The 71,673-nt window shown below is 45.0% G+C and overlaps 3 protein-coding genes and 1 pseudogene across 4 annotated transcripts; 3 read left to right on the top strand and 1 right to left on the bottom strand.

Annotated features, from left to right (window-relative positions):
* Positions 1-13,544: 13,544 nt before the first annotated feature.
* On the top strand, positions 13,545-14,055 carry LOC148165142 (large ribosomal subunit protein eL21 pseudogene; annotated as a pseudogene).
* A 533-nt stretch (positions 14,056-14,588) lies between these two features.
* On the top strand, positions 14,589-15,947 carry OR7C2 (olfactory receptor family 7 subfamily C member 2). Its single transcript, XM_028095286.2, is given in 5 exon segments — positions 14,589-14,626; positions 14,977-15,251; positions 15,254-15,285; positions 15,287-15,337; positions 15,339-15,947. Coding segments are annotated over 5 exon segments (1,005 nt in total).
* Positions 15,948-17,997: 2,050 nt separating this feature from the next.
* SLC1A6 (solute carrier family 1 member 6) lies at positions 17,998-33,319 on the bottom strand. Of its 2 annotated transcripts, none has more exons than XM_028095322.2 (10): positions 33,269-33,319; positions 28,266-28,477; positions 27,982-28,119; positions 26,235-26,439; positions 25,408-25,450; positions 24,562-24,905; positions 21,723-21,956; positions 20,317-20,511; positions 19,391-19,525; positions 17,998-18,611 (listed from the first exon to the last, which is right to left on the bottom strand). In XM_028095322.2, the coding sequence occupies exons 2-10, from the start codon at positions 28,468-28,470 to the stop codon at positions 18,416-18,418; spliced, it is 1,695 nt and encodes a 564-aa protein (XP_027951123.1). In that variant the 5' UTR covers positions 28,471-28,477; positions 33,269-33,319; the 3' UTR covers positions 17,998-18,415. The 2 variants fall into 2 exon arrangements, with proteins under 2 accessions (XP_027951123.1, XP_027951124.1); XM_028095323.2 differs by lacking the exon at positions 33,269-33,319 and adding an exon at positions 31,836-31,914.
* A 19,583-nt stretch (positions 33,320-52,902) lies between these two features.
* TEKTL1 (tektin like 1) lies at positions 52,903-61,384 on the top strand. Its single transcript, XM_028095278.2, has 7 exons — positions 52,903-53,472; positions 54,865-54,969; positions 59,364-59,562; positions 59,945-60,111; positions 60,245-60,340; positions 60,430-60,543; positions 61,139-61,384. Exons 1-7 carry the CDS (start codon positions 52,903-52,905, stop codon positions 61,382-61,384), a joined length of 1,497 nt encoding a protein of 498 aa, XP_027951079.2.
* The last annotated feature ends 10,289 nt before the right edge of the window (positions 61,385-71,673 follow it).

Genomic DNA, 71,673 nt, shown 5'->3' with positions numbered 1-71,673 from the left:
TTCCGGCTCTATTACAAAGCTGTCATCATCAAGATAGTATGATACTGGCACAAAAACAGACACATAGATCAATGGAACAGAATAGAGAGCCCAGAAATGGACCCTCAACTCTATGGTCAACTAATCTTTGACAAAGAAGGAAAGAATGTCCAATGGAAAAAAGACAGTCTCTTCAACAAGTGGTGTTGGGAAAATTGGACAGACGCAGAAGAATGAAACTGGACCATTTCCTTACACCACACACAAAAATAGACTCCAAATGGTTGAAAGACCTAAATGTGAGACAGGAGTCCATCAAAATCCTAAAGGAGAACACAGGCAGCAACCTCTTTGATCTCAGCCACAGCAGTTTCTTCCTAGAAACATCGCCAAAGGCAAGGGAAGCAAGGGCAAAAATGGACTATTGGGACCTCATCAAGATAAAAATCTTTTGCACGGCAAAAGAAACAGTCCACAAAACCAAAAGACAACCGACAGAATGGGAGAAGATATTTGCAAATGACATATCAGATAAAGGGCTAGTATCCAAAATCTGTAAAGAACTTCTTAAACTCAACACCCGAAGAGCAAATGATCCAATCAAGAAATGGGCAGAAGACATGAACGAACATTTTTCCAAAGAAGACATCCAAATGACCAAAAGACACATAAAAAAGTGCTCAACATTGCTCGACATCAGGGAAATCCAAATCAAAACCTCAATGGCTGAAATTAACAAGTCAGGGAACGACAGATGTTGACGGGGATGTGGAGAAAGGGGAACCCTCCTACACTGTTGGTGGGAATGCAAGCTGGTGCAACCACTCTGGAAAACAGTATGGAGGTTCCTCAAAAAGTTGAAAATAGAGCTACCATACGATCCAGCAATTGCACTACTGAGTATTTACCCCGAAGATACAAATGTAGGGATCCGAAGGGGTACGTGCACCCCAATGTTTATAGCAGCAATGTCCACAATAGCCAAAGTGTGGAAAGAGCCAAGATGTCCTTTGACAGATGAATGGACAAAGAAGTGGTATAGATACACAACGGAATATTATGTAGCCATCAAAACGAATGAGATCTTGCCATTTCCAACGACATGGATAGAACTGGAGGGTGTTATGCTGAGCGAAATAAGTCAATCAGAGAAAGACATGTATCATATGACCTCACTAATATGAGGAATTCTTAATCTCAGGAAACAAACTGAGGGTTGCTGAGTGGTAGGGGGTGGGAGGGATGGGGTGGCTGGGTGATAGACATTGGGGAGGGTATGTGCTATGGTGAGCGCTGTGAATTGTGTAAGACTGTTGAATCACAGGTCTGTACCTCTGAAACAAGTAATGCGATATATGTTAAGGAAAAAAAAAGAAGAAGATAGCAGGAGTTGAAGAATGAAGGGGGGGAAATCGGAAGGGGAGATGAACCATGAGAGACGATGGACTCTGAAAAACAAACTGAGGGTTCTAGAGGGGAGGGGGTTGGGAGGATGGGTTAGCCTGGTGATGGGTATTAAAGAGGGCACGTTCTGCGTGGAGCACTGGGTGTTAAACGCAAACAATAAATCATGGAACAATATATCAAAAACTAATGATGTAATGTATGGTGATTAACATACCATAATAAAATAAAATAAAATAAGAGTCTCTTATGGATTATCTCCCTCTCTGGTTTCTTGTTTCATTTTTTCCTTCTCTTTCCCTATGGTCTTCTGCCTTTTTTCTTAAATTCCACATATCAGTGAGATATATGATAATTGATTAACTTACTTTGCTTAGCATAAGACCCTCTAGTTCCATCCACATCATTGCAAATGGCAAGATTTCATTTTCTGTTGGCTGAGTAGTATTCCACTGTGCGTATATGTGTGTGTGTGTGTGTATATATATACATATACATACATACACACCACATCTTCTTTATCCATTCATCTGTCAATGTACATCTGGGCTCTTTCCATAGTTTGCCTATTGTGGACATCGCTGCTATAAACATTAGTTTGCAGGTGCCCCCTTGGATCACTACATTTGTATCTTTTGGGTAAATACCTAATATTTTTAACTTTCTGAGGAACCTCCATACTGTTTTCCAGAGTGGCTGTACCAGTTTGCATTCCCACCAACAGAGCAAGAGGGTTCACCTTTCTCTGCATCCTCACCAACACCTGTTATTTCTTGTGTTGATGATTTTAACCATTCTGACAGATGTGAGGTGAAATGTTATCATGGTTTTGATTTGAACTTCCCTGATGATGAGTGATGTTGAGCATCTTTTCATGTGTCTGCTAGCCATCTGGATGTCTTCTTTGGAAAAATGTCCATTCATGTCTTCTGTCCATTTCTTAACTGGATCATTTGGGTTTGGGGTGTTGAGTTTGATAAGTTCTTTATAGATTTTGGATACTAACCCTTTAACAGCTGTATCATTTGCAAATATCTTCTCCCATTCCGTAGGCTGTTTTTTAGTTTGGTTGATTGTTTCCTTTGCTGTGCAGAAGCTTTTTACCTTGATGAAGTCCCAATAGTTCATTTGTGTTTTGTTTCCCTTGCTTCCAGTGACGTGTCAAGTAAGGAGTTGCACCAGCCGAGGTCAAAGTGGCTGCTGCCTGTGCTCTTCTATAGGATTTTGATGGTTTCCTGTCTCACATTTAGGTCTTTCAAGGAGAATGTCTTCCAAAGCAGAAGAGAACATATGAAAAATTTCCAGGTGCAAGATCCCAAGGAAGTGTCCTAAAGGCTGGAAAGAAATAAATGGGGGCTTATGTCTCTCATCTCTTGTTCAGGAATCTTGGGAATTATGGTTGCATAGTTTGGCCCTGCATAAAATGGGGTTACTATAGTAGGGGTGGAATGTCTGTGCAGTGTGATCAACCTGAGAGGGACACTAGGTTTCAATCTCAGCCTCCTTGGCTCATATGGGGGCTCCAATGGTCACATAAAAGAGTCACAAGGTTTCCGAAGACCCAAAGAGAGGCAAAGAAGGCTGACCTGAACATCCTCGGGTTGGAAGCTAGCCCCTGGGGTGAGAGGTCAGATAATACCACATAATGTCTTCTGCGGACAACCTATGTCAAAGGACAGATGGAGGACTCATGATGATGAAGTTTCTGCAGGGCTGGAAGGGGCTAAGATGGGGATGAATCAGGAGGAGAGGACCACAGAGGTGGTCCACACCAAGAGAGCACAGTCATGCACCACTGACCCTGACATTGGCAACATTTGCCACGAGAGGACCAGTGTGGTCTGCCACCGTCTATGGCAGTCAATTCAGGTGGCAGTTCAATGACTCGCATTTTCCAGTTGTTATCACCATTATAATTATTGTGTGACATCAGAGGGGCCAGGCATTTTTTACAAAATAAACACAGCATAAATTTACTATTTTAATCAGTTTAAAGTGTATCATCAGGTGCATTACATATATTGACAATCTTGTGCCACCATCTCCACTGCCCTAGTTTCAGGACATTTTTATCACCCCAAGAAAGACCCTTCAACCATAAGCAGCTATGCCCCATTTCTGTCCCCCCACCACCCCAGTCCTCGGAAACCACAAATCGGCTTTCTGTCTCTGTGCTTTGCACGTTCTGGATATTTCATAGAAGTGGAATCACATAGTATATGCCTTTTCTGTCTGGATTCTTTCACTCAGCATGATGTTGGCAAGATTCATCCATGTTGTAGCTTGAGCCAGTGCTTCATTCTTCTTCGTGGCTGATGAATGAGTAACTAAATGTGCTGTATTCATACGATAGGATCAGACTTTCATATACCAGAGAAAACTCTGTTCTATTCCCTCAAAGCCTGGGATGACCTTGAAAATGATTTGTTTTTATTCATTTTAACCAATCGCTCCCCAAAGACTTTTTTGTAGACAATCCTGCCTCTGCACGGTCCAGGCAGTTCTGATCTCTCTTTCCATTTTGACATCCATCATTCCCATAATTAGATCTGCAGGGGTGTACTCAGGGGAGCCAAATCCAGGATGGTCTCCAGTGATTCCCACCACCTGATATTCACACACACACCCATGGATTTTCCTCCCACACTGAATAGGGCTGACCTTTGAAACCAATAGGATATGACGGAAACGGCAGTGTGACCTCCAAGGATAGATTACAAATGACATGAAAGCTTTGCCCTTTACCCTCCACTGCCTTGCTGTCTCTGGGGGATGTTAACAGCCCTGTTGCGCGGACACTCAATCAGCCCTGGAGAAGTGCACATGGTCAGGAGCTGAGGCTTCCTGCCAGCAGCTAAAAGCAGATCCTCCTGCCCACGCTGGGGTTTCCAGTGTTGGCAGCACCAGCCAACATTTGAACTGCAAGGCCATGACTAACTTCAGACCAGAACTCCCAGTGAGACCACTCCTGAAAACCTGACGCAAAGAAACAGTGTTGAATAATAAATGGTGATTGGTGTTTTAAGTCACTTACTTTGGGAACTGTTTATATATATATTATGAGAGAGAGCCCACGAGAGAGATAGTGGTGGAGGGGCAGAGGGAGAGAGAGAGAGAATCTTTTTTTAAAAAAAGATTTTATTTATTTGAGAGAGAGAGAGAGCATGAGAACTGGTGACAGAGGGAGAGATAAGAAAGGGAGAAGCAGATTCCCCACTGAGCAGGGAGCCCGACACGGGGCTCGATCCCAGGACCCCAGGATCATGACCCAAGCCGAAGGCAGGCACTTAACCAACTGAGCCACCCAGGCACCCCAAGAGAGAGAATCTTAAGCAGACTCCATGCTCAGCACCAACCCCAATGCAAGGCTCAATCTCACAACCCTGAGATCATGACCTGAGCCAAAATCAAGAATTGGTCACTTAACCAACTGAGCCACTTTATGCATCAAGAGAAAACTAATACAAGGAAATCTCCAGTATTTCAGATAACCCATAGGATTCTCAGAAATCTTCCTTTTCCATGATTAATATGTCATCATTTTCTGGATTAGTTCTGCTAAAACATAAGGGATGTTCAATTCCCAGGATGGAAGTATCTCCTTGGGAGTTTGCTCAGATGCTTTGGCTGAGAGGAGAGGTGAGGCCCACTCCGTCAGTCTACCCCCACCCCCTCTGGCTCACTGCCCACTGCCCTGATGTGCCCGCAATGGTGCACACCTTCCCATCAGCCAAGTCCTCTTGCAATGTTTGGTAGGTCTGCAGGAATAGAGCTGGTCTTCACAAAAACGGAGTACACAACCCAAGACAGTGTAAATAAATATGCTGACTTAATGTAGCCTAAAGACGGAAAGAACTTAGCTCTCAAGTGGGAGAATTCCCTCATAATTCCCCAATGTGCAAGAGAGCATAGCAATTCCTGGTGAGAATATTCCCTTCTGCCATAGAGTATTAAAGCAGGGCCTGGATTATGTCTCTAAAATGAAAAATTAAAAACCTGGTGATGGGTATTAAGGAGGGCATGTACTGCCTGGAGCACAGGGTGTTATATGAAAACAATGGATCGTGGATCACTACATCAAAAACGAATGATGAATTGTATGGTGACTAACATAACATAATAAAATTTAAAAAAAAATCTGTAAACTCATCACAGAACGTATTTTATAATACTGTAGTAATTTGTTCCTCAATAATGTCTAAACATTTATTTGTAAGGAATAACAATGACTATATGAATGATTTATGGACTGAAATCCATATTTTAGATATGAGATAGTAAAAGTACACTGTAAGTTGTCCAGGGGGTGTCTGGCTGGCTCAGCTGGAAGAGCATGCAACTCTTGATCTCGGGATTGTGACTTTGAGCCTCATCTTGGGTATAGAGATTACTTAAAATTAAAATCTTTTTTTTAAGCTTTTATTTTTTATTTATTGGAGAGAGCGAGTGTGAGAGAGAGAGAGACAGAGATCACAAGCAGGGGGCAGGGATAGAGGGAGAAGATGACTCTCCACTGAGCAGGGAGCCAGATATGGGACTCGATCCCAGAACCCTGGGATTGTGACCTCAGCGGAAGGCAGACACTTAACCGACTGAGCCACCCAGGAGCCCTAAAAATAAAATCTTTTAAAAATTTTGTCTGGGACAAATTCTTGGGTAACATAATCTGTGATTGCTAGTGTTTTTAGCAGATATACCACATTCAGAGGGATGTGGAAATCATTACGGCTTTTGATATTTCCTACATAAGCTAAGGCCAAGTTGGGAGTCAGGAATAGAGGCTTGATGGGGGGCAGAGGGGAGGAGGGACAGAAATGGAGAATTTTGGTTTAAGATACTCCTGTCAAATGGAATGCCAGAGGAAAGAGCGCCGGGTTGTGCCGCAGGGAACCCAAGTAGGAAACACAGATCTGTGGAGGAATTTGTGGGGAAACATGCCCAGGTCTCTCTCTGGGGGGTAAACACCTTGAGGATGCAGCACAAATGTGCAAATGTGCGTGTCCTGCACGGAGGGGAAGCAGCGCTTGGTGGGATGCTCGGACTTTGCCACATGCTGCAGAGCCAAGAGGAATCCAGCACCACTGAAAGGACAGGCCCAGCCGGGTCACCTGGGGGCTGGAGGAAATCTGCAGGTGTTCAGCCAGAGGCTGAACTGCTCCCCCCCTGCAGGGGAACAGTGCAGCGCTATGCCGAGGGGAGACCAGGAAAAGAAACAAAGTTGAAGGTGTGTGGCTGAGCCGGCGAGAGGCCTGGGGACACCGAGTATGGCTGAAACAAGAGGGAAGCAAAGGAAAGCGACCAGGGAAAGATGCGCGCCTCCACCCAGAGGAAGATGTAGCCACTGGAGATGCTACACCTGAACCAGGAGGAAACACAGGACGCCAGAGGAAGGGGAGCACACTCCACCTGCAGGGATACCTCTGAACTTCAGGGAAAGCCAAAAAGGAAAAATCTGGTTACCAAGGAAAGGGCTTCTGGCCAAGAATCGGTGCAGAGGGGCCCGGACTAAGGGAAGGAGCCCAGGACAACACAAGGAGACACCGCTTACATTTTGTACCTCCAGGACACTGCTTTCCTAATCCTCATCCCGCGCTGCATGGGGCCATCCCTGAGCTAAAATGAACGCATGGGGAAATAGAGGGGAAATTGGTTTGCTTCTGAGCTTCTGGAAACCTAAGGCATCAGAGAGGAAAGACAAGCTGAACCACTGGGAAATTACAGAGTGCACCCAAGAAAATAGTGCTCACCTGGTCTTCCCGGGAAAACCAAAGAGGAACCCATTCCTGAGCACTAAGCACGGCAAAATTCACTCCTGATTCAGACCCGCGCGTTGAGCAGTCTCTGGCACACCTGGGCACCTTCCAGTCAAAGGCCAGAGACGAAATTACCGCATGCGGGTCTCTTACTCATTACTCTCTGGCCTCCCACTTACCCAGTAATGGAGAATGACTCATCTTACCAGTTAGGTAGAAGGGACCAGGCTTACACAGCCTAGTCCCTCCTCTCTCCTCCTACACTCTGGTCAAGGCTGCCACAATTTAACCCAGGAAATCTGTGTTCTTTGCTCTAGGCTCTGGTGGTCCAGAAGGGCTACTCTCAGGCATCTTTAGTAAGAGAATTGCTTGTCAGGCTGTTGGCGTCATCAGCACAAGAACCAAAGGACAGCTCCTGGCAGGGTCTCCACTCTGCCTTCTCCGAGAGCTAAGATTTGAAGTTCTTTATGTTGACTTTAATGGGGTACATTGGCATAGGCGGCAGCTCTGTTGGAAAGAGGGTCAGGAGAGTGGATGGGTCTGACAGTTTAGTAAGCCACAGTCTGGAGAGAGTTAAATAAGCCACGGTCTGAATGATGTAGACATCACTGATGTCTAGTAGGTGAACCCCGCTAGCATAAAATAAGCCATATTTCATTTTTCTTTAATTTTACAATGTTCTCTAAGATTATCAGCTCCATATGTCTAAATCTACTAAGAGGGGAAGCAAACCACTGCCCATACACAAAATGCAAACCACAGCATTTTTTTTTATGAAAATGTTTTACTGGAACACAGTGTAGTGGGGTGAATGGTGGCCCCCAAAACGATATGCCACATCCCAACTCTAGTACCTGTGAATGTGACCTTATTTGGAAAAGGGGTCTTTACAGATATAATTGAGGATCTCGAGATGCAATCGCCCTGGATTACCCAGATGGATCCTATATCCAGTGACGGATGTGCTTATAAGGAGACACAAAGGCAAGAGGTACATAGAGATGAGGAGACCATGCAGCTACAGAGGTGGAGATTGGAATGATGCATCCACAAAGCCCAGAAATGCTTGGAGTCACTAAAAGCAGGAAAGGCAAGGAATAGACTTCCCCTTAGAGCCTCAGGACGTAGCACAGCCGTTCTGAGCCCTGATTTCAGAATTCTGGCCTCCCAGAACTGTGACAGAATACATGCCTATTGTTTTAATTCACCCAGCTCTTGGTAAATTGTTACAGCAACCACAGGACATTCATACCCACAGCCACGCCCACCTGTGCACATACGGTCTATACATGCTTATGCACCATGGTACATAAGTAATTGCCACAGAGAACATATAGCCCACAACGCCCCAAATATTTACTATCTGGCCCTTTACAAAAATGTTTGCCAACCTCTGCTCTAATATTTCCTCCTGGGAAAGAATGCTCTGAATAACCTACCTGGGTATATAGCCTGAAAAATTCTGCCATGTAAGCTTAAAGACACGAATGTGTTTACTCCAGATGAAAAAACTAAGTGCACCTGGGGGACTTTTGCAAAGAAAATTCTACATGTGCAGCCAAATAATGAGCTTTTTTTTTATTACCCTCCACCCAACACAAGGGCCAATCTCCACCTTTCCTCTGTGTAACTACCCAACATTTGTTGGGAGTTACATGTGGTTCAGATCCCTGTTTACAATCCCTAGTCAAAGTGCTTGGGACTCATGGAGTCTTGAAAAATACACCTGCTTCTGCCTTTGATAGACAAAGAAATTCCATGTCAAATGTTGACACAAAAGAAGACAATGAAGGTCAGGCACATGGAGAAAAGAACACCATGACTTAGGGGGGCCATAGGGTGGTACACATGTATCCAACATCCGAGACACTCCCAAGAGGACAAACCCAGAAGAAGAGAAGTTCTTTTCCATTTTGGTTCCCTCACTCATGGGAAACAAGTTGTTCAGAGAATAGAGTAATAACAGCACAATTAATTTAATGAGAATTGTCAGAATCCAACCTCCGAGGACCTATAAATAGTAAATATGCAATGTCCTCATCTCATCTACAGCTCAACTCTCCTGGAAGGAGGAAGTTCAGCTGCACCCTTTTGGAGAACAGGTACCTGACACCACCTCCTTGTCCTTCCCTGGAGCTGAGTTGAATATCCATCCGCCAGGGAATAAAGGACACACAGAACTAGAGATGCCCCAATGCCATCAGAGTGTCTGCTGTGGGAAAAAGGTATGGGGGCAGGCAAAGCTCTCAGAGGATGCATTTTGGGCAGTACAAATGGGAATAAGATGCTGGTGAGAGTCCACTTACTTAAAACAGTCTACACAATTCCATTCCCGTGTCTCTCAATTTTCTCCTCCTCTCAGTTTTTTGGGAGCCATTACAAACACCTCTGTTCTCCTCTACCAAAGACACTCCTGTCTTCTTTCATCTGGAAAATCTTCACTTACTCATTCAAGCGAGAAACGTTCCCTGGGATTCCATGCTGTTAGCGCTTACGAGTCCGTTCATACATCTTCTGATCTATTAAGTTACGTAATGTTCTGTGCCTCAGCTTCCACATTTGTAAAACTAGAATAGTAGTACCCACTTCAGAAGGTTAACATGAGGATTAAATTAAGGGAGATGATGCTTGACAGGGTTTTTTATTGTCTCTATCGCCTAGTGAGCATCTATCCCTGTTTATTATTATCGCTGCGTTACTGCAAACACATATTCATTTGTGAAATAAAAATATAGTAATGAGGGGCGCCTGGGTGGCTCAGTCATTAAGCGTCTGCCTTTGGCTCAGGTCATGATCCCAGGATCCTGGGATCGAGCCCCGCATCCGGCTCCCTGCTCGGTGGAAGGCCGGCTTCTCCCTCTCCCACTCTCCCTGCTTGTGTTCCCTCTCTCGCTATGTCTCCCTCTGTCAAATAAATAAATAAAAATCTTAAAAAATATATATATAGTAATGATGTTAAAATAAGCTAGGGCACAAGTGTTTGACACATGGAGGTCCTCAAGAAATTTTAGCTAATTTAACAAATGCATCATTCTCATTTACTGTGTATTTGCAAGTTTCCAGTCCCTATTCCAGATTTATATTTGTGTTAACATGTGAAACAATTGTGATCTATTTTTTTTCTAAGTAGGCTCCATGCCCAGCGTGGGGACCAACAGGGGGTTTGAACTCACGACCCCCGCCCAGATGGAGACCTGAACTGAGATCAAGAGTCGGGTGTTTAACTGACTGAGCCACCCAGGTGGCCCTGTGATCTATTTTCTAAGTAATATAACTGCACATATGAACACTGCTAGGGTTTTTTTCTCTTGCGCCCACTTTTTTCTTTTTGCTAATTTTTATTTTTGAATAATGTTACATTTACAGAAAAGTTACAAAAATAGTTCAGAGTTCCCATGGTAATGAAAACATTTTGGAATGAAATAGAAGCAATGATTGCTAAACACACCAAATGTACTTTCATGCCTCTGAATGTTACTTTAAAATGGCTCCTGGGTTTTACATATGTGTTTTATATCAACCGCGTTACTAAAATCATACTCAGTTCAGAGGTTTTCAGCTGCCAATTCACTACCTGCAGCCAATCCATTATCTTCGGTGAAAAATAGTTGTGTTTTCCATACTTAAAGTCCCTTATGTCTTTTTCTCCTTGAATTGCTTTAGTTGTAATTTCCCAGGTGTTGATAAACAACAGTCGAAATAGACTTTCTTTTTTCTTTTTTTTAGTCTTTCAAATTGTCATAAATTTTTTTTCTTCCAAGATTTGATTTAAATTCAAGATAGTTAATATATAGTGTAGTATTGGTTTCAGGAGTAGAATTAGTGATTCATCACTTACATATAACACCCAGTGCTCATTCCATCAAGTGCCCTCCTTAATGCCCATCACTCATCTAGCCCATCCCCCACCCACCTCCCTCCAGCAACCCTCAGTTTGTTCTGTAGAGTTAAGAGTCTCTCATGGCTTGCCTTCCTCTCCATTTTCATCTTATTTATTTTTCCTTCCCTTCCCCCATATACATCATGGTTTCATTTCTTAAATTCCACATATGAGTGAAATCATGATATTTGTCTTTGTCTAACTGACTTATTTTGCTTAGCATAATACCCTCTAGTTCCATCCATGTTGTTGCAAAAGTCAAGATTTCATTCTTTTTTATTATTTTTTATATTCTAATTTTCTGCGTGGCACATTTTATCATTAAGAATTTTTTTCAATTTATGGCCCCGTTATTGATCTTTTCTTCTCTTATTTCTCTTCTCTTCTCTTATTTCTAGACTTTTTATTTGGAGAGAATTACTTTCAAAGATTATACATCTTCATATATAAATTTATATCATCTATGTTTTTTATTTATTTTATTCTGATAGATTGTATGGTCTCTTGCTCCACACCTAACATTAAACATTGAAATTTATTAGGGAATGTAGGTACCTGGCTGGCTTAGTTACTAGAGCATGAGACTCTTGATCTTGGGATCATGAGTTCAAGGCTCATGTTGGATGTAGAGCTTACTTTAAAAAGAAAAGCAAATATTAGAATCACTAAATTGTACGTCTAAAACTAATATTATATTGTATGTTAAGTAACTGAAATTTAAATTAAAACTTTTTTAAAAAGAAATTTATTAGGGAATACGGAGATCAGATTTAACATTATTTTTTCTTAATTGTTTTTTTTAAAGATTTTATTTATTTGACAGAAACAGACACAGTGAGATAGGGAACACAAGTAGGGGGAGTGGGAGAGGGAGAGGCAGGCTTTCCCCTGAGCAGGGAGCCCAATGCAGGGCTCGATCCCAGGACCCTGGGATCATGACCTGAGCCGAAGGCAGACATTTAACGACTGAGCCACCTGGGTGCCCCTTTTTCTTAACTGTTAATCATGAAACACTTATGCCTTTAAAAGACCTTCTAAGGTATCTAGGAATAGAAAAAAAAAAAGTAAGTTAAGTTGATAAAAATATTTTTATATATCCTAAATTATGGTGAACATCTTATAAAATTACAAAACTCCAGGATTATACTTTTGAAAGAAATGAAGAACTCTTACTATAAATTTGAGCAGTATTGAATTTCATACCAATGTAAAAAGACCTAAAGATAAGTAGGTGTTGTAAATTGATATTATTTGGAGAAAGTATGTAAATATTATAGAAAAACTTAAAATTATTAATAAAATCCAAAAATGCCCATAGTTTATAAATACAAAAAAATCAAAATCCTTCCTATTTTAATAGCAATATCAGAGATATAACTTGGGAGAATATCATTATTAATGACAGTAAACCTAAAATACATTAAAATACTGTATAGAAATCCTGCCATCTGGGACACCATGAATAAACTTGGAGGACATTATGCTAAGTGAAATAAGCCAGACACAGAAGTACAAATTCTGATTTGCATGATTCCACTTACATAAAGTATGTAAAATCATCAAACTCACAGAAGCAGAGAATAGGATGTTGGTTGTCCGTGGCTGGGAAGAGAGGTAATAGGGAATTTTTGCTCAATGGGTATAAAGTTTCTGTTGTGCAGGTTGAATAATATATAGAGATCTGGTGTATAACATACTAGGTATAGTTAATAATACGGTATAGTACACTTTAAAATATGTTAGGAGGATAAATTGTGAGTATTCTTACCACACACACACACACACACACACACACACAAAACCACTCAGAACAATACAAGGAAACTTTGGGAGGTGACAGATATGTTTGTTACCTTGATTATAGCAATGATACCACAGGTGAAGGCATATGCACAAACTTACCAACATGTATATATCAGATATGTGCAATATTTTGTAATCAAATATACTTTGATAAGGCTATAAATAAAAGATGAACTTATGTGAAGACAATTATTAGAAAGCCTAAGACACTATAACTGACAGATGAATGGATAAAGAAGATGTGGTATACATATACAATGGAATATTGCTCAGCCATAAAAAAAAGAATATAATCTTGCCATTTGCAACAACGTGGATGGATCTAGAGGGTATCATGCTAAGTGAAATCAGTCAGTCAAAGAAAGACAAATGTTGTATGACTTCACTCAGATATGAATTTAAGAAACAATATAAGCGATCATAGGAGAGAAAAAGAGAGAGACAAACCAAGAAATAGACTCTTAACTCTAGAGAACAAACAGATGGATAGCAGACGGGAGGTGGGCGGGGGGGTATGGGTGAAACAGGTGATGGGGATGAAGGAGGGCACTTGTGATGGAAGTGTTGAATCACTAAATTCTACAACCTGAAACTAATATTACATTGTGTGTGAACCAACTAGATATTAAATAAAAACTAAAAACACACACAAACACACACACTAAAAAACAAAGAAAAAAAAGACAAGCCTTTCGGCTGGAACTGCCATCTTCCAGTAATTCGCCAAAATGACCAACACAAAGGGAAAGAGGAGAGGTACCCGCTATATGTCCCCTAGACCTTTTAGAAAACATGGAGTTGTTCCTTTGGCCACATATATGTGAATCTATAAGAAAGGTGATATTGTGGACATCAAGGGAATGGGCCCTGTTCAAAAAGGAATGCCCCACAAATGTTACCATGGCAAAACTGGAAGAGTCTACAATGTTACTCAGCATGCTGTTGGCATTGTTGTAAACAAACAAGTTAAGGGCAAGATTCTTGCCAAGAGAATTAATGTACGCATTGAGCATATTAAACACTCAAAGAGCCAAGACAGCTTCCTGAAGTGTGTGAAGGAAAATGATCAGAAAAAGAAGGAAGCCAAAGAGAAAGGTATTTGGGTTCAACGGAAGCACCAGCCTGCCCCACCCAGAGAAGCACACTTCGTGAGAACTAATGGAAAGGAACCCAAACTGCTGGAACCCATTCCCTATGAATTCATGGCATGATAAATGTAAAGAAAATAAAAGACCTCAAGACGTTTAAAAAAAAAAAAGACAAAAAAGACTCTTAACTATAAAGGATAAACTGAGGGTTGGTGGGTGAGGGATGTGTGAAATAGGTAAAGGAGATTAGGGAGTACACTTATCATGATGAACTGAGACATGTATAGAATTGTTGAATCACTATATTGTACACCTGAAACTAATCTAACCCTGTACTTTAACTATAATGGAATTTAGAAAATAATTTTTAAAATTTATCAATAAATAAGTAAATAAACTCTAGGACACTATATTTATAAATTCCATTTTTGCTGAATTTATATAGGGATGTTGGTAATATAAATGAAATATAAATGATAATTAAAAATAATAATATTCGTTATTTTTTTAGCAGAAGGAACACCCAAGGTCCAGAGGAGCTAAGATATAGAAATTGCAGAAAGGCAGTACAATGAAAGAACCTCTCAAAGATTAGAAGATCTGCCTGGCATTAGGGAATTCCCCATTCCCACAAGCACAGCAGAAAGTGCAAGAGCAGACATCAGGAATGACTGCTTAGAGATGCAGACAAGCACTAGAGCAGAGCTCCTCAAACTTGGGTATGCATCAGAGTCCCCAGGAGGGCCTGTCAAGGCACAGAGTGCTGGCTCCACAGCTAGAACATCTGATTCATTAGGTCAGGTGGGCCTGAAAATGTACATTTCCAACAGGTTCCCAGGTGATGCTGTTGATGTTAGGGACCATGATTTGAAAACCACTGACCTTAGAGACAATTTTTTCCAGGTAGCAATGGTAACCACAATTTGTCAGCAAAGACAGTCGATCATTAGTCAAATGAATGACTTCATGAATCCCCTGGGTTTGCATTAAGGAAATTTCTATCATTCTGGGGAATGCTTATTTGGAGTTAATCTTGTGTTGCTTTTTCCCTTCTTCTGGGCAAACCCAGTAGCCACACGGAAAGGGGAAACCAAACAGGAGTTGGGAATTTTCTCCTCCTGGGATTCACAGAGGACCTGGATCTGAAGCCTTTCTTCTTTGGGTTGTTTCTGTCCATGTATCTGGTCACATTCACTGGGAACCTGCTCATCATCCTGGCCATCTGCTCAGATTCCCACCTCCACACGCCCATGTACTTCTTCCTCTCCAACTTGTCCTTTGCTGATATCTGTTTCACCTCCACCACCATCCCCAAGATGCTCCAGAACATCCAGACTCACAGCAAACCATAACATATGAAGGATGCCTCAGTCAGATATTTTTTTTTCATTGTGTTTGGATGCCTGGACAATTTACTCCTGAGAATGATGGATGGCCTATGACCGGTTTGTGGCCATCTGTCAGCCCCTGCACTACTTGGTCATCATGAACCCCCAGTTCTGTGGGCTGCTGGCCCTGGGGTCCTGGTGCATCAGTGTCATGGGCTCCCTGTTGGAAACCTTGACCCTCTTGAGGCTGTCCTTCTGCACAGACATGGGAATCCCACACTTTTTTTGTGATCTTCCTGAAGTCCTGAAGCTTGCCTGTTCTGACACCCTCATCAATAACTTAGTGGTGTATTTTGTGACTATTGTCCTAGGTGTTTTTCCTCTCTCTGGGATCTTTTCTTATTCTCAGATTTTCTCCTCCATCCTGATAATTTCATCAGCCAGGGGCAAGTACAAAGCCTTTTCCAGGTGTGGGTCTCACCTCTCAGTGGTCTCCTTGTTCTATGGCACAGGCCTTGGGGTCGACCTCAGTCCTGCAGCAACTTCATCCACTAGGACGAGTCCAGTGGCCTTGGTGATGTACACCATTGTCACCCACATGCTGAACCCCTTCATCTACAGCTTGAGGAACAAGGACATGAAGGGGGCCCTGGGCACACCCCTCAGGAGGGCGGTGCCTCTCAGCATTGGGACCATTACAGGAGTCTCCTGAGTAGCTGGGCACACAATACTGAGGACCACAAATCTTAGTTTCCTTCAGGTAATATTTTTATTTTTCCTAATTTTACATGTTTCCAAGCAAGGCTTGCCTTGGTTCTTCCCTGCCCTCTATTTTTCTTCATGTTCCATTGTGGATTCCTTTTTTCATTTTGTAACTAGTCATTTTAACTTGATATTAATAGAACCTGCAATTTTCTCAGTAATCTTCAGTGATGGTTTGGATTTCTTAAAAAATAAATCAAATCTCATGTGTTCAATAGATATCATCAAGGTGATAGGATGTGTGCCTAACCGGGAAATGTTGCCCTGCAAATTCATTTAGAGAGATGTTTTCTGAGGTTATGTGAATGGAATCAAGTCAAAGACTTGCATCCAAAACTATGAGAAAATAAATTCCTTGTTTAAGCCACCCAGTCTGTGGCACTTTGTCATGGCAGCCCTAGTAAACTAATATACCCTGCTCCCACAAGGAGCTGTCTGCAGACACAGACCATTGATTATGGGCTAGAGGCAGAAATTCTGGTTTGAGACTGGGATCCCAGGCAAAGCTCCCCAGAGTCAAATGTGGAGTAGAATGTTTTATAAGCTTCTTGCCTTTGCATGGATTTTTCCAATCTCTGACACAAACGTTTCCATGGTGACTGCAAATAAGTTAAAGAATTCTTGGATCCCTTCTTCCAAGTTCCCTCGATTACGTATGCCCAAGGGTTCTCTAAGGATCCTAAATGATGGGGGAGGAGGCATCCCCAAACATACCTGTACTTGAAGGTCCCTTCCCCCTTGAGAGAGGTAGGTGGCTCAAGTGAAGCTTAATTTGATTTAGAAAAAGCTAACGTTTATGGTGAGTGCTGTGAATTGTGTAAGACTGATGAATCACAGAACTGTACCTCTGAAACAAATAATACATAATAAGTTAAAAAAAAAAGATAGTAGGAAAGGAAAAATGAAGGGCGGGGGAATCGGAGAGGGAGACGAACCATGAGATACTATGGACTCCGAGAAACAAACTGAAGGTTCTAAAGGGGAGATGGGTGGGGGGATGGGTTAGCCTGGTGATGGGTATTAAGGAGGGCACGTATTGAATGGAGCACTGGGTGTTATACGCAAACAATGAATCATGGGCCACTACATCAAAAACTAATGATGTAATGTATGGTGATTAACATAACATAATAAAATAAAATTAAAAAAATTTTTTAATAAAAAGCTAATGTTGTGTTTCCCGGACAAAAGGGTTAGAGAGTGTAAGTTATACCCATGATATCTGGAATCACGTTACTATTTACTTGTGTTTTCCCCAAGGTTTTATTAAGGTCGCATTTAATGTCCCACCTGGTTCATTAGGCTTGCCTGTGTAGTAAGGAGACACAGAGCTTCCTGGGGCCAGCATGGGGGTAACTGAGCCAACTGGTTTCAGGGGTCAAGAGTTGGGACTACAAGACGCAGCTACTCATCCCTATGGCAAGCTGCTTCCTCTATTCCCAGCCATGGGTGTATGAAGTAAAGGGTTAACTTGGAGGGCTAGGGGTACTCAAAGTCTGCATATTCCTGAGAAAGGACTTGTCCTTGACCAGCTCCTGGGAAATAATCTGAGTCCTTGGAATATCCGCCCTGATAAAAGTGTCTTTGTAACCTGGAGTCCTGAGCCATGCCAGGTCGTCTAGGCTGACAATGTAATTTGTGGTGAATGACTGTTTTTGTTCACCTGAGGCCCTGGGCAATACGATATTCATTGGACTTCTGTGAGGGCTGAAGAATGAAGAGTGACGCACTCCATGCCTGCAAGACTGACCCTCAATAAAAATCCTGGACACCAAGGCTCAGGTGAGCTTCCTTGGCTGGCAGTATTCATACGTGTTGTCACCCATCATTGCTGAGAGAATTAAGGGCGTCCATGGGATTCCCCAAAGAGGGGACAACTGGAAGCCCACATCTGGTGCCTTCTGGACCCTGCTCCAGGCAACTTTTGTCCTTGCAGATTTTAATCTGTATTCTTTCACTGCAGTAAGTCATAAATGTGAGCATTACGGCTCTTCCAAGTTCCACGAGTCCTCCTGGCAAATCACTGAAGGTCTTGGGGACCCCCAACACAGAGGTCATGAACATTGTTTTATTATAATAAATAGTGGTTTTCCTTTACCTCCTTCAATTCCACCACTCTTTGAGAAAATAAATAACATGAGCTGACCCCTCAGCTTGTAGGACCCAAAGCTGCCCTTACCCCCAGTCCCAGTTTCCTCCCCGCCTTGCTCACTGCCCTCCACAAGTTCTCCTCATGCATTCAGAGAGAAATGGAGGCCTTGGACACCCTTTCGTTCCTGCTCCTTTATCTCGGTTTCCACCAAACAAGCCACAGAACATGTGTGTTCAGTGCACAGTCAGTCGGGCAGCGGGTCTTCCCTGGGAGCCCCCCACCCCAGCCCCATTCCCTCCTCTCTGGGAGGCAGAGCTGGGGGTCCCTCACATGGCACTCTCATTGCCTCCCCGTCCCCTGGACGCCCCCTTTTCTTGTGCCATGAGTGACTTGTAGGGCTTCCCCAGGCTGGGGAGGGTGAGCTCAGCTTCCTGCAGCTCCAGCTCCCGCTGAGACAAATGCTCAATGACGGCTGCTCCAATGGAGTCCCCCAGGACATTGGTCATTGTGCGAAGTCGGTCACTGGGGAAGGGTGGGGAGAGAGAAGCCACTGTTAGCCGAGGTTTGAATAGTTCATGGAGAAGAGGGTGCAGCAGGGTGGGGGGTTCCTTGTGCCTGAGTGTTGGGACTCATGTTCCATCCATGACCACATAACCTCAAGCAGGTGCCTCCCCTTCGATGTCCTCAGCTTCCCCTCCTAACAGATGCAGGTTGGATCAACTCTGATAGGCTCACATGTTATCTCAGCAATGCAATTCTTTCTTTTTAGGATGTAAACATCTGATAGAGAAAATTAGGGATTATGGGCTGAACAGCATAGAGGATGAGGAAGATAACCACCGTGAGTAAATCAGGCCAGACTGGAGACTGTCTAAATTGGACTCAGGTCCACCTGACAGCTCCCAAATGGGGAGGAAAGTCCAGATTTTTTTAACGTAAACCTCCTGTTTTTCAAAGTTGAGAATTAAAAACATAAACCAACAACAACAAAAACTTGCAAGCCAGCTCTATCCCATGGATCGCCTTTTTGTGACTTCTCCATAAAGCAGGTACAACAGCTGCTCAGGCTCATAGGCAAAGCCCCCCTTGCTCATCTCCTCCGCATCCTACTTCCCCAGGTTAACTCTATGGAATTTGGGATCTATAGGCCATGGTTTGGAGTACTCTCCAAGGCTCCCCTTCTACTCTAAAATTCTAGAGCTCTGTGTCCTTGCTGGAATGAGGGCCCACAGGCTGGGGGTCTCACAAGGAAAACAGGGGGCATTGAGGAAAGATAGTACCAGGGCCTGAAGAACACTCACAGGAACCAGTCCACAGCTATGATCAGCGTGATGTCTTCAGTGGGCAGGCCGACCGATGTGAGCACAATGACCATGGTGACCAGACCTGCCTGGGGGATCCCAGCAGCCCCAATGCTGGCTGCTGTCGCCGTGATACTGTACATGGACAAAGAACACAGGGAGGCAGGAGGTGGGAAGAAGACGAGGAAGAGAGTGAGAAAGGGCACAACAGAAGGGGAGAGGTGGTTCCCTGGGACATCTTAAATTAAGTGCCTGAAAATAAAAAGCAGCCTTCAATAAATGTATTCTTTCAACCCATATTTATTGAGCATCTACTACATGCTAGACACCTAGCAGAAACTCCCTTAGAAGAAAACCCTGCCCAAACAGAGCTTACACTCTAGTGGGGGAGGCAGGGAGTAAGCAAGATGAGTACTTAAAACATATACTAAGGCAGATGGTGCAACAGAGAAATGGTTCGGCCTACAAAAGTCCAAACCATGCAATTTTAAATAAAATATTCAGGGAACCCTCCCCTGCACAGGTGACACTGGAGCAAAGACCTGAAGGAGGTGATGTTTGCTGTTATATTTACAATGACCACATTGGAACCTCTGGGTGATGAGACCCAAGGATCCATCCTTCTTATAAGAGCCTCAGGTTATTAGGACACACCAGCCATACTTTGGAAAATACGGGGCAAAGGGATCTCCCACCATAGCATGTGAGAGAAGGTGGGACTGAAACATCTGGCAGCTCCGGATAGCCTCAGGTTGCAAAGTCTTACCTTTAGCCTCATTTGGCATGGGAGGCTGGGCTCTTCCCACATCCTCCCTCCAACATTCAAAGCCTCCCTTGACTTCAAGCTGAGGCTCCCTCCACCCCTAGCCAAGCTAAGGACTTCTTAGGTCTCACCTGCTGGCAGACACCCCCCAAGACCATCTCACCTGATGGTTGTTATCTGGCCCAGGTTGAGCTCATAGTTGTTGACTTGGGCGATGAAGATGGCAGCCAGGGCCTCATACAGGGCGGTCCCGTCCATGTTGACGGTGGCCCCCACGGGCAGCACGAACCTGGTGATGCGTCGGTCCACACCCAGGCCCTCCTCCAGGCAGCGGAAGGTGATGGGCAGTGTTGCAGAGCTAGGGGAGAGAGCCCTGGAGGCTGAGAACAGGGGGTGGCAGGGTGGGGCTGGAGCAGCCATGGACCGAAGGAGGGATTCTGCTGAGAACACTGGGAGACTAGGTGGGAGCCAGAGCAAGGGGAGGATGGTGAGTGTGTAACATTTCGGAGGATGGTAACTGTGCACAGGGAAGAAGGGGTCCTTACGATGCAAGAAGCACATGGCAATGGTGGTCCCCTAGGTTGAAGGTCTCTTGACCCACTTAAAGCCAATAGCTTAAGGCTAATTACTAGACACTTGTTCATGACACTAGTGACCTTTCCACTCCCAGGAAGTAAAGGACTAGGGGTCTGCTGACCTCCCACAACCTCAGGGTTAAGAGAGAAGTATTACATGGCCCCCTAATCCCCAGTCCTGTAGCTCAGGGAGCAACCTCAGCTACACTAACCCTGCTGGTGTCTCCCCCCACCACTCCCCAGCAGGGTAAGAGCAACCTAACTGATTGGTGAGTTTAGCTGAAGGAGTGGACATCTCACTGGGAGTTGGCCTGTCCACAAAACATGTGCTCTGCCTGGTCAGCTTGATGTCATGCAGTGAGAAGCCTGGCCCCACAGAGAAGGCCTCTGGGGACCCAGCCCTGTGGTGATCAGGTGAGTTTCATTCTGGGCTACAGTGGCACCAATCCTGTCGGCCAAAGACCAAAATGCACATTCTCCAGGCAGCATTGTGAGCAATAACAATAATATTAATTCTTCCATCCAGTTGGTTCTGGAATACTTCTCAAACTGTTTTGAATTTGGATGATGGGGAAAAGGGAAGCTCTTTATTAACCCCATAAAACCACACACAAAAAAAAAAAAAGAGAGAAAAAAGCCAAGTGAGCTCCCAGAGACCATCTCGAGGGGAAATGAGACTCTGAGCTAGAAAATGACAGAGAATATGGGGCATGTTGGAACCTTGGTCCTAACCTCAAAATTGGCAGCTGGTTCTCCTCCATATAAAATAGAGAAATAGAAAATGTGGAAAACAGGTCAAGAGAGCCAGCCCGGGACAAAGATCGGCACCCAGGTGTCGACTGACCTACAGACCTCCATGAGCCACTGACCTTCATGAGCCACGCAGCTCAGACAACATTCAGTAGGGGGAGGAGGGGCAGGACTCCTAGGAGAGCCTGTGAACCACAAACAGTGAACCTCAGAAAAGCACTGGGGATGAGGGATGAAGCCATACCTGGAAGATGTGCCCATGGCAGTGATGAGGGCCTGGAGCATACCCCCGATGAAGGGGAAGGGGTTCCGGTGGGTGATGAGGAAGTAGATGAGGGGCAGGACACCGCCAGCATGTAGGAACAAGCCCACAATGACGGTCAGTGTGTACATGCCCAGCTGACCCCCCAGGACGGCCATGTCCTCCATCTCTAGGATCTTCCCAGCGATCAGGAACAGGATGCCCACAGGTGCGTACCTAGGCCAAGCCAGACACCTGTCAGAGCTCCCTCATGACTTCCCCTAAAGCTCAGAGCTGGCCTTCCCAAGGCTTTACCCATATAAGCCCCTGGAGCCAGACAGCGCCCACCATACAGCACCCAACTCCGCCCCAACCTTCCCCACACACCGACAAATAGGGATGGACCCCACAAACATATCCCACTGCCTCTTCCTGCTCACCCACAGTTCACGCCCAGAACAGCAGGGAAGAGTTCCTACAACTCCAGGGCATACAATCTTATAAGGTCTCTCTTCCCTCCACTCCACCATTCCAGTCCCTCCCCAAATAGTCCCTGTCTTCGGGACTCTTTCCCTAGACATGGCCCAGACGTTCCCTATCACTGGCCTTCAAACTTCCCTTATTCACCACTTCCAACTCCGTTTGTTCTAAATGTGTAACCTCGATGCCCCTGTTCTCTTTCCTGTAAGTGCATATTCTCACTCACTCACCGGCCCGGAGCTATTTCACCTGAATTTCCCCCAGACAACCCAAACCACGCATCTTATCAAATCATCTATTTATTTAACCACTTTCTTGAGCACCTACTCTGCTCCAGTCACATGGTCCCTGCCCCTGCGGTGCCTACAGTCTAACGGGGAAAACACGCAGTATACATCGAAATGCCTAATTAAAAACTTCGGGTGGTGAGAGCTGCAAAACAGAGCCCCTCAGTGGGGCTGCCTCAGCATGCGTGGTCAGGGAGGGCCTCCCTGGAGACCTGACAGTCACGCAGAGGCCTGAATGATGAGAAGGGACACATCTAACTGAGGGGGAAGCATTGCAGGCACCGTGCAAAGACCCTGAAATGAGCATGAGCTATAGGTGCTGAAGGAGCATAGAGCAGACCAGTGTGGCTGTGAGAGGAGACAGAAGTGAGTTCATCAGGGGCTCACCCGTGCTCCCCACAAACGAGCGCATCTTAGTCTTGCGAGTTCCTGCCAGTGGTGCCTTCATTCACCCGTCACCAGGCTTCAGCTTTTACTCCTCTCTCTTTAGAAACTGAAGTCTACGCTTGGTTGTTCTCATGGTAGAGGCTTTGGAGAAGGTAGGGACCTCTTGGGAAATTGGTACAATAGCTTGGGTCAGAAATGATGAGACCCACCCCGAGGTGGTGGGAAGGAGGATGTGGCGCACTTTTCTGGCCACATCTGTATTCCCCTGGGCCCAGCTGGCCTCAAGGTGAGACCCATTGGGAGGTTGCTGAGCTGTCTCCCAGTCTAGACCCACCTCTATGACTGCTCTGTGAACCCCCTCCCCAGCTCCCTCATCTCCATCCTTCCTCTTCATCCCCCACAAAATTCCTCAACCCTAGGGCAATTGCACGGGGCTTCCTTCCTTCCACACTCACCCAGCCAGCACATCTGGATAAACTCTGCCCATGACACCACTATGAATTTATGGTTTCCAATTCCGTCGAGCTTCCATCTTGTCAGTCTTTTTGCCTATCCTTGATAAGCTCCCCATCACATTCCACTCAGCTGCTTTTCCAAGCTTTAAACTTGGCCTCTAACCCCCTACACAACTTTCTAATTATTGGGGATTATGTACAAAGTCTCCCTCTGTTTGGCACTAGACAGTCTTGTTACCATCTTGCACCACCACTCCCAACTCACCCTGTGCTCCCACCTCCCTGAACTCCCCACCATTCTCCAACCAACTCAGGCTCTTGCAGGATTTGCATGTTCTCTTCCCCCTGCTTGAAGGGCCTCTCTCCTCTTCCCGTCCTATTGGGTTCCCACTTGGCTTTCAAGACCCAACTACGAGGTGACCTCTTCCATAACTCCCTCTTCACCTTCCCAGGCAGAGTTCACTGCATATCCCTCCCTTGGCTGCTCACTTCTCCAAGTTCCCAACTCTTTTTGAATGTCCCTTTGCTCTAGAACCTTCCACCTTGTATTGCATTTATCTAGTGTGTGTCTGTCTCCTCCAAGACTTCATAAGCTTCTTGGGGATAGGGATTGAATTCCGTGTATCCCTGTGTTCCAGACAAAGTTAGCCCAGGAAAATGTCTGCTGAATGAGTGAAGAAATTGGTAAAGAAATAGAGAATGGTAAAATGGATGCACACATGCATCAACTAAGGAATAACTAGTGAGTGGATAAACGAATAAGAAAATGAGCAAATGAGACACAAATCAATGGGTAGGTGAATGAATGAGCGTGTTAAGTGAATGAATGCAAGGAATACATGAGAGAGTGAATGGAATAACTAATGTGGAGATGAATGAGCGGGCCATTCACCATCAAGTGAATGAATGCAGGGAATACATGAGAGAGTGAATGGAATAACTAATGTGGAGATGAATGAGTGGGCCAAAGAATGAGCTTGAACGAATACATGGCTGGGTGAGTAAATCAATCAATCAATCAATCATTGGCTTCATTAATGCGTGGATGAGTCTGTGAATGAGTTTATGAGTGAATGTATGAATGAACAAATTAACCAATACATACATGAATGACTTTGGCCAAATGGCCCCGATGGCCCCTTGAGCAGCTGCCCCACAGCCTGACTTCCCAGTCTCGGCTCCACCCTTCCCATGTGCCATCACCTGCCAGCCCTGTCAAAGCCCAGCACTTACCAGATAATGATGCCCACCATCCTCATAATAGCCTCATTGAGGCTGTCGAAGAAATCCCGCAGGACTCGGCCTTTGTGTTTCATACCACCGATGACCAGCCCAAAGGCCACAGAGAAGACCACAAGACCTAGGGCATTGATGCCATTGGCTGAGCCAGGCACAGGCACAGTCTCCTCGAAGCTCAGCACCTCCTGCAGGGTGCCCAAGGCCCAGGTGACATTTTCCAGGAGGCTCGTTCCGTTGTCCATTGAGGATGGGGGAGGCATGGAGGTGCCCGGCTCAGATCCATTCTCTGTCCTCACTATGGTCCTGGTTACCAACCTCGTGCTATACTGCGTCTTGAACTGAAATATGGAGAGATCAGGACCAAAATCAATTCATCAGAATCTCCTGAAGAAGTTTATTTAGAACACCAATTCCTCGTTGCCACCCATGGAGAGTCTTATTCAGAGGACTTAACCAACGCATAGAAGAACGAGTGAAGGAATACATGAATGAAGGAGTGACCAACCAATGCGTGGTGGAATGAGTACAGATTCTGCATTTTTCAAAGCTCCCTGCTCAAACAGATTTGGGGGCCTCTCTCTTCAACCATCTATGGTGAGATGCCCTGGTTCCTCCTTCAGCACCATCCCAGGCAGCTCTTGGCCTAAGTCATTTTCTGTTATCCTCCCTTGATCATTCCACCAATGGGAAGTACACTCTTTCTCCCAGACTTTTCCAAAAACCCCTGCCCGCTGCTCTGGCGGGCCCTTCTTCCCATCCCTCACCCCGGGACCACTCACTTGGCAGCAAGATCCCCCCACCCTCCAAACCTCCTTGACCACACTGTGCACTTCCCCTGACCTGTTTGAAGCAAGCCTCCACCAGGTTGGGCGGAAACATATTTCTGCAGAAAAACATCAGAGGAAGGGAAGTGGTTAGACATTGGAAAGGAGTCCAGGGTGATAATGGTAAGAATAACAACAACAGTACCAACCGTAATAATGGCAGCCAACAAGTGAATGCTTACTCTAGACCGGGTACTGAGCTAAGGGCTTACCTACATATATGATCTAAACACTACAATAACTCTAGAAGTGAGCACTACTGAGGTCCCCATTTTATGCACAAAGAAACCAATGCACAGAGAACTTATGGAAGTTACCCAAAGCTGCACAGCTCATAAGGGGTACAGATGGACCTCAAATCCAGGCCTCTCTGAGCCCTTCCATAGAACCCTATGCTACCTCGCAGACTTCAATTCACACACATGCGAGTGATGCCTCAAAAAACACAGATAACCTGTGGACCTCAGATCTGGGTTTCCCCCAAGTCAATGACTAGGAGAGAACCATGGCAAGCCTTGACTCTGGCTGGCAAAATCTCGCTTCTTTAAAAGAATTATTCATCCTCCAATGGAGCTTGAGAACATCAAACACCACTGTTCTGAGCCCATCTCAGGATGCAGCTAAAACTTCCAGAGCCTAAGGGCCAAAAGATCGTACCCTAGGAGTCAGCTACTCTCGGAGGATTTGTGCAAGGTTCCAGGGCAGAAAATGGGTACCAATAAACTAGGTTCAACTTGGGTGTTGCACTTCCAGGCTGAGTCAGCCTGTCCCCTTCGTCTCTCCTTGAGTGTGGCTTCTTGCATCTAGGGCCAGAGTTCCCATTAAAATTAGAAACGGCGTCACCTGACCAGGTCCATGAAAGCATCAGCTGTGGGGATGGTCTCAATGCGGCCTTCGCGGTGCAGCCCCTCCTTGGAGCCCTTCCCAGGATGGATGATGGTGACCATGAGGATGCCAATGAAGACAGCAATGACCGTGGTCACCATGTAGTACACAGCTGCCCGCATCCCCATCCGCCCTGTTGCCTTGTTATCCAGGGATGCCATACCTGAAGGACAGGTGATGCAGCCCTGAGCAGCGCCATCTGCACCCCACCACCCACTATCCCATCCATCAGCTCCACTTCCCTCATACCACCAGCTCAACAAGCATTCCACCAAGCTTCTCCTCCTTCTGTGCCCCATCCCAGCACCCACACTGCCATCCTTTGACCCCTCTCATCACTCTTCAACCCCTATTCTAGTTTCCATATACACCTTCCACGCCGTCCTTTATCCCAAGCCCCACTTCACCTACCTTTCCTCTACTTCAAGTCAAACTTTTCAACCCCCACCCCATCCTCCATTTATGCCTACATTACACGATGACATCACCTTCATTCCACTCTTTGTCCTGGTATTGACCCCAAGATTAATCTCCCTCCAGCCCATCTCACTGTACACTGTCTGTGAGAGATACTTCTTTTGGTGCTCCAGCCAAAGCTCTTTACCAGGCTAACACACCTGCCCTTCAGCTGCTGCGTTGTTGGCTGCTAACAGTTTGTGTGGCCCCCTTCTCTGGAGAACTGCCCTCAGCCGAACAAAAGCTGCTTTGCCCAGAAGTACCCCATGGAAGACCTCTAAAGCCAAAGGCTGCCTGGTACAGGGATTCAAAAGGCCAGCTCTTTTGACTTGGGTGAGGGCAGAGTTGGCAAGAACAATTCTGTAGTATTACTCCTGCTCCAGAGCTATCCATGGGATAAGGCTGAGAGGCCAGCCTTCTCCTGAACCCACATCTCTGCTTAGATTCTTTCTCTGCCTTATCTTGCTCCCCTCACTTCCTCATGGGTCTCTCTTGAAAGCTATCCCTTGATATATCTCTTGTGCAAATATCCCCATCTTAGGCTCTGCTTCTGGGAAACCCAACCCAAGAAACCACTCTTTCAGGCCTTTATCTTCATCCCCATCCCCAAATCTGGAGATTGGCAAGCAACCACTTAGGGGCCAAATCTGGCCCCCTGCCTGTTTTTGTAAATAAAGTTTTATTGGAACACAACACACCCATTTGTTTACAGATGAGTCTGCAGCTGCTCCTGCACTACCATAGGAGAACTGAGTAGTTACAACAGAGATGGTATGGCCCCCAATGTTGACAATGTTTACTATCTGGCCCTTTACAGAAAAAAATTTGCCGACCTCTGCATAACCCATCCCTATTTCTACCCCAGCCCCCACCCACCATCCTGTCACCTCCAACACCTTCATCCACATCCCACCCCCTAACCATTGATGCCATTCTATCTTCTTTGGCTGCCCTATCACAGCCTTTCTTTCACCTTTGGATGATGGTAAGCTCCTGGCAGGCTGGTATTTTATCTACACGGAAAAGCATGGTATAATTACTGAGATAAGTGGCATATGTCATATGGAGTCTGGAACCTGGTCTGATGAAGACCTGGGCTTTGGCCAAGAACTCGGGGCTAGGTGCAGGCTTCGTGTTTGAGGTCCTAAGATAGGGAGGGGATCCCATGCTTGCGATAGCTTTGGCTCCAGGTTTGAGCTGGGGCTCCGGGATGGGTCTCGGAGGCCAACACTGGCCTGGGCTCTCTCACCTGTGACCAGGCTGGAGACAATGAGTGGCAGCACCAGCATCTGCAGCATCCTCATGAGAAGCTCTCCGGGGAAAGAGAAGTACTTGATCTGGCGGTAGGTAAGCTGGTACGGGCGCAGGGCAAAGGCCAGGCTGACCCCTAGGACCAAAAGGAGGGCTCTGTGGAGTGGTTTGGGTCACCGGTGGGTGGTGGCAAGTGCTCTTGCAGGTGAGCATGAGTGGGCGGAGTGACGATGTGCGAGTGCAGGGAATTTCTCCGAGGTCCCCGCCCCCCAGCCAGCTCACCAATGACCACAGCGCTGACGGTCAGCAGGATGAAGGCGTTCCGGCGCAGGAAGCGCAGCACATGCTCACGGGTCATGGTTTGCAGGCGCAGGCGCGTGCGCAGTGCTCTCTGCTGCAGGCTCTCCTGCAGCCGCTGCAGCCAGCCCACCCGGCCCAGCCGCTGGCCACTCTCCCGCAGGAACAGGCTGTTCCCGTGGCTGCTCATGGTCTATCTGCGGGGGATAGATAGAGGGGCCTTCTGGTAAGGGACAAGACAGAGGGCGGCGGTGGGGACAGGGGAAAGGGTGGAGGAAGCTGGCGAGGAACTCCAAGAATCCAGACAGGGGAGGGGCAATGTCCACCTGTTGGGGTGTGGCTGTGCCAGGACACCTGAGAACACTGCTTGGGGTTCAGGGGTTGCATCCTGGCAGAAAAGGGTCCAGATCTCCAGAATCCGTTCCGTTCCTGGACATGACGCCTTTGCCATTCCCTGCCTCCAGAGCCCTCCTTATTTCATATCCTCACAAGCAACTGGGGGCCGTCCCAGATCCCAAACCAAACTGGCCGGCCTTTGCTCAGCGCCAACTGGTCATGCTGAGCCCCAGACAAGGCACCCTGGGTTTAGCCCCCCAAATTAATATGGCTTGCTGTTTGGCCTGGTGGTGTTGACAAGTGGCCTTTCCACAATGACAAAATCAGCAGGTGCCTGGTAAACAGTGAGTGCCCAATAAATGCAAGTGCCCTGCATGAGTGCTCAGATCAGCAGAGCGGCTGGAGGTGGGATCCCTTGGGAAGGAAATGGTGACAATCCTTGACCCCAGTGACTCTTCAGGATCCATCTTTGAAGGGAAATGTGATGTTCAGAATCTCTCTGGGTGTTTCCCAAACTTCAGACTTTTGTGTCTCCTCTATATTTGACCGCATTCCTGTAACCTTAATTACTTATTTAAATAAATATATCTTAAATGGAAAAAAGATCATTACTTGAAATGCAAATTTTATTTTAACACACATCAAATGAAATGTATGTAAAAATAAAAACCTGCCTATCCTTTACCAACTAAACACCTTACATGTATCAGGCAGCTTGGAAATGTGACTTTCATGGGCCAGAGGAACTTTTATTTTTGTGGACTCCTTCTTCCATTAAAATATATACATATATATTAAAATATTAAATTATATTTTTACAACTGAATTGTTACAAAAATGAATATAGTATTTTGGAACTAGATAGAGGGAATCGTTACACAACATTGAGAATACACTAAATGCCACTGACGCCTCTTTAAAATGGTTGGGTTTCTGTTACGTGAATTTCACCTAATGTTATACATTCAACCATTTTCTTTGATCTAAAAGTGTAGTTCTTTCTTCTGATTTAAAAAAAATGAAAACAAAAAATAAAATAAAATATTAAGTTAAAACATTTCTGTGGATCCCTAAAACTATCATGGGCCCTGGGCACTGGACATCCTATTCTTGAATGATAGGCAGCCTGGCCTGCAATGATCTCACAGCAAAAAAAAAAAAAAAATAGTGTGACAGTGCCCACATTCCAGGCATCCTGGGAATACTGTTGACCTTGTAGATTCACTCGGGGGGGGCAAAAGGCTGACCACCAGGGGTGGCATTGCCTAGGATGCCTTGCCTGCTTGCTCTCTCTCGGTCTGACCACGGGGAAGCAGCCCAACGGCCGATGGGAGGAGCATTCTTCCTACCACACCCCTGTTTGGCCGTGTTTGTGTTCCTCTGCCTAAGGCCACAGCTCCTGTCAATCCTCTGTATCTATTGGCCATTTGGATGTCTTCTCTGAAAAAATATCTATTTAGTTTCTCTGTCCGTTTGTCAATCAGATTGTTGTTGTTGTTGTTGTTATGGAGTTGTAGGAGTTCTTTATATATTTAGGATATTAACCTCTTATCTGATACATGGTTTACAAAAAATGTCTCCCATTCTGCAGGTTGCCTTTCCATTTTGTTTTGTTTTGTTTTTACTGTGCAGGGGGTTTTTAGTGTGACAATGGTCCCACTTGTTTATTTTTGCTTTTGTTTATGCTTTTGGTGTTATATGCAAAAAATCATTGCCAAGACCAATGTCAAGGAGCAGAACTCTTCCCTACTTTGTCTTCTAGGAGTTTTATGGTGTCAGGTCTTATGTTTAAGGCTCGGATCCATTTCAAGTTAATTTTTCTGAGTAGTGGAAGATAGGGGTCCAACTTCATTTTTTTTTATTATGTTCAATTAGCCACTGTATAGTACATCATTAGTTTTCGATGTAGTGTTCAGTGATTCATTAGTTGCGTATAACACCCAGTGCTCATCACCAATTTCATTTTTCCGTATGTGTTATTCAGTTTTCCCAGTACCTGTTGAAGAGACTAGCCTTTCCCCATTGGGTGTTCTTGGCTCCCTTGACCCGACAGAGGTGCTCTTGCTACAATGACAGCCATATTACAATGTATAAATGTATGAAAACATGGCACACACCTTAAACTTATACAATGTTGTATGTCAAATATGTTTCAACTAAAAAAGAAAACCCAATCCTTTGTTGCAGCCAGCACTCTGGCCCTGTCTTGCTCCCTCCTGCTCCCTCCCAACTCCCTCCTGGTCCCTTCCCTCCGCCCCACCCCCACTCTTGCTGGTCCCTGAGTGTTACTAAATCAACCCTACTGGTTTCCCTTAACTTTGCTCCTATCCTTATAAATAGTCCTTAACGTAAGCTCTTTCCAGTTCTGCTTTTCGCATGTGTTGTTTCCTGACAAATACACCAGATTTATCTGGCTCTTAGAAAAAACTCTCCAAAGCCAAAGGAAGGCAGTCAATATTGTCCCTGTGCTGAACTTCACCCAGGTCAGGGCTGGGAGTCTGGGAGTCTGGAAGAAGTCTCAGTTCCACCAACAGACAGATCACTGGAAATTTTTTTTTCCTGCCACTGGCTGTGCGGTGACTTTTCTGGGGTCATTGTCTTCCTTGCCCTTTTCTGATCCCCCCATATCCAAAGGATGGGACACCTGCCTCAATTTTTCAGGCCCTGCTTCCTCCAGGTCCAAGCCCCCATTGTCAATGCCAAACCCCAGTTGGGGTCCTGCTCCAAATGGGTCCATCACTTTGAAACCATAGTGCCGCTTCCCACCTGGCTGTGAAAAATCCCAGATGTGGGACCACAGACTATACAAGAAACTCCTAATCCCTCCCTCTCTCCAGAATGTATGTTCCCAGTCACCAAGCAGTAGCACAGAATTACCCACAGGTCCCAAGGGAATGTTCAGCTGAGATCCAAACTAGGCACAAAAGGTTCAGAACTAGTTTTGTCTCCTTCCTTTCTCTTCCTTACAAGAAGTAGCACAGCATCGTGCAGGAACGGACAAACCATAGTCCAAGGGCCCAGCCTGGCCCACTGCTTGCTTTTATAGATAGTTTTATTGGTACAGAGCCACATTCATTTCTTACGTGTTGTCTACGGCTACTTTCATACTACAACAGCTGAGCTGGGGTGTTGGGACAGAGCTTATATGGGTCGCAATACAACCTCTCAGGCCTTTTACTGACAAAATTTGCCAGCCCCGGGCCTGACAGAAAAGCATACCTGAGCTCTTAATTTCAAATCTCCCTCCACCTTGCTGGAACTGGTCACTTTCTGTGTGGCTTAGAAGGCCCAATTCACATGACGCTTAGAGCAGTGCCTGGTGGGCACAAAACAGACGTCAACTGTGGCTGATAAAAAGCAGAAACCCAACAGACACAAGGTGAGGGTAGAGACAAATCTCGAACCCTGGGCTCTCTCTTTTCCAGTCTCTCTTGATCCTAGGCATTCTCTTGACCCTGTTTCTGAGGCTTGCTGCTCGGGAAGTGGCCCTTCCCAGTGTCCCCAGTCTCTGCAGGAGTTGAGGATGTGTCTCCCACCTGGTTCCCCCAAGCTCCAGACTCTCAGATGTGATGAGATGTGCCGGCCACCCCACCCTTGGAGCCAAAGGAAAGAAAGGAAGGGCTCCTACATCCTAAAGCTGAAGCAAGCTTGGTTAGCAAATGTATGCTTCCTACACATTTTATCTCAACACTCTGCTTGCCAGAGGGGTGAGCGGGGGAAGGAAAGAGAGGAGAGAAATCACATACATCACATATCACACACACCTTCAAACACACAGCCTCACACGCCTTTGTGTGCAATTGACACAAATACAACCGCACAGTCACACACACAGAACTCTTCAGACACAGAAGCCCACACACACCTTCAGAAATGCAACTCCACCCCAGCAGTGTCAGCCATACAATCCCTACACACACACACACACACACACACGCACACACTTGCCACATTCATGCACACCATCAGACATGCAACCCCCCCCACCCCTTCCAGACCCTGTGCAATTCCCCTTCCTAAATGAAACTCCATACAGAGAGGACCATACAGTTGCCCCCCCACACACACACACACCACAACTTGGGACTCCAGACACAAAACTTCAGACATTCAAATTCCTTCCCACATTTAAACATCCACCCCACACACCTCTTTAGGAAGGCAAGCCCACTCATAAATTCAGGCCCCTTCGCACACACCACCACCCACCCCACACACAACTTCCCACCCAGCACCGGTGCTGCGGTGGCCAAAGTCTCAGGAACAATCAGGTCTGTCCGGAGTTGGAGGAATAAACACCCTGCCTGATAGGGAACGGAACCGAGCCCTGGAAATGGAGGAAGCATCACGCACAGAGATGGAAACCTGCCCACGAACTGAGGCCACGGACAGAGGGATGGGATGGGGAGGAGGGAGATGGGCAGGGAGACCTCGGGTAATAGCTAAGGTGGTAGGAAACTCACCAGGGCGACCTGAGGAGCGGCGGCGACCATGCTGACGGGCAGCTGAGACAAAGGCGGCCGAGAGCTGGGAACGCGGACGCAGGGGCCCCCCCACCCGCCTGACCCCAGGGTGGGCCAAGCCCGCCTCGGATCCCGCCCGCCCCGACCCCAGAGCCCCTGGCCGAGAGGAGCCGCGGTGTCCCCGCTCACCTGCGCCCGGAGTGGCGGGGGCGGCCTGCCCGCGCCTCGGCCTGTGCGCTGCGCCCGGATGCAGGTGCCGGAGCCCGGCGAAGCGCCCGGCCGGAGCAGCGGGGACCCGCCAGGGATGGCGCCGCGCTGGCGCGGGGACCGGACGGCGGAGGCACGGGCGCTGAGCCGGGACGCGCTGTGCAGCGGGTGGGATCCCGGCTGGCCCTGCGCTCACGTGGGTGCGGGGGCGCGGGGCGGCCGGGGGAGAGGGCGGGATCCCCTCCGGGATGCCCCCCGCCTCCCCCGCGCCGAGCCCAGGCTCTGCAGCCACGCGGGAGGAAGGGCAAGGCGCGGGTGGGGAGGGAGGGAGGGAGGGAGGGGGATCCTGGGCTGGGCAAGGTGGGTGGCCTCTCCCGCGTCCCGCCTCCGCCCCCGCCCTGGAGCCGCGCCTCCGAGCCCCCGCCTCCCGCGCCTCCCCGGTCCCCCAGAGGTCCGAACGTCCCCGGAGAGCGTCGGGACTGGCTCCAGTACCGCTGGGCCGGGGCCCGCATCCCCCCGAGGAGGTCTGGGCCAGACGCTGGGGCCAGCCTCCAGGTGCCCCCGGCAGCCACGTGGGCTCCGCTGCCCCGCTTCTCCCTTCGGATGCACAGCCGGGCCTTGGCCTTTCGGCCGCTGTGTGCCCTTGGGCCAACTCCTCTCCCTCTCGGAGCCTGGCCCTATTTGAACAACGGAGATGACTTGGCCGACCCCACAGAAAATTAAAGCTGAGAAAAATTCAAGCGCGTGAGTGTGGAAATGCTGCGAGCCGCGTGAAGCATCGTACAAATGGGAGACGAATAATTCCTGTACTGTTGTAATTAATGTTATTCCTTGCTGTCTTTAGAGTACACCCGGCAAAGTTGATCCTGCGTTTCTTCTCAAACGACACCAATCTCGTCGATTTCAACCTCCCCCGCCTCTCCTGAAAGCTAACTGCCATTTTCAAGAGCTGAGGGCGCAGCCCCACAGGTTATAAAAATCAGTATATGTTTGTTACTGGTGGTGTTGTTACCAAACAACTGTTGATGGCAACTTCCTAGTCTAGGCAGGCTCTTTTGTTTATAGTTAATCTACACACCCCTCTGAAGTAGATACCACTACCCCCATTTGATGAGGGGACAGGCACTCAGAGAGGTTGAGTAACTTTCCCAAAGTCACACAGGCAGGGAGCAACCACCTCAGTTCCAACTCTTTCTCTATACTACCTGGACTCTCCTCCTTGACAGTACTCCCTGCCCCCCAGATAGGTTGTTCTCAAACTTAGCTGTACCTTAGAATCACAGGGGAACTTTTAAAAAATTCTGATGCCCAAGTGGCACCTTAGACCAATCACATCAATGTCCCTGGGTGTGGGGATCAGGCATCAGTGTGTTTTCATGCTCCCTGAGTGATTTCAGTGTGTGGCTAAGGTTGAGCCCCTGCCCTAGATGTCAGGTTCTCCTGGGCCACACCAGCAACTCCTCCCTGAAACCTCCCACCCTCTCTTTTTCTGTCACTGGCTATGCATGAAGATTCTGCACCGTTTCTTAGCCTGAGCCTGGAGCTCCTAGCTCTCGCAGTCATTCACTCCACAACTATTTAGTATGTGTCCACAGTGGGCTAGGCTGTGCTAGAAGCCAAGGATTGAGCAGGGAAGCCGACGGAGCTACCCTTGCTCTTTTACACAAAATAATATGTAAATAATAAGTAAATCGGAGCAGTTCTGAAATGATTGGTTCTCAGAGCCGCTTTACAATTTTTTTTCAATTTTTTTTTTTTTTGAGAGAGAGAGCGTGAGGGGGGAAACAGAGGAAGAGAGAGAATCTTAAGCAGGCTCCACGCTCAGTGCAGAGCTCAAGGTGGGGCTAAATCTCACGACCCTGGGATCACAACCCTGAGATCATGACCCTGAGATCACAACCTAAGCCGAAATCACAAGTTGGTCGCTTAAGCAACTGAGCCACCCAGGTGCCCCTTTCTTTTTTCACACTTTTAACAATTAGAGTGGATCCTCCAAAACTCAAAACCGCAGTCTAATCATGACTTTAAACAATCAAATTCCAATAGAGGGGCATCCTACTAGTACTTTGAGGACTAGTACTCCTCAAAACGGCCAAGCCATCAAACACAAGGAAAGTCTGAGACACTATCACAGCAAAGAGTAGCCTCATGTAAAGTTAGTCCCACAGGGGGTCCCAGAACAGAAAAGGGATGTTAGGGGGAAAACTGACGACATTTCCACAGAGTGTGGACTTTAGTAATAATGTGTTAATATTAGCTCCTTATTTGAAATAAATGGATCATACTAACAGAAGAGAGAGGAAATTATTGGGGAGGGGGATATGAGAACTCTCTGTACCATGTTTTCAATTTTTCTGTAAATCCGAAACTCTTCTAAGAAACTGTGTCTGGGGCGCCTGGGTGGCTCAGTCATTGGGCGTCTGCCTTCAGCTCAGGTCATGATCCCAGGGTCCCCGGATTGAGCCCCACGTCGGGCTCCCTGCTTGGCAGGAAGTCTGCTTCTCCCTCTCCCACTCCCCCTGCTTGTGTTCCTGCTCTCGCTAACTCTCTCTCTCTGTCAAATAAATACATAAAATCTTTAAAAGAAAAAAGAAAGAAAGAAAGAAACTGTGTCTGTTGATTAAAAAGATCATGGAACACTGAAAAGCTTTCATCTGTGGATTATACTTATCGATCTTTACTGTATTAGAAGTTAAGACTGGGAAAGCTTTTAAAATATTTACTTACTCATCTTAACCTAAAAATAAATTCATTATATGTTAATCTAAATAGCATATTCTATGAAAAATAACTTTATTTTCCAAAACAAGAAAAACCTGTGAGAAGACAAGCAACATTTTACACTTTTGCAAATTGCTTTCGTATCTCAATAGGAAGAAAGCGAATTCTCATACAGTGGATCCTTATTATGTGAGGATTCCATATGTAAGAGTTCCCGACTCACTTAAACTTATGTATAACCCCAAAATCATTACTTGTGGCACTTTGTGGCCATCAGCAGACATGCTCAGAGGGATGCGAAATTTGAACTGGCTGGCATGCACGTTCCCGGCTGACGCTGAACAGGGCTGTCCTCTGCCCTCACATTTCAGATGCCATGCAGTAAAAGATGTCCTTTTCACAGTCTGTTTAGTGCCATGTTTTTTGCATTTGTGTGCTCTTTGTGGATTTTGCTGTTTAAAATGGCCTCAGGCATAATGCTGAGTACGGTCTAGGGTTGGTTAGCGCAAGAAGGCTGTGGTGTGCCTCCCTGAGAAAAGTATGCTAGATGAGCTTCACTCAGGCATGGGTTTACAGTGCTGCTGGTTGTGAATTCAACGCTAATGAACCAAGAGTATATGTTAAATAAGGTGTCTTTACACAGAAACACACATAAAACGGAGTTAAGCATTGGTTGGTGAATGATTGGTTACAAAAAATGTGACCACAGGCTTGCAGAAACCTAACCCCGCATTTCTCCTTAAGGGCAGTGGCTCAGTATTCCCTAATTCAGTATTTGCAGCAACTTTACAGAACAAAACTATCTTGAATAATGAGAATCAAGTGTCTCTTCTGCACTGAATCTGTTGTGATGTGTTGTTTTGGTTAAAGTGTATGAAGAAAACTCAACCTCACATGGACAGGTAATTGGAAAAGGGACAATATTTTAATCAGCTTTTCAGATACTTTTGGCTAGTCTTTGAGAATATACCAAAACTCAATATGCCTTAGTTTTTTTTTTTTTTAAGATTTATTTATTGATTTGGGGGAGGTGAGTAGTGGCAGGGTGAGAGGGAAAGAGAGTCTTAAGCAGACTCTGTGCAGTGTGTGGAGCTCAAAGCGGGACTCAATCTCAGGACCCTGAGATCGGGACCTGAGCTGAAACCAAGAGTCAGAGGCTTAACCGACTGCGCCACCCAGGTGCCCCTCAGTATGTCTTAGTTTCTTAAAAGATAGTTGCAGTGTGGGATCTGAGACTGCCAGTGAACATTTTCCACTCTATTAACATTAAAATCCATTGAGTGCATCCTTTACCCATGCATGATTTCAAAACATCGTACACTAGTCATTTGAAAAATATTAGTTCACTGAGTTACATAGATTTTCTGAATATGAACCATTTCATTATTCGATATCCAAAAGTCACGGTTATTAGCATGACCACCAATCTCATGAGAAAAGCCTTTAGGGGCACCTGGGTGGCTCAGATGGTTAAGCATCTGCCTTCGACTCAGGTCATGATCCCTGCTCAGTTCCCTGCTCAGCGGGGAATCTGCTATTCCCTCAGCCTTTCCCCTGGCTTGTGCTTTCTCTCACTCACTCTCTCTCTCTCTCTCTCTCAAATAAATAAAATATTTTTTTAAAAAAAGAGAGAGAAAGAAAAGAAAAGCCTTTAAACATCGGGAAGCTGTCAAGATCACTGTGGTAAATACAGGTTTTTTAAAATTCTGGTTTTCACTTAAAAATTCAAATATTACCACTGGTAAAAAAAAAAAAAATACTGTCAGTTGCTTTTCTTATAGCGGCAGGTCCCTCTCTCTCACTTTTGTGAAGAATGTCTGTCAAATGTTATCCATTTCAGGATAACTGAGGTTTGCGTATCTAAAAACGGTATCCCATTTAAAAAGTGGCTGGTTCAGCTTGCAAATCAAACAATGATGCAGGTGTTTCTGTGTGTTTGTTTTTTTTCCTGGAGACAGCTACCATAGTAATTCAGCATGCAGCAAAAATGTTTTATGCACACTTTTCTTTTCATCCTACAGAATATTAAAAAGACATGATCTGATACAGCCATTTAGTAAACAGTTTGGCAGTTTCTTGCAAAACTAAACATCATCTTGCCATACAGTCCAGTAATGGCACTCCATGGTATTTACCCAAAGGAGATGAAAGCTTATGTCTACACAAAAACCTGCACACAGATGGGCATAGCAGCTTTATTCCTAATTGCCAAAACTCAGGAGCAACCAAGATGTCCTTCAGCAGGCAAATGGATAAACTGTGGTCCATCCAGACAATGGAATATCATTCAGCACTAAAAAGAAATGAGCCATCAAGTCATGAAAAGGCACAGAGGAAACTTAAAAGCATATTGCTAAGTAAGAGAAGCCAATCTGAAAAGGCTGCACACTATGTGATTCCAACTATATGACATTCTGGAAAGGGCAAAACTACAGAGTCAGTGAGATCAGTGTTTGGCGGGGCGGGGGGAAGAGAGAAGGAAGGAAGAATTAGTGGAGCACAGAGGAATGAAATTACCCTGAGACTATAGTGGTGGCTACATGTCATTCTACATTTGTCCAAACCCATAGGACATACAACACCAAGCACAATCCGCAATGTCAACTGTGGACTCCAAATGATAATGGTGTGTCCGTGGGGGTTCATCAGTTTTAGCAAATGCACTGCTCTGGTTGGGGATGTTGATGATGGGGAGGCTGTGCGTGTGCGGGGGCAGAGGGCATATGAGAAATCTCTGTACCTTCTGCTCCATTTCGTTGTGAACCTAAAACTGTTCTTTAAAACAAAAGTCTTGGGGTGCCTGGGTGGTGCAATCATTTATGTTCCCCAACTCTTGGTTTCAGTTCAGGTCGTGATTTCAGGGTCATGATCTCGGGGTTGTGAGAGCAAGCCCCGTCTTGGGCTCCGCACTCAGCGTGGGGTCTGCTTGAGACTCTCTCTCCCCCTGCCCCTACCCCTGCACTCTCTCTCTTTCTAAAATAAATGAATTTTTAAGAAATAAAAACAAATAAAACAGAAGTCTTTAAAAAAACACTCCATTAAAATCAGAAAAAATAAAGACATGCACTCAAGAATCGAGGTTTAATAAAAAACAGTTTTTATTGTTTCATCAAAGACACACTAAAGTAAAACTGGCTTTTGTTTTTTTAACTGTGAGTGTGTTGGTGAAGAATATAAGGACTCAGCACAGTTTGGTGTGGCTAACAATTTGTGCTGAGATGCTAGAGCTGTTACTCACCATTGCTTTTGCACCATTAAACCACAGGCTGCCAGTGGTAAGGCAGGGATGGGGAGTGACTGCCAATGGGTGCTGATGTCCTTTAGGGGGATGAAAATGTTCCAGAACTAAATAGGATAGAGATGATGGTTGCACAACATTGTGAATGTGCTAAGGGCCACGAATTGTACTCTTTGAAATGGTTAATTTTATGTGGTATGAACTCTACCTTGATAAAAAGAAAAGTGCCCAAAACTCAGTATTTCAAATAAATAACATTTCAATACGAAATTTAAAAAAAAACCAAAGCGAATGCAAAACTCACGACGAACAAAATATCAACTTTCCAAATAAAGACAGGATCAGCATTCCTGATTTTTTTCTCCTGCTCAAGCTCCCATATGGCTTGGCTCAACACTCTTACTGATGTTGTCTTTTTTTATGTTTTGCTCTCTATGAATTTTTGCACTGATTTTTTTGGGGGGAGGGCTGAATTATTGACATTGGAATATTATTTATCTTTTTTATAGGGGAATATCTTTATTACCTCTGAATTGGGAAAATACAACATAACTATATCTCCAAAGAACACTCATAAAGAAAAAAGGAAACCTGATATATTTTGCTGTTTTGAAATTAGGTAAACACAGAGTCACTATCTCATTGCCTTTTTCATTTCTTTTTTTAACCATTTTATTGAAATATAATTGACATGTAAAAAGCTGAATGTCTTTAATGTATACAACTTGATGAGTTTTGAAATAAGTATCCACCCATGAAACCATCACCATCATCAAGGCCATAAACATATCTAACACCACTCAAAGTTAATATTCCAATAATATTCCAATAATAATATTCCAGTATCATTTCTCTTAACTGCAGTGTTTGGGCACTCCCTCACATTTTATGCCCCCAGCAAGTGCCTCACTCTCCTCACCCTGTCCCTGGCCCCAAGAGCCTCTCTCTCATTCTCTCAGTAAGGGAAAAGCTGCTCCCTCCCTTTTATAGATGTAAAAGGGGATCAAAGATGTTAAGTTGCAGCCCACATCATTAATAAGTGGTGGGGCCAGGGTTTGAGCCCATCCCAGGTCCTCTCTGACCAGTGGCTCCAGCTCTGGTTCTAGCATGAGGGCAGGCCAGCCTTGGAGCATCCCCAAGCTGCCCCAGAAGACTGCCCCTGCTGTGAGGTGGGGCCTGTGCAGGGGATGAGCCAAGAGGAGCCAGAGATGGAAGAATCGAGGCTAATTCCTCTGTGGGAAGCGCTCCCTATTAATTAATTAGGGCAGAGCTGGCCTGCGGCATCCCCACAGCCCCCAGAGTCATTAAGGAAGAGGGGGTCTCATTATCAGCTAGCAGCTTCCCCATCATTCCCAGGGCCCCAGAAGGAGCCGAGAAAAAGGGAGAGGGAGGTCAGGTCCTCCTTCTCCAAAACCCACCCTTCTTACTACCAGAGTGGCCTGATATGCAAGTGACTGAAAGCACAAGCAGAATTTCATGGGGGGGAAGGAGAAAGAGATGAGGGGATAGGTTTCCTTCCCCCTCCCAATTCAGTCTGCATTTATATTTATATGAGATATTCAGAATAGATAAATCCGTGAAGATAGAAAACGGATTAATGGTTGCCCCGGGGCTGGATGGGAGGACAGAATGGGGAGTGACTGCTAACATGTGCAAGGTTTTCTTTTGGGGGTGACGGAAACGTTCTGGAGCTAGATAGTGGTAATGGTTGCACAACATGGGGAATGAACTTAAAACCACCGAATTGTGACTACAAAGTGGTTACAAGAGCTATGGTGACAATCATTTTGCAATAAATAAATGTATCAAATCAGCGCATCATACACCTTAAACTTACACCATGTTATATGTAAACTATATCTCCATAAAGCTGGAAAAAATGGTTACAATGGTAAAATTTTATGTTATGTATATTTTACGACTGAAAGATTAATCTCTTTCTGGTTCATGAATATTTATTCAGCATTTAGGGACATCTGTTCTGTGCCCAGCATTATACTGAGCGGGGAGGCCTGGCCCCGCCCTCAGAGCTCTGTCTGATTGAGGAACAGCACTGCAGAACCTCTGTATGGCTTCCTGAGACATTCTCTGTCCTCCCCTTATTCTGTGTCCTAGGACACTGTCATGGATCATACCAACAGCCTCCCTTGCTTTCTGGCTTCTGGTTGGGTTCAGGCAAAGGGAGACCTTGCAGGAGGTGAGAGGGATGGAGAAGCATGAAGTCAGGGTATTTTCCGGTCAGGTTCCTCCCCACAAACTCACTGCAGATGGCTGTGCCCCAAGACCCTAGACCGCGGGTCCTGGGAGGCGACCCCCTCCAGATCTTGGCACTAAATGCTCCTTCCTCTTTCTCTGCTTCCGTCCAGACACTGCTAGCTCCAAGCTCCTGCACCATCCTTACCCCCTCCCCACCGCGCCTTCACCAAACTGTCATCACAGTACCCGGTTTGAGTGTGCATCTGCTTCCTGCTGAGACTTCCCACTAGAAAGGCATTTAGAAAAAGCAGTAGCAAAATATATAGACATGGATTTTAAAAAAGTCCTGGAGATGTAATGCACAGGAAAATGATTGTGGACAACAATACTGTATTATAAACCTCCAAGTTGCTGAGAGTCTAGATCTTAATTGTTCCCACCGCAAAAAAAAGAAATGATAATTAAGTATGTGACATGATAGAGCCGTTAGCTAATGCTGTGGTGGCAAGCATATTGCAACATATAAATGTATCAAACCAGGGCGCCTGGGTGGCTCAGTTGGTTACACGACTGCCTTCGGCTCAGGTCATGATCCTGGAGTCCCTGATTCGGGTCCCGCATCGGGCTCCCTGCTCAGCAGGGAGTCTGCTTCTCCCCCTGACCCTCCCCCCACTCATGTGCTCTCCCTCTCTCATTCTCTCTCTCTCGCCAATAAATAAAATCTTTTAAAAAAATGTATCGAACCCATGCATTGTACATTTTAAACTTACACAATGTTGCAGTAGTCCTCCCGAACCTTGGGGGAGTTCCAAGAATTCCCATGTGTGTCTGAATCCCAAATAGTACTCAATTTTATACATACTATGTTTTTTTTCTATACATACACACCTATGATAAAGTTCAATTTATAATTTAGGCACAATAAGAGATTAACACTAATACTAAAATAGAACAATTATAACAATATATTGCAATAATTGTGTGAACATTCTTTTTTTTTTAATTGTGTGAACATTCTTGCTCTCTCTCCCCCTTCTCAAAATATCTTAGTGTACTGTGCTCATCCTTCTTGTGATGATGTAAGATGATAAAATGCCTACCTGATGACATGAAGTGAGGGGAATGACACAGGCATTATGACATAGCATTTAGCATTTCTGACAATATGTCAGAAGGCGGATCATCTGCTTCCAGAACTCAGCTGACTGAGGGTAACTGAAACCATCGAAAGCAAAACCGCAGCTAAGGGGGGACTACTGTATGTGTCAATTCTATCTCAATAAAAAGTAAATGCATAAAATTAGCCATCTCAACTCAAGAAAAAATATATATAAATAAGCTGGCTCTGGAAGTAGACGGTAGCAGCAGAAGTGCCCTTGATGGAAGATCAAAAAGCTGGGAAAACAATGAAAAGCAGCACCATTGACAGGAAAGAGAGAAGGAACAGAAAGCAGAAATTTTAAAGACTTTTTTTTTTTATGATTAAGGTCATGCATGTTCATTGTAGAAAATTGTTTAAATGCAGACAGTGTAGAATCCTAATCCTATTCCTAATCACCACTAAAATGTTGGTGGATTACTTTCCAGGTGGGGATACTTTTCCTGGTTCAGAATTAGAATCCGGCTGATATGCTACATGAATGAACCTTGAGGACATTATGCTAAGTGAAATAAACCAGTCACAAAAACACAAGGGCTATGTGATTTCACTTATATGAAGTACTTAGAGGAATCAGATTCATAGAGACAGACAATAGTATGGTGGTTGTCTGAGGCTGGGGGTAGAGGAGAGGGAGGAATGGAGAGTTGATGTTTAATAGGGACAGAGTTCCAGTTTGTAAGATGAAAAAGTTCTGGAGATGGATGGCGGTGAGTGTTGTACAACAATGTGACTGTGCTTAGTGCTACTGAACTATAGACTTAAAAGTGATTACAACGGTAAAGTTTATGCCACGTATATTTTGCCACAATAAAAAGAATTAGAATCATGTCATCTTGGCAGTTTGCTGTCCTGTCTGTAATGATGGTTACGGTATTATTATTATTCCTCACATGCCTTCAGCAGCCACCTCTATCTGCCATAATCTTGGCGGTTTCCTTTAGTTCCTCATGTCCTGTCTCTCTCACTGGAGGAGAGGTTCCACGAGAGAAGGGGCTTTGTCTTGTCACTCTCTTCTTAGCCCAGCGCCTGACACAGAGCAGGTGCTCAGTAAATATTTGTCAAATCAATGAGCCCATTAGGAAAGAGAGATTTTTCTGGTGGACCCCCAAGTCCACTATCTATGTCCAACCTGCTCTGCACGGCAGGAGACAGATCTTTGTGGATGATATCAATAGGCTCCCTGCTTTGGGAAGTCTGGAAGGTTTCATTTAAAGAAGTCTCCAGCGGGAGATCGGAGCGCAGGGGAGGAGTAGGGTGGGAAACCTGGCAATTAGAAGGTGAACTCAGAGAGCCAGGAGAGGAAATGGCTGCTCCTCTCTGGTTCTGCTCTTTGAGCACTGAAAAGGTGCTTGCAGTGTGCCCAAGTGACAGGGAATGCCACATGGAGAAAGACCAGGAGCAGGCAGGGGTCCCCAGACTAAAGGGACAGACACCATTATATTAGTTTCCTAGAACGCCTTAACAAATTACCACAAACTTGAGGGGCTTAAAACAATAGCAATATTCTTTCATGGTCCTGGAGCCCAGAAGTCTGAAAACAAGGTGTTGGTGTTAGCAGGGCTATGCTTCCTCCAAAGGCTCTAGGAGAGGATCCTTCCTTGCTTCTTCCAGTTTCTAGGGGTTGCCAGCAATCCTTGGCATTCCTCAGCTTGTAGAAGCATCACGCCAGTCTCTGCCTCCTTTACAGGGCCGAGTGTCAGTCTCTGTGTCTTTACATAGCCTTCTTATAAAGATGCCAGTCATTGGATCAAGGGCCCATTCCTACTCCAGCATAACCTCAAGGTAACTCAACTGATTGTAACCGCAGAGACCCTATTTCCAAGTGAGGTCACATTCACAGGTGCCAGGAGTCAGGACATATCTTTGGGGGGAGGCACAATTCAATCTGCAACAGTAGGTAAGACCCTCCAACAGTCCGGCTTCCCCCTTAATTTGGGTTCCCCCATAAATGAAAAGGGTACTTGGAGGTTGAGTGGCCAGAACAGGAACGTCTGTGGCAGAAGCAGTACGAAGTCCTTTTGGTTACTCCATACATGGATTATGTCCAAGTGTGGCAGGGCCACCATTGTTCAGTCATTCAACAAGTAGGTATTAAGGGCCTGCTCTGTGCCAAGAACCTGGCGAGGCACCGTGGATTCAGTGATGACGAAGACAGATGAGATCCTCATCAAGGAGCTGACATCTAGAAAAGAAGGTGATAATCACAAACTGATAAGTGCTATGAAGAGAAGGAGGGTTCCAGTGTGGCATGGTAGTGTGATGCTTCAGATCAGATAGTCAAGGAAGTGTCCCTTAGGAGATAATATTTGAGCAGAGACATAAAGGATGAGAGAGTAAACCATATAAAATTTCAGGAGAACATCTCAGAGAGGGAAGGACATCCCAGAGAGGGGAGTCTGAGCACTAGCATGGCTGACCCTTCATGATTTGAGGACAGAGTGTCAGGAGATGGGAAAGGAAAGATGGACAGAGGTCAGGTGGTAAGGAACTAGGACCTTGTAGGTCATGGTAAGAAATGTGGATGCTATTCTAAACTTAAAGCTCACCTCACTGAATCTACCCACCGGACTAAAGCCACAGTTGTCCTAACGAGTAATACCTGAATCCACTAATGTGGATGAACTTTTCTAGGGAGAAGGTGAGAAATGAGAAGTGAATGGGGGATGGAAGCTTAATGTGTTAGTTAGCTATTGCTATATAACAAATTATCCCAAACTCAGCAGCTTAAAACAACACATATTTATTAAATGAGTTCTTGTGGATCAGGGCATGGCTTATCTAGGTCTACTAGCTCCGTCTCTAACCAGTCTGCAGACATGATGTCAGCTGGGGCTGCTATCTCTTCTCAAGGCTAGACTGGGAAAGAATATGCTTCTAGGCTCACTCATGTGGTTGTTGGCAGGATTCAGTTCCTCATGGGATGTTGCACTGAAGTCTTCAGGTTGTTGCTGGCTGATAGCCAGAGGCTCCCTCAATTCTTGCCATATGGGCTTCTCCATTTCTGAAAGAGTGAGCAAGACCAAAGCCATGATCTCTTTATAACCTAATTCAGAAGTGGCATCTTATCACTTTTGCCATATTCTAGTGGTTAGAAGTGAGTCATTAGGTACACTCCACACTCAAAGGGAGGAGATTACACAAGGCATGAAGACCAAAAGGTAGACACCATTGGGGGCCGTCTTCAAGGCTGCCTAACTCACCTGAAGAACACTACACTTGACAGGTGGATGGCAGACAACCAGCCCACGAAGGACCAAGACCAGAGGCAAAAGGGGAAAGGTGTGAACAAGTAGAGGGGAGGATATTCAAGTTGCAGGTGGTTGATAATTTCAAATGGTACCTAGAGGTCAAGTTGAATGGGACAGAAAAGAAACTTATGGAATTTGTCAATTGTAAGATGACATTGATGACCTTTTGTCTAAATCATTTCAGGGGACTGATGGGGACTAGAGTCATGGGAACCAGTCTTTATCCCTCACCTATAAGCATGGTCACCACCTTCGCAGGAGGTGACTGGGAAGAACCAAGAAGAACCTCCTCTCTTAGCCTGGGGCTTCCCACTGTCTCCTTACACCTCCCCCAGGAGAGTGACCTCATTTCTCAAAGACAAAATTGATTCTAGGTCATATCCCCCTGGAACAAGAGACCAATTGATGTGATTATCTCCAAGAGAAAGGGGGGCACCTACTAAAAGTAGAACCTGGTGCCCCAGAAGGGAAGACATCGGGGAACCTAAAAAGGGGTCTCTGATAATTACCTGCCAAAATTTCAGAGTGAAGGGCATCTCCATGTAATACCAAAGAAAAAAAAGAAAGAAAGAAAAGCTAGAAGTTTTAAAAGGTTCTCCTTCCTCATATATCCTGCAATTTCACACTATTTAATCGAAGGGCAAAATTCTGTTCCCCACTTTGTAGTACTTGTTGGGTAGAATGCATGATGGAAGAATGTAGCAAAGATGGCTGGAAAAAGGAGGTGCTGTAAAGTATTCTTCATTATAAAAATCAGAGAGCTAATTTCACAAATATTATTCCCCATTGGGCTGAGTTAGAAATATTTGAACTTTGGTATGTTGGGAGGAGGGAGATGTGCATAACCATAACTATAGATATGGGGGAAGGAGTAGAGGGAAATAGAGTGAAATCAAAACATGTTCATAATAGATGTGTCTGGATGATAAAATTACAGGTGATTCTTATTCCCTTCATTCTATTTTTCTGTATTTTACACGTTTTGCACAACGTGTATCTGTTACTTTTGTAGCATAAAAGCAAGCTTATTTGTTAGCTTACAAGAGTGATCTGTGTTTGAAGCAGAGTAAAAAACTTTCTGAGTCCTCTGCTCATGTATATAAAAGTTTCTGAGGCTTTTTCTGAATTTCACCATTTCTGTTCAGCCACACGTAATTGAATCTCTTGGAGGCTGAATGCTAATCCCAGCGCTGCAGGTTCCCAGCACCTGCAGTCTTGGTATATTTGGGATGCTATAACAGAATACCATAGACAGTGTGGCTTCTAAACAACAGAAATGTATTTCTCACAGTTTCTGGAGGCTGGGACATCCAAGATCAAATGCCAGCAGATTCACCATCTCATGAGGACTTCATGGTTCATAGACAGTCATCTTTTCACTATGCCTTCTCATGGAAGAAGGGGCAAGGGAATTCTCTGGGGTCTCTTTTGTAAGGCACTAACTTCATTTATAAGGGTTCCGCCCTCGTTACCTAATCATCTCTCAAAGGCCCCACCTCCTAATACCATCACATTAGGTGTTAGAATTTAACATACACAAATGTTTGGGAGGACACAAACATTCAGTTTTTAGCAGGTGCCAACCCAGGCTGTGACCAGCAAAGCAGAGCAGAAGATGGTTCATTCACTCCTTAAACATACACATAAATGTGTCAGGCTAGAGAAAAGTATCTAAAACAGGCCATCAGAGCCGGGAACCGGAGGTGAATTTTAGAAGTTGATATAGTCCAACTTGGGCCAGAAGTTGAAAATAAGAAGTTGGCGTATTGAGCACTAAGCAGTAAGTAGTACGCACTGATTTCAATGTTCAAAATATGGTAGCATACATTAGGAGTTTGTTGATGTGAACGGGTTGAGCCAACAAAAAGCCAGAACAGAACAGACTGCACACCCACACACAAACACTCATAGCCCAAATGAATTTCACCAGAGACACTTGTTAGAGCCCAAATCCTTCATATGTGTTCTGGCATAAGAAAGCCTCCTCAGACAGCCACATGCAGAAGAATGAAACTCAACCATTCTCTAACACCATACACAAAGATAAACTCAAAGTGGATGAAAGACCTCCATGTGAGACAGGAATCCATCAAAATCATAGAGGAGAACATAGGCAGTCACCTCTTTGACATCACCCACAGCAACTTCTTTCAAGATACATCTCCAAAAGCTAGTGAAACAAAAGCAAAAATGAACTTTTGGGACTTCAAGATAAAAAGCTTCTGCACAGCAAAGGAAACAGTCAACAAAACAAAAAGGCAACCCACAGAATGGGAGAAGATATTTGCAAATGACACTACAGACAAAGGGTTGGTATCCAAGATCTATAAAGAACTTCTCAAACTCAACACCCAAAAAAACAAACAATCAAGTCAAAAAAATGGGCAGAAAATATGAAAAGGCAGTTCTCTGAAGAAGACATAGAAATGGCTAACAGACACATGAAAAAATGTTCATCATCATTAGCCATCAGGGAAATTCAAATCAAAACCACATTGAGATACCACCTTACACCAGTAAGAATGGCAAAAATGGACAGGGAAAGAAACAACAAATGTTGGAGAGGTTGTGGAGAAAGGGGAACCCTCTTACACTGTTGGTGGGAATGCAAGTTGGTACAGCCCTTTGGAAAACAGTGTGGAGGTTCCTCAAAAAACTAAAAATAGAGCTACCCTATGACCCAGCAATTGCACTCCTGGGTATTTACCCCAAAGACACAGATGTACTGAAAAGAAGGGCCATATGCACCCCAATGTTCATAGCAGCAAGGTCTGCAATAGCCAAACTGTGCAAAGGGTCAAGATGCCTTTCACCAGATGAATGGATAAAGAAGATGTGGTCCATATATACAATGGAATATTACTCAGCCACCAGAAAGGATGAATACCCAAGTTTTGCATCGACATGGATGGGACTGGAGGAGATTATGCTCAGTGAAATAAGTCAAGCAGAGAAAGTCAATTATCATATGATTTCACTTATTTGTGGAACATAAGGAATAGCGTGGAGGACATTAGGAGAAGGAAGGGAAAAATGAAGGGGGGGAATTGGAGGGAGAGACGAACCATGAGAGACTATGGACTCTGAGACACAAACAGGGTTTTAGAGGGGAGGGGGGAGGGGGGATGGGTTAGCCCGGTGATGGGTATCAAGGAGGGCACGTACTGCATGGAGCACTGGGTGTTATACGAAAACAATGGATCGTGGATCACCACATCAAAAACTAATGATGTAATGTATGGTGACTAACATAACATAATAAAATTTTTAAAAAAAAGAAAAAAAGAAAGCCTCCTCAGGTGTCCCTCGGGTAGCTTGGCAGGAACAGTGCTCCATACACCAGGCAGCAAACTAACCCAGTACAATCCTCTGGTTGAGAAAATGGAAGCACCTAATGGACAAAGCAAAGGTTGGGTACAGAATGTTGTCCCAAGTGGGCTGTCTCCCTGGTTCTTTGGGAAACCCTCTCTGTCTCTCCTGGTGTTAGAGCAGCTCATTCATGTATTCATTCAATTACTAAAAATGAAAAGTAAGCACTTGAATCATGCTTATTCTATGTGAGCCACCATATTAAGCTCTTTTCTCATATTGGCACATTTAATCCATGACATGATCCTATTATCCTAGTTGACAGATGAGGAAACGGAGGCACAGAGAAGTCAGTGACTTACCCAAGATCACACAATCATTATGTCAGAATCATAATGTGAACCCAAGTTATCCAGCTCCAGAATCTTAACCATGGCACTATCCTGACTCTAGTGAAGGGCTGTTTGTTGGGCCAGATACCACTGGGCCCATTGACTATGCTAAATCCACATTCTTATAAACCCTGGAAACAAGTCTCCATCACCAATGGTCACCTGCCTCCATCCCTCCCTGGTGACCCTGGTAGGTCTCCAGCATGGCTGGCCTGGGAGGCTTCGGTTGACTGTCTTATCCCTCCCCATTACTGAATGATCCTTTGTTTTGCAAAGCCAGGGATATTCATTCCCTCTTCATCCTTGCACCTCTCAATCACTCAACAAGAAAACACATATTCATTCCCGTACGCATATGTTCACTTAATAAGTGTTTATTGAGTACTTAGTATGAGTCACAGTCTGTGCTGGATCCCCAGGTACAGTAGCATATAAGAGAGGCAAGATCACTACCCTCCTAAAACTCACAGTCTGATGGGGAATATGAACGAAGGAGGTAAGTAAAAAAAAAAAAAGTAACTGTCCATCAATGGATAAACAAAGTTGTGATATAGAAATACAATGGAATTTGGTCATAAAAAGGAATGAGGAATGAAAAGCTGCTACATGATGCACCATGGGCAAACCTTGAAATCATTATGCTAGGAGAAAGAGGACAGACACAAAGGGTCACTGTGTATAATTAATTTACATGAAATATGAGAACAGGCAAATCCATGGGGACAGAAAGTAGACTAGTGGTTGCCTAGAGCGGAGTGGGGAGGGTGGGGGGCAGAAATGGGAAGTGACTGCTGATGGGTATGGGGTTTTATGTGGGGGTGATGAAAATGTTTTGGACCTAGATAGAGCTGGTGGTTACACAACATCATAAATATACTAAATGCCTCTGAATTGTGTGCTTTAACATCATTAATTTTATTTATGAGAATTTCATCTGAAAGAAAGAAAGAAAGAAAGAAAGAAAGAAAGAAAGAAAGAAAGAAAGAAAGAAAGAAAGAAAAAGGAGCAGCACCTGGGGCTCAAGTGGTTAAGCTTCTGACTCTTGGTTTAGGCTCAGGCCATGATCTCAGGGTCCTGGGATCCAGCCCCACGTCCAGCTCCATGCTCAGCAGGGAATCTGCTTGAGGATTCTCTCTGTCCCTCCCCCAACTTGTGCTCTCTCTCTCTCTCAAATAAACAAATAAATCCTTAAAAGAAGAAAGGAAACAAATAAAATGATCACAGCGTGTGATTACCATCCATTCCTTCATCACATGTGTACTGAGAAGCTACTATATGCCATGAGCTGTGCTAGGCACTTGAGAGCAAGTTTCCTTCTAGGAGAGGTGGAAGGGGAGATCAAAAATTAAAAGGAAACCAATGGATAAGAGACTTCCAGGTAGTAATGAGTGCTGTGAAGACACTGCATGAAGGAACTGGAACACTAAAAGAGCTACTTTTGAGTAAGTAGTCAAGGAATACCTGTCTAAGAGGTGAGACCTCCTTGAGGGACACCAAGAATCCAGCCAGGCGAAAATCTTAACGGAAAGAGATCTGAACACAAGATAATAGCAAATGCAAAGGTCCTGGGGTAGGAACTAGCATGATGTGTTAGAGGAATTCAAAGATACCCAGGGAAGCTGGAGCACAGTGAGTGGGCCTGGGGGTGGGAGGTAGAAGATGAGTTAGTTCAGGGTAGTGAGAAAAGCCAGATCATGCAGAGACTTGTGAGTAAAGAGTTTGGATTTTGTTCTAAGTACAGTGGGATTCACTGAAGTGTTTTAGGTAAGAGAAAGATGTGCTCTAGTTTAAAGCATAGTGCTGGCTGTGGTGTGAAGAATGAATTGGAGGAGGCGAGGGGGCAGATATAGGCAGAGAGACCATGTAAATGAGACATGATGATGGGAGCAAGAATAAGAATGTTGGTTGTTGGGACACCTGGGTGGCTCAGCTGGTTGAGTGTCTGACTCTTGATTTCAGCTCAGGTCATGATCTCAGTGTTGTGAGTTCAAGCCCACAGGTCTGGCTCCACACTCAGCGCAGAGTCTGCTTGAGCTTCTCTCTCTCCCTCTCCATGCTCACACACACACACTCTCTCTCTCTCTCTCTGTCTCTCAAATAAATAAAATCTTTGAAAAAAATAATGTTGGTGGTAGTAATGGAGAAAAGGATGATCATATTGGGGATAAATTTTAAAAGTAGGGCTGGCAGATCTTGTTAATGCGTTGGCTGCAGACATGAAAAATTAAGGAAGCTTTTTAACATAAGCAACTGGGGTGGATGGTGGGCCAACTATCAAGTCAAGCAATACTAGTGGAGGAAAAGATCAGGGAGATTAATCAAAAGTTTGGATTGGTACCTGTTGAGTTTGAGGTGCCTACCAAATGCTCAAGTAAAAATGCCACTGCTAGAAAGAAACAAATAAGGTGATGTGATGGAGACTTATGGGAGAGGGATGGAGAGCAGTCCTCTCTTTATTCTTCCTCAGACTCTAACCTCATTCCTATGTTGAAAAAAATCCACATCAGATGAGTCTCAGTAGGAAATAAAGTTCTCCTTCCTGCCATAGAAACAGGAAGTTGAGACATGACTCACTATCCCAGCTTCCCTTGCAGCTAGGGCTTGGCCATGTGACACAGGTTCAACCAGTTAGATGCAGCCAGCTTAGACCAGAAAGGCAAAGAAGCAGGTGCCACAGAGAGCGGCTCTGTGGGTGGCTGCAGTGGCAGCCTCCAAGACAGACAACACAGCTGAGAGTTGTACAATAGTAGCCATGATGTTCTCAAGAGCCATTGCTTGTCTTTATTTTTTGGCTGTGATTCTCACTGTGAGGCCATCTTTTCTCTTTCTGTGGTTTGCACAAACAAATCCTGAGTGATGGGAAAGAAGAGTTGGGCTTAGAGATAGTACTAACGAAAGAGCCTTTTGACATAGTGATATTTAAGTTGGGTTCTGAAGATTGGAGAAGAGCCAGCCATGGAAAGGACCTGGAAAGGAGTATGCCACCCAAAAGGAACGATGAATGCGAGGCTCTGAGGTGGGAAAAAGCTTAGTGTGGTCCAAGAGCTGGAAGAAGGCCTGGGTGGCTGGGGGTAAGAAGCAACAGAAAGAGATGTGCTAAATGAGGTCGGCTTCCTCAAGGAGCCAAGATTCCAAGCCACCGTGGCCAAGTTCCAAAGCAAAGACCCCGTTCACGCCTCTCTGTAGCCTTTCCCCTCCCCCACCCATGGAACTTCTTCTGCGCTGTTGCCACCGTTGTCATGGTGATATTTCACTCACTGTTTAGGCCAGGGAGGAGTTGGCGCGTCTTTGGGAGTCCCTGCTCCTCCCCGTGGAGGCCCCGGGCCAGGCCGAGATAGCAAGCAGGGGCAATGCCCGTGGTGATACCCGCAGCTGAGCGTAGCCAGGACACCCGCATAGGGGCTCCAGCATGGCGCGAGGCATCCAAGGCCATCACGCAGAAGGCGCACCACCTGACCGACCGCTGCGGGCAGGAGGCAGTGACCATGTGGCAACCCAAGGACAGCGTGAGGGACCCGCACGTGGCGCGCCATCTCTGCCGCGCTGCCTACATTCTGCCCTGGCGTTTCCGCGTGGAGATGCTCAAGGGCGGTGGCACCTTGGAGAAGCCGCCGCCGGGCGAGGGCGTCACGCTGTGGAAGGGCAAGATGAAGCCCCCCGCCTGGCACGCCCGCCTGCCGCTGCCCATGCACCGCGATGCCTGGGCCCTGCAGACTGCAGAGGTGGTGCACGCGCACGCGCGCGGAGCGCGCCTCACCGCCGCCCGCTTGTGCCGAGCGCAGCACCAGATCAATGGACAGCTGCGGCTGCTGCTTCGCCAGCGGGAGGCTACGGACCGCAGGCTCAGCGAAGTGCGCAAAGGCCTGCTCATTAACCAGCAGAGCGGCAAGCTTCGGGGCTACCGGCCCAAGTCTGAGAAGGTGGGACCATCCTCCCTGCCCTCTCAGAGACCGAGGCCTCAGCTCCCGGATGCTCGGCCTGGGAAAAACCCCTCCCCATAGAGAGAACACCCACCTCCACCCCACGCCCCAGCTCCCATCGAGTGAGGGCACAAGATGAGGACGCTCCCAAGAGGAGGTGCCTCGATTCCGAGCCCAGAGGGTGAGACCCTCCCGAGGGGATGAGATCCTCTGCCCCCTTGCCCCAAAGAGAGTGTCTATTCCAGTCCCCCAACCAAGGAGAGAAAGTGGGACTCTGAATCAGACTAGATGAAATTCTTCCCAAAAGGCAACCACAGCCCTCAGCCCAGGTATGAAATCACCCACCCAGCCCCCAGGCCCAGAAAGTGAGGCCCTCCCTAAGACCCTCAATGCCCCAATCCCAGTGAAAACACACCCAAAGCCCCCCGCTGAGGAGAGTGGGTGATGTCCTGGTTCCAACCCATGAAACCCTCCTCAAAATGTTTGTGTGTGTTTTTTTTTAAGATTTTATTTGAGAGAGAGAGAGAGCGAGCAGGGGGACAGAGAGGGACAAGCAGACCCTGCACAGAGCACGGAGCCCAATGTGGGGCTCAATCTCAGGACCTTGAGATCATGACCTGAGCTGAAATCAAGAGTCCGCACTTAACCTACTGAGCCACCCCGGCACGGCACCCCTCCTCAAAATGTTTTTTTTAAACCCCAAGTCCTCCCCTACAGCCCCAGAAAGTTAGAACCCCTCCCCAGGCCTCAACCGGGGCAGAAAAGAATGGGTCCTACCTACGAGTTGAGACCCTCAGACTCCAAGCCCCTGCACTTGAGAACTAAGTCCCCACCAGAGAAAAGAGTGAGATTCCTAGTCTCAGCCCTGGTGAAATCCTCCCCCTAAAGTGAAACTGCAAACCATCACCCCAAAAGTGGGGAACATTTTAACCTCTCTAAGGAGAAATGAAACCCCCACACACCAGGTGGGATTCCTACTCCCAGCCCCCAAATGCAGATAGTAAGAACCCAAAAAGGCAACCCCTCCTCATCCCTATGATGAGTCCCCTGTACTTCTGGCCAGGGAGGGAGGATAAGACCCTCACCAAGGAAGGGGGACCCCCAGCCCCAGAGAATGAGAATAACCTTCCCCCAAGTTAAATCACCTTCATCCCATCTCACTGGGCTCCTACCTATAAAGTGGAGAAGCCCCCAACCCTACTCTCTAAAGGAAAGGACCTCCCCCCCAGTGAGAGCCCCCTCAGAGTGAGGTCCCCAAAGGATGAGAGCACCCCCAACTCCATTCTCCAAACCCAAAGTTTATGACGTTAACAAGCCCTCTACTACACTGGAAGGAGAAGTCTCCCTCCAGCCCCCTCTGGAAAGTGTGAAGATTCTCTCCTTGTTTTCTAGGTCCCTGACAAAGCTGACAGTATGCTTACCTGGGAGAAGGAGGAGCTAAAGAGCATGAAGAGGAAGATGGAAAAAGATATGGAAAAATCAGAGGCCCTGCTCAAGGTTGAGAATACCTAGGGCCAAGTTGGGAGGGGCGGAGGTGGATCCGAATGGGTGAACTGCTCTAACCTTGGGGACTGTAGCCACAGCAAACCCTCAACCCACACCCCTGTCCGTCCTGCCCTGACACTCACTGTATTTCCACTTTGTGCAATGGGAAAACTGAGGCTCTGGGAGATGGAGTTAGGCCCCAAAATAACAACGAACACCCCTTCTGTGCCAAGCCCTGTGCAGTCACTGAGTTAACTTCTTAAAACTCTCCTGTGAAACAGAAACTTTGATCCCCTCATTAGAGATGGGGAAACTGAGCCAGAGAGGCACAGGGCTAGTCAATGGCAGGGCTGTGGCTTCAGCTCAGGCGTCTTTTTGTTTTCCATCTTTACTGAGGTATAATTGACCATTTAAAATTGTATATATTTAACACAACTTGATGATTTGATATATGTATACATTGTGAAATAATCACCATAAAGAAGTAATTGAGATATCCATCACATCACATAGTTACCTTTATGTGTGTGTGGTGAGAACACTTAAGATCCAAACTCTTAGCAAATTTCAGTTATAAAATATGGTGCTGTTATCTACAGTTACTTTGTTCTACATTAGATCTCCAGAACTTAATCATCGTTGCACAACTAAAACTTTGTGCCCCTTGACCAACATCTCACCATTTCTCCCTCCCCCGCCCCAGGCCCTGGCAACCACCATTCTACACTCTGGCACTCTGGATTTGACTATTTTAGGTTCCAAATATAAGTGAGATCTTTCTGCATTTGGCTTATTTCACTTAGCATAATAATGAAACTCCAGGCTCATCTATGTTGTCACAAATGGCAAGATGTCCTTTTTTAAGGCTGAACAATATTCCATTGTATGTATTTTATTGTATATGTTTTACATTATATATTATATATCATATATTCTTATTCTATATTATTAATGTAATACATAATATATAATTACATAATTAATATTATAACACATATATTAATTATCTATTATATAATTTATAAAGTCATATATCGTATTATATACTAATATATTCTATAACAATATATTATATGCTTTATATTGTATATTATAACATATGTACTATATAATGTATTCTATATATACTAATATATATTATATACTGCAATATAATACATAACATGTATAATATATAATGTATGTTATATATTAAGTATCTTTTTAATACATATTAATTAGAATTATATTTTATATATTAAATCTCATATAATATATTTTATATATAAATATAATATAATTATATTTTATATATTATATTTTATATTATAATTATATAATTTATTATTATAAATTTTATATGGTTTCTATGATATAAAATATATAAAATAATTTCTATAATGATATTATATATAAATATACAATATATTGTATAAAATAGTACATATTATAATTATATATTATTTATTATATATAACTATTTTATAATATATTAAGATATCAGTGTTTTGATTATTAATACATTAATATTATAATGGCATATATATCACATTTTCTTTATCCACTCACCTGTCAAAAGGCACTTATATTGTTTCCATGTCTTGGCTCTTGTGGATAATGCTGAAATGAACATGGAGTGCAGATATCTCTTTGAGACCCTGATTTTCTTTGGATATATACCAAGAAGTGCCAGAACTACCTTATGATTCAGGTCAGGTCTTGAGCCTAGCTCTTTACACTGTGATATGTGCTCAACTGTTGTCAGCTCCAGCCAGAGATGGTCTGTCACTACATCCTTCGCTCTTACAACAAGAATTTCTTTATGAGGGCGCTAACAGAGATGAAAGTGCAGCCAGAGTTGATGGAGCCTTTGGAACTGGTTAAAGTTAGCTGGCAACCTGTGTGTGCCTTTGACTCATCTATTTGACAAATATTAATCCAGTACCCTGGTGTCTGGGCACCATGCTTGGCATTAGGGACAAAGTAGTGAAGAGGACAGAGCTGGCCTTGCCCTCACAGACTTCACATAATAAGAACATTCAAATAAGAGACAGATCAGGGCAGTGGGTGAGGATGGGGGAGGAAATTTAGGAGCTGGTGCACCACTGTCCGTGGTTCTGAACCTTCCTTGTGCTCATCCCACCACACCCCCAGGCCACGGTCATATTCCTTTAAATCTGGTAAGTCCTGAAAAATCCTTCAGGAAAGCCTGAAACTGACAAGGGAGAAGACCCTGAGGGTGGCCCCAGTAGGGAAGGGCTTGCAAGAGAGAAAGGGGAATGGAGGGATGGGGAAAAAACAGACATAGATGGAAACTGAGAATGGCCACTGGAGAAAAATGCTTACAACCAAACAGACGTGTTTCAACTTGAGATCATGAATGCAAATTGGCACTCAGAACTTTCCCAAGGATCTTACCATGTGTCTCTAGAAGGCTTGTTGTCCCACTGGGTAAGTTATTTCATACTTTCTCTTCCTTCAAACCTCTCCAGCTCTCTGCTTTCCTCATTCTCAGTGAATGACCCCAATGCATGGAAGCCATTAAAGGGAACCTCTCTCATTATTCCCTGCCAATATCATAATTCCATCTACCTCTGCACCCACCTTCTCCCCATTCTCCTGCATCACCAATATTTCCATCATTATTGGATTATTCTCACCAGTGAACAAATGGAGAATTATTCTCTAATGGGTACAGATCTGTTTGGGATGATGAAAAAGTTCTGGAAATGGATAGTGGTGGTGGTTGCACAACATTAATGTCCCTGAACTCTACACTTAAAATTGTTAAAATGGCAAATTTTGTTATGTCTATTTTATCACCAAAAATAACCTCTCTGGATCCCATGCTCCCCTCCAGATATTCTCCATTTCTCTGATCCTCTCACTAGCCCATCTTTTCTGCACATATTGACCCCATCACTTCTTTTGGGCAGGAACTGGATCAGTTTTCCCCACTGCATTCCCCACTCCCTGGTACATTGCCCAGCACACAGGAGGGGCTTAATGAATATTTGAATGAGTGAATGAATGAATGAATGAATGAATGACTTTTTAAAATCTACTTTTACTCAAATGGATGAATCTCAAAGAGATTATATTCAGCAAAAGATGCTAGACATAGGATACACACTGTGTGATTCCATTTATATGAAGTTCTAGATTTCAAAAGCATTTTCTTGAAGAGTCAGGTAGTAAATATTTTAGGCTTTGTGCAAGATGCAGTCTCTGTTATAATTGCTCAGTTAGGCCAGTGTAGCACAAAAGAGTCAGAGACAATATGCACATGAATGAGCATGGCGGTATTCCAGTAAAGTTTTAGTTACAAAAAGAGGCAGCCAGTCCACAGGCCATAGTTTATGGACACCTTAAAGTACAGGCAAAACTAATCTGCAAGGCAGCTTAGTAGGGAGGAGAGAAGGGGCACCAGGGATATTTTTGGGGTGATGGAAATATCCTATATTTTGATGAGGGTGGTATTTGTATATGGATATATATATATTTATACATTGTCCATATATATTATGTATTTACATAATATATATATTTATATATGTAAATACACAAATACATATATTATATATAAATACATAATATATTATAAATACATAAATACATAAAAGTAAATACACAATATATACAATATATAAATATATAATAATATATATCCATATATAAATACATAATAAATATATATACATTTATATATGGATATATATACACACACAAAAGACTTGTTTTAATATATGGATATATATATGGATTTATATGGATATATATACAAAGACTTGTTTTAATATAACTCAAATAGCTGCAAGTATCAAAGAAATGCAATATGCTTCATTTTATAATGGTGGAAGTAGGGTTTGGATGGGAGTAGGAGTTAAGATGAGATAGATGTTGGTGGGGGAGATACTCTGAGGACAACAGAGGGCTCCTGATACTAATAAGAGCAGAGGAGGAGAGACCCTGAGGCTAGGGGAGGGGATCAGTCCTGAATGCAGCTGAGGAGCAAAGGACTGGTACAGGAAGAGTATTGGTGTAAGTTCAGCCTACACCTCTCCTCTTTACAGGTGGAACAATTGAAGGGAGGTGGGGTTTTCTTGCAGTGCCAGAGCAAAGCCAGGCACAGAATGCAAAGGAAAATGACACCCAGAACAAGGAAGCTACCACCAGCCCCTTCTGCTCCTCCCCTCTCCACCCAGGGATCATTGAAGGCTTCTGGACAGGGGGAGGGGTGTGGGAAGTGTCTGAGCTTCCACCTAGAAATCAATTCTTTCTGCCAGGAACCAGAACTGGACAGGGTCAGTTTGGAGGTGGAAAAGTTTTGCAGCCCCCAGCAGAGAAATCGCTTCCAGCCACCTCTCTCAATCTCCCCACTCACACTCTGCCTTTTTCTCTGCCCCTCTCTGCTTCCTTGCCCCCAGGCCCTGGCGTCCTGCCACGACACTCTAGCTTTCTGCTGTAAGGAGAGGCTCCAAGCTGTGGACTTAATGAACCAGCCACTGGATAAGGTTCTGGAGCAGGCTGGCCGCCACTCCTGGGTGGACCTCTCCTGCGTCCCTTCCCTGCGCACTCAGGGCCAGAAAACGCCTCCCCCAGACCCTGTGGGCACTTATACCCCAGGTAAGCCCCCACAGAAAGGAGCCCACTATTGTAGGTACCCTTGGGTGCCCACTCGGCCTCCACTTCTCAGCCACTGCCTTCCCTGGGGAATTCCTTCCCCCAAGACCAAGTGAGAGGGCTGACAGCCCATCTCCACTGAGGGCCACGTTCTTAATTAGCTCTTGCCCTTGCACACTCCTGCTTCCCACACTCCTGCGGGCAAGCACTCCTTCTGTCAATCCGGGACACTACTTATACCAACTCCACCAACAGCCTCACCCCTGGACTTGCTCCAAGTCCTTCAGTAAACCCCCTCGCCCAGGGGCCAACACAACCTGAGAATAGAGAGGGAGACTCAGACAGCCAGGATCGGTCTCCACGGGTGACCCCACCCCGCCCGCAGAGTGCGCCACGGCGCTGTACGAAGCCAAGCGACTGTTGATGGAGTCCAAGGACACCTTGCTAGAAATGACAAAGAACGAGGAGGACGTCCAGGAGCAACAACAAGAGATAAGCGATCGCGTGTGCGCCTCGCTGGCGCAGAAGATGCGTGAGACCTTGGAGCTGAAGGTGGGCGCGGCAGGCGTGACTCCTAGTTGGTGGCAGGAGGCTCGGGTGGACCAGAGCTGACTACGGAGATGGGGACGCGGGAGCAGAGGAGCCCGGAAGTCAGTGTGATCCCTCTGTGCTCCCACCCACCCAGGAAAGAATGAATATGACCTTAGGACTAATGAGGGGAACTATCCATCGGTGCACAAAATTCAACCAGGAAATGTACATCACTCGTGGCCTCATCAAGGTATGCTGTGGCGCAAGAGTGTGAGGGGGTGGGGCCGGGGTTGTTCGCCTAGCCTGGGCCTCACTGCTCAGCACACCGCACTCCACCAGGGTCCTCTGTCAAAACGTCACCTGGAGACTCGAGAGAAACTGGATAGACCTCTGGTTCGAGTGTATCAGAGACACGTGGGCACCCAACTCCCCGAAGCCTCCAGCCTCGCCCAGGTATGCCCCTCGGTGGCCCCTTCCACACCTTCCCGCCCTCTCTAGTCGCAGCCCCACCCCGGTAACACCGCTTCCTCAAGTACACCTGACCCAGGTCTGCCAGTCCTTCAACTCCCGTCCAGAAGGAGGCCCTCCGCTACCCACACCTGTCTCAAAAAAGTCCCCTCAACTTCTACCCTCCTCACCCCCTCATGATACGGCCCTCTTTCAACCTAGCTCTTTCATGCACTCCTCGCCCAGATGCTCTCCCACATCCCAGGTCCGCCCCACCCCTCACTCTCCAGGTGCGTACCGCGCCCCCCGCCCAGTTCCGTCTTGTCGCAGCTTCTCTTTCAAGCGCGTGTTGCGCCCAATCTCTGCGAGTCCCGCCTCTCCTCCTGTGCTCCCTCCTGTGTTCCATCCCAGGCTGGGATCTTCCGCAAGCACACGTGGCCCAGGTGTGCCCCTCCCCTTCTGAGGTCCGTCCCTTCTTAAAGGTATGCTCTTTTCACACACACACACACCTGGCCCAGGCGTGTTAGGCCACCCCGGACAGTGCCCCGCGGCCCTTGCTCCGGCTCGCCCGGCCCGCAGCACGGTCCCGCCCCCTCCCCAGGGCACTGACAAGCTGCAGCGCCACATCTCGCACGTGGGAAAAAACCTGAAGGAGCTGCTCGCCACGCACAAGAACCTCACCGCGAGCCTCAACTGCAAGAAGATCGGGTATGAAGTGGACTACAGTGTAGTGCGCCTGCGCCTTCGCCAGCGGCACCCGCACATGTGCTACGAGCAGGCGCAGCGCCTGGTCAAAGACTGGGACCCGCGCACGTCGCGCGTCGAGTCGGATGCTGCCACCAAGTGACACTCGCCCCTTGCCCCAGCCTTCCGGCCCAGTTCTGGCTGGACATGCTGAGCAGAGACTTACAGCTCAATGGCTCTCCCCCTCGCCTGACCTACCCTCCCTCGAAGCATCCTCTAGAACTATAATTAAAAATGACAATACTTACCACTTATTAAGCACCTACTGTATATCAATCATTTACCCTACAATACGTTATGGGCAGTGTATCCTGGGAGTTAACAGGCTGGACCTGGGCTCCAGATTTCTGGGGTTCAAATCCCAGCTCCCCAGTTTCAACAGTGTAGCCTTGGGTAAGTCACTGTCCCTCTCTGGTCGCAATGTCTTCACCTGTAAAATGGAAAAGTATTACAGCACCCACTTCAAAGGCTTGTCATAAGGATACTGTGTAATGGTGTAGAATGGTGACTGCCCAATGTTACACAGCTAGTAAGCAGAAGAGCTAAAATTTTAATCCCTGCATCTAAAGCCTGCACTGGGAGCATAACTTGAAGCTCCCCTCACTCCTCCCCTTTTAGATGAATGCAGGTTCCCAGCCCACTGGCTGCCGTTATTAACATTACACACACACACACACACACACACACACACACACACACACACGTTATAGAACATAACTACCACAAATAATGAGAATCAACTGTATTTGCAAAGGTGTAGGCAAGGTAGAAAAAAACCTCAATGGATAGCACAGTACCAAGGTGCTGGTAATTGTGGAGAGCCACACTTGCCACTCCTAAATCTGAAAGAACAAGGTAGTCAAAAGCAGCCAGCCTTGCAGTGCTGCCATGTGGATGCTGGGGGAATAAATGTCCCTACTCTCCTCTCTCCATTGGCCAGTGTTCCCTATTGGTTGAAGCCAAAGAGAAAGGGCACCTGTGGGTGCAGTTCATATATCCTTTAGGGCACAGAGCTGCCACCACCCTGTTGACTTTTGAGCCTCTTGCAGATTCTTCCTGGGGCTGGAAATTCTTCTTTTCTCTGCATCTTTGTCCATTCATCAAGCCCCAAAACTTTGCGTAGGAATGCAAGTACTCCTTTTGCACACAAAACCTTACACGCTGGGTTGCAATCTGCCACCTTCATCCTTGCTGACACAGCCCCAGCTTGTCACCTCTGCTTACCCAGTATTCCCCAACAGTGATTGCATAATCCCCTCCATTGCCTCTGAGCTGAGATTTTGGCTGCTGCTCCAGGTCACATCATGAGCACCTTTTAAGACTCTCAGTGACACCATAAGGTGGGTGTCATCGTCCCATGGTATTAAGGAATGCACTTGTTATGATGAGCACTGGGTGTTGTATGTAAGTGATGAATCACTAAATTCTCCTCCTGAAACCCATATTACACTATATGTTAACTAAAATTTAAATTAAACTTGAAACAAAAAATAAAATAAATTATAAAATAAAATGGGAATAAAAAACATCATCCCTAAAAAAAGGGGGGGGGACTAAAACAGTAGTTTTCATCCAAAAGAGGTTGGATGAAAACAGTTTCTCAACCAGAAGCGATTCTGCTCCCAACCAAGGGATATTTGTCAATTTCTGGAGGCATTTTTGGTTGTCACAACTAAGGATAGGGGCTAGGGGCTAGGGGATGCTGCTGAGTATCCTGCAGTGCCCAGGGTAGCCCCCGCTATGACAAATAATAACTTGGCTGAAAATAGTCAATTGTGTCAAGGTTAAGAAACTCTGGACTAAACTCAGTGCTTCTCAGAGTCATCTTCAAAGTCAAAAAAAACTTTTAACAGCTTTATTGAAGTATGACCAACAAATAAAAATTGCATATGTTCAACAAGTACCACTTAATGTTTGATATATGTATACATGGTGAAATGATCATCACGATCAATTTAATTAACATATCCATCACCCCACACTAGCTACCATTTTCTTCGTTTTTTGTATGTGGTGAGAACACTTAAGATATACCCTCTTTGAAAATTTCCAGTATACAGTATAATAGTTAATTATAATTGCAATGCTATGCATCAGATATCCAGAACTTATTTATCTTACATAACTAAAAGCTTGCATCCTTTGATCAACATCTCCTCCACGTCCCCCTCTTCCCAGTCCCTGGCAACTATTCTTCTACTCTCTGCTTCTATGAGTTTGTGAAGCCAAAAATTCTTGAGCAAATCGCAGGAGGAAATACAAGATGTTGAGAGTGGTTTTTCAATCCATCCTTCTTTCCATGTAGGGTGACACCCCAAGTGCCACCATAAATACTTCTACCTCAAACTCCAGGACCTCTGGATAATGCACAGTTTTCTTCATTAGGTCTAAATGTAGTGGTTCATGGTCTTGTGGTCAGCAAACCAAACCGTAAATTATCTGCCCCATACACATCAAATAAACAGTGATGGGATTCAAACAAGAGAGTGGGGATTTAAAACCCCCATTATGAAATGGGCAGAAGAGTTGACACGGAGCAGCGCATGGTCATTAGCAAATGACAAATCCTTCTGTGCAGAATATTAAAAAATTCTTTCTCTGGGAATAGAGTAAGCTCCTTTTCTTCAAGAAAAATTTGGGATGTTGTTTAAGGGCACATACTCACAACTTTTAGATAAATCAGGCTTGGAGATGTAATACACAGTACAGTAATGACAGAAAACAAAACTATATTATAAACATCAAACTTGCTAAGAGAATAAATCTTCACTGTTCTCACCACTAGAAGAAATGATAACTTTGTGATGTGACAGTGATTAGCCAATGCGAATTGGTTAGCCAATCACATTGCAACATAAATATATCAAACCAATATGTTGTACCCCTTAAACTTACATTTGTTATATGTCAATTATATCTCAATTTTTAATGGTAAAAAGAAAAACTCAGGGATAAATTTGAAAGCTGAAAATTTTTTTTAACTTACAAGAGAATTTCACCTTCAGAGAATCAACTCTCAGAACTAATATTTGATCTATATTTAAAAACTAATCCCACAGAAGTATGGTTATTTTGTTCAGTATTCTAATTGGTGGGAGAAAATAGCAGTTCTTCAGTGTGGTTTTATGTAGGGATCAGCATTGCAAAAATTTCAGCAATATACTGTTTTCTTTTTTTTTAAGATTTATTTATTTATTTTGAGAGTGAGAATGAGAGAGAGAGAGAGAGTACATGAGAGGGGGGAGGGTTAGAGGGAGAAGCAGGCTCCTCTCTGAGTAGGGAGCCTGATGCGGGACTCGATCCTGGTGTTCCAGGATCATGACCTGAGCCAAAGGCAGTCGCTTAACCAACTGAGCCACCCAGGTGCCCTATACTGTTTTCTTTTAAGGAGTCAGCAACATATGGTTGTATTAGTTATCTATTGCTGTGTAACAAATTACCCCAAAACTCAGTGGCTTGAAATAACATTATCCCTCAGTCTTCTGTCATAGGGTCTCTCACAAAGCTGAAGGCAAGATGTCAGCTGGGGCTCTGGTCTCATCTGAAAGCTCTACTGGGGGAGGCTCTGCTTCCAGACTTACTCACCAGGTTATGGCAAGATTCAGTTCCTCACAGGCTGTTGGCCACATGGGCCTTTCCAACATGGCAAGTTACATCCTCAGAGTGTGAAAAATAAGGCAAATGAGACAAGTCAGAGACAGCAAAAGTCACAGTCTTTTTGTAACCTGATCTCAGAAGTGACATCCCATCACTTTCACCATATTCTATGCATTAAAAGTAAATCACTAGGTCCAACCCAAACTGAAGGTGAGCAGGTTACACAAGGAAGTGACTACCAGGAGGTGAGGACTCTTGCCAGCAATGTCAGAAGCTGCCTACTACAGGGCCCAATATTTAATCCATTTGAGGACTGTTAAGCAAAACTATGGAACAGTTTAGGAAAAGACAAGGTGCAATTTTGGGGTGGTTTTCTCAGGATGCAAGGCATTTCTGACTATGACATGATGTGCATATTTAGCCATGATGGAAATTTGGATAAGCTAAGGATAGATTGAAAGTTCCACTTTCCCGCTTCACTCTTTTCCTTTGGAGAAATTTCTTTGTCCACTGTCCTCCATGATTTCTTGCTTTGCCTCAGTAAGGGTCTTTCTTGCTCATTTTTCTCCAAAAATACATTTTAGGAGGACATAAGAAATGGAACCTTGAGGAAGGAGAGTGCAGATCTCAAAGTTTACTTCCTGCCAGTATCAACTTAGAGCCAGAGGTGTGTGGGATTTGAACAATCATAGGCTTTTTGACAGAAGCCACGCTTGTAATTTTTTCAATAATTGTTTTTTTCCAAAAAGTTAGTAGACTTTCAGTCTATTGATTTCTGGTCAGTTCTATCTGTGATAAATAACCATAGCCAACAAGTTCATCCAAATATACTTAATATGCCTAAAAATTCTAGATGGCCTCTCCTTCTCTCTTTCTTTCTCTCTCTCTCATATCAAACTTTCCTTCAGCAGAGCTTTCTCTCTTACCTCCCCAATGTTGGCAACAATCACCACCATCTAGCTCCAAAACACTTTATCACCCCAAAATAAAACCCCATGCCCATTAAGCAGTCACTCCCATCCCCCTCCTCCAGCCCCTGGCAACCACAAATCTACTTTCTCTTTCTATGGATTTGCCTATTCTGGACATTTCATGTAAAAGAAATCACACAATATGAGAGACCTCTTGTGTCTGGCTTCTTTTGCTCAGCATGTTTTCTCCTTCTCTTTCTGTTTGCACACTGGCTGATCATTCTGAGTCTGTCTTTCATTTTTACAGGACTGTGCTGACAACAGCAAGAAGCAGTCAACACCCTCCAACATTCTAAATTTTTTAAACCATTTTCTCTAGAGCTACAGGCTCTGCCCACATTGTAATTAACAGCCTAATCAAGTTTTATCATAGCAAAACATGAGTTACCAGCTTTCCAGCACGTACCCATGTGTCCTCACCACTTCTTGCTAAGCCAGATTGTCTCATTTGTGGCCCTGTTGACATTTAAGCCAGATCATTCTGTACATTATGGGGCTACCCTGTGTATTATAGGATATATAGCAGCATCCTTGGCTCAGTAGATGCCAGTAACCTCTCCCTCCAACTCTAGACAACCTAAAATGTTTCCAGACTTTGCCAAATGTCTTGGGGGAAGGAGTAGAATTGCAGAATTGTCCCCAACTGAAAATCACTACACTAAACCAATGTCATATATTTGCAGTTCTGGTACTAAATTTGCAGTCTCTTGGTACTAAATTCCATGTTTGTTATGATATAGATGTTATTTTTAAACCACATAAGCACAGTAAAATGGAATAGCAAGGTAAAATTCCAGGTAAACAGTCCAAGCCTGGAGTAAGGATGGGAGCTTCATGATTATCTTGCTATAGCTTTCACCTTGTATTCCACCTTGTGCCCTCCTCACACCTGTGGCCAGCAGACAAAAAAAGAGGGAAGAATGAAAGGGCATGCTTCTCCCCTTTAAGGGCATGACCTAAAAGTTGTACATACAAGTTCTGTTCATTCATAGTGATCACTACTTACTCACATGGCCACCCTTAGCTGCAAAGGGGCCTCGGAGATATAATCTGTTCTTGGTGATCATATAGCCAGCTCCAGTTTATATTACTCCACAATAAGACGGGGCATGGATTTAGGGGGAAACTTGAAGTTTTTGTGACACTCTCCAGCCATCAACAAAGGTTTGCTTGAAGCTGAAGCTCTTGAATGAATGCTTGAAAAATGGAATAAACAGTTGGGTGATCAGAATAACTACGGTTGGAATAGGGGCAAGCATCTCAGTCCTCACAAAGTTGTTAGTCCATGGAATTCTGTGGAGCATGGTGAAGAACTTTCTAGAACCCGGAAGGAGAGGAAAGGAAAAGGGGCCAATCATTTCATTTTATAAGTAGAGATGCTGAGACCCAGAAGGGAGAAGCAATTCAATTTAGGTCTCAAGCTGAGCTTGTAGCAAGTTAGGGCTAGAGTTGAGGTCCCCCAAATCCCTGCTGAGAGCTCTCTTCAAAACCCCACTCATTCTGTAAAGCTGTGGTCTGAAGAATTAAACCATGAGGCTGTGGTTTTGACATGTACAAAGCAGGACACCACTAGATCCTTGAGAAGGAGGATCTGAGCTGAGGATGGGTTGGAAGGCTATGGAGAATCCAGAGAGTCTAGGTGTGGCTATAGAACAATATTTTGGCTAATGAAATGTAAGTAGAAATGACATGTGCAATATCCCTCCTTCCCTAAAAGGAAAGGAAGATGCTCTCCCCTTCACCTTTCCTCTTTCCCGCAAACTGGAATGTAGGATGTGATGATGGGAGCCGGAGAAGCCATTCGGGGCCACAAGATGAAAGCTGCATATTGAGGGAAACCTAGCAACAAAATAGAGTGAGTTTGGTTCCCTGGTTGCTGAGTTTCTGTTCCAGCTCTGAACCATCTACTTCTATTTTTACCTGAAAGAAAAAAAAATGACCTTTTATTTCTTAAGCCAGTTATAACACCCACACTTTTTTTCTAAATAATATATGTATTTTTTAAATATATGATTCCATGGGATGCCTGGGTGGCTCAGCCTGTTAAGCACCTGCCTTCAGCTCAGGTCATGATCCCAGGGTCCTGGGATCAAGTCCCACATCGGGCTCCTTGCTCAGCGGGGAGCCTGCTTCTCCCTCTGCCTGCCACTCCCTCCGCTTGTGCTCTCTCTCTCCCTCTCTCTGACAAATAAATAAAATCTTTTTTAAAAAAAGATATATGATTCCTTTTGGTTCCTACTTTGTGCTAGAATGAGAAGTACAGGGCCCCCTATGTCTCTTTCTTCCAGAGACATAACCATCCACCACTGAGCAGTTACCTGCTCCCACTTCCCCCAGTTCATCACCTGAGTTGCTTACCAATTCAACCCTTAACATGTCCATGCAAATCATCCTAACTCTATTTGGTGAGAACGAGCATGGGACTTAATAATCCCTGTTTTCTGGGGTAAGCTCTGAGTGTCAGGTAGCCTGGAAATAGCAGACCCATCTTGCTCTGAGAAGCCCCTGAATAATTCTCCAGCCTTACCCTTCTTCCTTTTATGCTGCAAAAAGTAGTAAAGAACATGGACACTGGAGTCAGATATCAGTTCAAACCCTGGAGCAGCCAAGTATTTGCTAAGAAACCTTGGCCAACTTATTTAACCTCTCCATGCCTGTTTCCCCAACATATAAAACTGGTCAGAGTAACAGTTCTTACTTCACAGGGCTATGAGAATTCAATGAGATGATATATTTAAAGTGCTTAGGATAGCGCCTGGCACACAGTGAGCACTCCATAAAACAGGACAAATTTTGATCTGAGTAATCAAAAGTGTTATAAAGGAGAGGAGCAGGGCACCTGGGTGGCTCAGTCAGTTAAACATCTGACTCTTGATTTCTGCTAAGGTCATGATCTCAGGGTCATGAGATCGAGCCCCATAGCAGGCTCCACGCTGAGTATGAAGCCTGCTTGGGATTCTCTCCCTCTCTCTCCCCCTGTCCTGCCCCACCCACTCACGCTCCCTCTCTCTTTAAAAAAAAAAAGAGAGAGAGAGAGGAGCAAGGTGTAATGTGTGCATAAAACTAAGGGGATCTTACCTACAAGAGAGAAGGCAGGTCAGGAAAGGTTGCCCTAAAGAAGCTGACTTTAAAGCTGTCACCTGAAATATGAACAAGAATCAGTCAGGTTTTGAAAAGGAGAGTAGGAAAGAATGTTTCAGAAAAAATGAACAGTCTGGGCAAACGTCCTGGGGCAAGAAAGAAAGTGTATGAAATAACAAGTGTTGGCAAGGATGTCGAGAAAGGGGAACCCTCATGTACTGTTGATGGGAATAAAGTTTGGTGCAGCCACTATGGAGAACAGTACAGAGGTTCCTCAAAAAATAAAAATACAACTACCATACAATCCAGCAATTCCACTTCTAGGTATCCATCTGAAGAAAATGAAAACAATAATAAAAAAAAAGATACATGTGCCCCTACATTCACTGCAATACTATTTACAATAGCCAAGATACAGAAGCAACCTAAGTGTCCATTGGTAGATGAGTGGATAAAGAAAATGTGGTATATACACATACACACAATGGAATATTACTCAGCCATAAAAAAAGAATGAAATCTTGCTTTGTGATGATATGTATGAACCTAGAAGGTATTATCCTAAGGGAAATGAATCACAGAGAAAGACAAGCACTATACGATTTCACTTATGTGTGGAATATAAAAAACAAAACAAATGAACAAACAAAACAAAATAGAAACAGATTCATAAATGCAGATAACAAACTGGTGATTGCCAGTAGGGAAAGGGATGAGGGATGTGGGTGAAACAGGTGAAGGGGATTAAGATAAGTAAGTCCGAAGGATGTAATGTAAGGAAGATAGGGAAAATAGTCAATAATATTGTAACAACTGTGTAGTGACAGACGGTTAACTAAACCTATCATAGTAATCATTTCGTAATGTATAAAAATATCAAATCACTATGTGCTACACCTGGAACTAATTTCATAGTGTATATCAAAAAAATTAGACTTCAAGACAAGTTTACCAACAAAGATCTGACATTTTATGAGACAGAGAGAGAAGAAAGGAGGGAGGAAGGGAGGGAGGGAGGGAGGGTGTAAGAAAATGGTACATTTGGGAAGCTGAAAAATATTTTTGGGATGGTGGTGGATGAGGCTGGAGAAGTGGCCAGGGACCCAATGTGGCAGATCAGATTCTGATTTGGATGTGGTTCAAATGCCTCCTCCCTTGTACGAATTTAGTGTAGGACCTCCCTCTTCTGCATGTGCCTTATTGTTTTCCTGACATGCTCTCTGTTGGAAAGTTCCTTTCTTCCATTAAAGAGGGCATGCGTGGTGATGAGCACTGGGTGTTATACGCAATGAATGAATCCATTGAACATTACATCAAAAACTAATGATGTATTATAGGTTGGCTAGTTGAACATAATTTAAAAATTAAAAAATAAAATAAAAAAGAATCTCATTAGCGGCTAAAATTAGCAACACAAGAAACAATAGGTGTTGGTGAGGATGCAGAGAAAGGAGAACCACTGCAAGCTGGTGCAGCCACTCTGGAAAACAGTACGGAGTTTCCTCAAAAAGTTAAAAATAAAGCTACCCTATGACCCAGAAATTGTACTACTAGGTATTTACCCAAAGGATACAAAAATACAGATTCAAAGGGATACAGGCACCCCAATGTTCATAGCAGCATTATCAACAATAGAAAAACTGTGGAGCGAGCCCAAATGTCCATTGACTGATGAATGGATAAAGAAGATGTGGTATATATATCATATGTGTGTGTGTGTGTGTGTGTGTGTGCGCGCGCGCGCGCAATGAAATATTACTCAGCCATCAAAAAGAATGAAATCTTGCCATTTGCAATGACGTGGATGGAACTAGAGGGTATTATGCTAAGTGAAATAAGTCAGTCAGAGAAAGACAAATACCTATGATCTCATTCATATGTGCAATTTAAGAAAGAAACAGATGAACATATGGGAAGGGCAAAAAGAAAAAGGAGAGAAGGAAACAAACCACGAGACTCTTAACAATAGAAAACAAACTGAGGGTTACTGGAGAGGAGGCAGGTGGGGAGTGGGCTAGATGGGTGATGGGTATTAGGAGAGCACTTGTTATCATGACCACTGAGTATTGTATGTAAGTGAAGAATCAGTGAATTCTACTCCAGAAACCAATATTGCAATGTATGTTAACTAAATAAAATTTAAATTTAAAAAAAAAGAATCTCATTAGCACTGATGAAAAATTCTGCAACCCATCAGTATACTTGAGGGCTCAAGTACTGTTGGGATCAGCAGTCCTGAGGACTCAATCTTTATCAACAGACTTCTAAAGAGGTTCACTGCCTCCAGGACACTTACAAAGCACCTGGTCTAATGCTTTATGAATTGGGAAAAGACTCCTCTGGGTTTGCTTTGAGGGATCTTGGAGCTACATATATCTCTGAGTCTTGACATGCCACTTGCAGGAACTGGAGGTCAAGGTGGGAAAATTTGATTCCATTTCATTTGGAGAAAAGTGTATGCTTTAGGACAGAAGCCTGGAGGGTCAGGCACTACCTCTGGATCCATTCTTATGTTGGACCTCCCCCCTTCTCCACTAGCCCAGGGCTTTCTGTTCTCATCGATTCTCATCACTTCTCAGCCTTTTGGCTAAGATCAAGTGTTCTCATTGATTCTCTACCCAAGTCACTCTTTCTCACTCCCCCCACTCCATCTCACACCTCTCCCCAGAATACACCCACTCAAGCACGTCCCTTCCTCAGGGAAGCCTTCCCAGATTCCTTAGTAGTCTTGGTTGGCCTCAAG

This window comes from Eumetopias jubatus, unplaced genomic scaffold (genome assembly GCF_037043125.1).
Source record: "Eumetopias jubatus isolate StellerSeaLion01/CBP00866 unplaced genomic scaffold, mEumJub1_p1.0 scaffold_1, whole genome shotgun sequence".
NCBI classification, from domain to species: Eukaryota; Metazoa; Chordata; class Mammalia; order Carnivora; family Otariidae; genus Eumetopias; species Eumetopias jubatus.
This window is presented reverse-complemented; position numbering and strand designations above follow the sequence as displayed.

What these genes read in the sequence shown, in the direction of transcription:
- TEKTL1 (XM_028095278.2), top strand. Translation starts at nt 52,903, where the DNA reads ATGCCCGTGGTGATACCCGCAGCTGAGCGTAGCCAGGACACCCGCATA. An exon ending in TGTGGGCACTTATACCCCAG is followed by an intron (nt 59,563 to 59,944) that starts GTAAGCCCCCAC and finishes CCCCGCCCGCAG; the next exon opens with AGTGCGCCACGGCGCTGTAC. An exon ending in GTGAGACCTTGGAGCTGAAG is followed by an intron (nt 60,112 to 60,244) that starts GTGGGCGCGGCA and finishes CCACCCACCCAG; the next exon opens with GAAAGAATGAATATGACCTT.
- SLC1A6 (XM_028095322.2), bottom strand. Translation starts at nt 28,470, where the DNA reads ATGAGCAGCCACGGGAACAGCCTGTTCCTGCGGGAGAGTGGCCAGCGG. An exon ending in TGTCTCCAGCCTGGTCACAG is followed by an intron (nt 26,440 to 27,981) that starts GTGAGAGAGCCC and finishes CCTGTCCTTCAG; the next exon opens with GTATGGCATCCCTGGATAAC. An exon ending in ATAGCTGTGGACTGGTTCCT is followed by an intron (nt 18,612 to 19,390) that starts GTGAGTGTTCTT and finishes ACCCTTCCCCAG; the next exon opens with TGACCGACTTCGCACAATGA.